Source organism: Pelecanus crispus, chromosome Z, assembly GCF_030463565.1.
Source record: "Pelecanus crispus isolate bPelCri1 chromosome Z, bPelCri1.pri, whole genome shotgun sequence".
NCBI classification, from domain to species: domain Eukaryota; kingdom Metazoa; phylum Chordata; class Aves; order Pelecaniformes; family Pelecanidae; genus Pelecanus; species Pelecanus crispus.
This window is the reverse complement of record NC_134676.1, coordinates 41,394,506-41,445,122: the sequence shown is the minus strand read 5'-3', so window position 1 is coordinate 41,445,122 and position 50,617 is coordinate 41,394,506. Positions and strand designations below refer to the sequence as shown.

Sequence of the window (50,617 nt, the reverse complement as noted above, 5' to 3'; positions counted from 1 at the left end):
ATACAAGCTACCAGTAGTATTTGTCTTATGTCTGAACTGATCCAACAACTAGAACCATGTGGAATAATAGAAAAGAGATATTCACCATATGATAGTCTGGTGTGGCCAGTCAAGAAACCTGACAGTACTTGGCAATTACCTACTGATTGCTGAGCAAGATCTTAACCACTAACAATTAGTAAAACGGCATGTATGTAATTACCAAACACCTCTCAACTCTAGGGACAGAAGTCCCAGACAAAAAAGGACAGGGTCCTAGTTAAGAAGTAGCGTTTGTAAGAACCAGGTCTGTACGAGGAAGAAGAACATAATTCCTCAACCGGTTTTGAATGAGATTCAGGACCTGGCTCCACCTAACAATAAAGAGCAGCAGTAAGTATCCTGGGTTTCTGGTGCTGCCATATTCTGGGATTTAGTATATTAGCCAGATCCTTACATATTCTTTTAAAGTAAAATGCTTTCTTTCAGTGCCTTCCAAAACATCAGGAAGCCCTAAACATGTAACAAGATGATCAGTCTCTAGGACCTATATAACCTTCACACCCCTTTCTACATGGGGTGTTCAGAGAGAAGCCGCACTGTAATTCTTGAAGTGTGTGTTTAATTGTTTCTTTATTTGTCAATACCAGAATCTGTAATTAAATGTTTCTTAATTGGCCATAAATTAAATTAAGTAAAATTCCCTGACTCAGAACTGGTTTGTTGACACCAACCATTTGACTAGAATTAATACAGTACAAAAAGCCTGTGAGGAGTGGTTAGGAAGGTGGCTACACAAATGGTTAGGACTTAAGAGGAGTTTAAATCTGTTTTAAAAAGAAGGCAAATGGGCATGGCCTGTAACACATACTCTAGCTAAACAAATAGTAAGTATACTTGTGCCAGTTTTGCTAAACTGTGGCTTGATGCATAGCCCATGGCCAACAAGATCCTAACCTGAGAAAGAGGGAAGTATTGCACAAACCTGGCAAATAGATTACACAGGCCCTTTGCAGAGATCTACCAAGGGATGGCAGCATATACCTACAGGTAATAAGTGGCTTGGAATATGTACATCCAGCCCGAAGTGCCACAGCACCACCCCCCGTAGTAGGGTTAATTTAGCAGTTTGCTACACTCTCATTGTCTCAGGAAATTCAATCTAATAATGGATTCCATTTTAAAAAGATAGAAGTACATGAATAGTGTTTATCAATATAGGTATGATAGACTGTCCCTCTACCATATGAGCCATAGAATAAAGGTTTGTAGAAAGACAGAATGGTCTGTTAATTAAATAAAAATTCACAATCAAAATCTCCCAAGTGGGAAAAAATTCTTGTGGACAATTTGATGGCATTTGAACAATCACCAAACACTCAGAGGAAGCCCCCTTAACTAAGCATTTTAATTGTCAGTAACCTACCCAACCCCAATCTACCTGGAGGTCAGGAGATGAAATAGTAGATGTCCACCTTGCATGAGGCACCCACGGGGTTACCTTATTGTGCAGCCAGGAAAAGGGAGTATGGAAAGCTTTGAATAAATGTAAAGGGAAGGAATTAGTAAGAGCTGAGGCTTGGATAAATTCCAAGACTGAGATTTGTTTTCTATCATTACAGGAATCAGTATGAAATGGCAGGTGCAGAAAAAACAAACATCAAAATGGGAAGGGGAATACCAATACTCCAGACTAGCAGACACGCTCACAACATACCCATTCTAGGGCTTCTTCATTTATTAATAGGGAAAGTCACATCTACACCTTACACTCATGTTCCACCTATTACTCAGACACAAGACCAAAAGGCAATTGGACCCCAACTCAATGCCCTGAATATACCCAACAATACTATCGAGAGGAAACTTCTATACTCATAGCCCAGATTCATCTGATAGAAAAACCAGACAGTATCAGACATCCCTATGGTGTGCTCTGGTGCATCTGCATTAATATAAGTGATTGGCCTGGAGCCCCTCCCTGGGTTAAACAATACCATGGTATCCACATACCAGATAGCTCAGGAAATATTTTCTTCTACTGTCAGATTTCTGCCTGACTTGGACCCAGTTAGTGTCTAGTTGTAGAAGATGAGAAATGTTACAGAATTTTTAACAAATTAATACAATTTTTTTTTATTCTGGGACATATATTCATAATATAATGGAGGGACTACAAATAGCTTTCACTCTGCTTTTACAAGGTGTAACTGGAAGCCCAGTTGTGGAACAGGCCATCACCCCTTACCCTATGCTATCTGGAATCTTTTGAGTGGTTTCTCTAAGGATCTTGAGAAAATCCCCATTCTGATATTAAGTCAAGGCCAGAGATTATGGTACAGGAATGGAGGACACTTGTACTTCTGGATTTCTGTAAATCCCACAACTAGTAAAAGCACTCCTTCAGGAATGGAAAAACCATCCCCCAAATATTTTGTACTCCTTCCCTCAACTTAGAGTGGTATATAGCCACTGTATGGGAAACAAACATAACTAAAATAAACCCATGGTGCAAATTCAGTTTTACTGGCTTGGGAAAATTCAGTCTCATGGCTACCTTCAGGGCAGGTTAAGGAACTGTTGGAACACTCTGAGGATTGGTATGAACAGCTGGAGCAACCCTGAATGCTGCAGGTCTTGAAGTTGTCTGGAATAAGTTAGCAGGGCTATGACAACTTAGCAGCCAAGCCATATAAAGACATGTGACCACTAAAGTTGCTTATCATAAAAATCATGTTAAAAGTCTCAGAGCAACTACCCAGCCTTGGCAACAAATTAAAAATATCCTAGCAGCTGTAACAAGCAGCACTGCCTCTGCCATCACATCTACTGTAATATAATTTTTTTTGCTGTTTCACAATATGAATAATCAGCATTACTGGTTAAACCTGAAAGCTCTGCAGTTCCATCAAATCCATATTCTGAATGGTGTCCTGAATGTGAACCCCTGTTTACAAAAATTATTTTATCTGATATTACTTCTCCCCATTGTGGGGACATCTGCACACACTCTGTACCCCAAGATGCATCAGTACACCCTCTTTATGAGCGTGTACCAGTCCCCTTAGTCTTGATAAACTGCTTTTGGTCTCCTCAGAGTTTAGCTCATTGGCTAGTCAAAGGATGTTTGTCCTGGATCACTGACAGTGCCAACAGTGGGGACAAAATGAATGGATGGGCCCCCAATGAAACATCTTTCTAGATTCCTTTCAGTTACACCCAGACATTGTGGGAAAGTATATATGGGATAGTGTTGCTTGATGTACATGTGTAGCTGCCACCACAGGACTAGACTAGGGCTAGCCCAAAGTAACACCCCTGAAATGCTTCAAGTAGCACCAGGTCTCCCAGATCAGCTGTTTCACTCTCTAGATCTGTTAGTGTTGGAGATTATTAGTAGCTATTGTAGACATCAGAAAGGATCTTCATTTTCAGCTGATGTCGTGAATCAACAAACCAAGCAAGATTCTCCTTCCACAGTCCTCTAAATTAAATTTGCAACCAAGTCAACTAATTGCTTTTTAGAATTTTCTTTCAAAATCATCAGTTTAAAAAGAACAGATCATAATCTTTCAATTATCTTTGCAGAGAACAAGTTGTTTTACTGAAATATATTTGACTTTACCTTGACATTTTATAAGCAACCACAGTGATATCCAGGCAATTTCTAGACCACCACCTATATAACCTAAGATGAGCTATGTCTTGTTTTCCTCCATTACTGCAGCATATACCGCCTAAAAGAAAGTAAAATAATGTTTTCAAGGTCTTGAGATGCAGCCTATACATTATGGAATTACCTTTTACACCAGCTATAATTCATCAGAATACACACCTGAAACTAGTGCAAAACTCTTGGATGGGATAAAGTGCTATGGGTTTGTCTATTAGGTAATAGATCAACCTCTTACCAAAAGTAACAGTATAGGGCAGAATTTAGTTTCTACTGACCAAGCCTTTTCCTTCCTTTTTATTGAACAGTTTTGTGGAATGTGAGAATACTTTACACACTGAGGTTTCTGAAAAATAAATCAACACCACCTGCTGTGATGTCTCTTAACTTGGCATGCGAATAAGGCAGCCTAAACATACTGCTTGCACAACTAGTCCCTGAGCTCCAGCTGATAATCAGAGATTAAGTGTTTGCAGGTGGCTATGGGATTGTACCAGCTTTTTTAGCTTTTTAGTGATGAGATTAGCATTATACTAAACATGTCAAACCAAAATAAGGCAAGCTTTTGGCTTTTGTGTGTCATATCAGACAAACTTAATTTTCTTTTTAATATTGAAAATCTACACCCCTCTTTTTAAGTGATACACAAGAAGCTCAAGAAGATTTTAAAATGAAATCTCAGTTTTGTCTGCAGAATAGTATGTCCAGTTAAAAAAATAGAATCCAACTCAAAAAAGCTTACGACTATCTTGAAAAGTAAATGGAGCTCTGTTTTTCCCTCCCTGTTTTTATGTCTTTCAGAGAGCAGAGGCCTCTGAAGTCCACTGCTATAGTGAGTTTAGATTATTTATCATTTGTTAATCTGCCTTGCTAGCCCAAGTAAATGAGTTGTATGATAAGAAGCTCTAGAAAGACTTTGAATCTTTACCTGGATGCTGCTGTTGAAGGCTAACTCTGAAACTTAGCTAACATCGTATCAGGCCAAGATGTTTTTGTAAGCTGGCAAGTGAAGGACACTTAACCGTCCCTAATCAGAAGGACAAACATTCAGTATCCTTTAAGCAAAGACATCCCAGAACAACTAGACCTTGAAGAAGTACTGAGAAACTGATAAAAGGGAACATCCTACCCCAGCAGGTGCTGGAAAAACTGGACAATTGCTGAAAAACAGTAACTGGGGGAAAGGTAATTCCAACAGGGAAATCGCGACCACCAACTCAATTTAGGACCAAAAGGATTTGCTCCCCCACACCCATAAAGAGCATGCATGCTAATTTACATAGCAAGCAAGGCGAATTAGAATATAGTTGACCAATAGCAGATAGGATGGTAATTACTAACCAATCATCATAAAAAGAATGATTACTAACTCTGTAAGTTTTGTGCATCAATAAGGTGCAAAAAGTCTTGTTCGGTGTGTTAGCTTTGTGGAATTACCACCTAGCACCCATGTCTGCACAGAAGTGAAATAAAATCAATATCTTGACTCAGTGTGTGGATTGGACTGTTGCATACTGGGTGATGAACTCCCTTTGTAAGACAACACTGCTCATGCCACAGTTTACGGATACATCCTCCCTATGCTGCTCTCCCCGCTACCGCCTCTGCTTTCTACTAGGTGTTTATTGCATATTATGTGAGAAAGCATTTGTTTTTGTGTGCACATGCACGTGTGTATGCAGAACAAAGCAGCATCTTGAACTTAAACTTCAGTACCCCTTTCATCCAGTGATAGCCAGTGTAAAAGGAGGAGGAGAATCATAACCTGCCAGCATTCCTCCAAGTTTTTCTCAGTCTCTAATGGAGACAACACAGCTGAAGCACCATCTTTCAGATCATAACAAGACTGTTCATAAAAAGAGTGATTATTTTTTGAAGCCACAAAAATCAAACCACACACAAAACGGTGCTGAAACACACCTGAACTAAAGATGTGTGATTATGGACTTACAGCAAAAAAACCCCCTGACTTAATTGAGGAAAAATTCCTGCATCCACACAGTTTATATTTCTGCTTCTGACTCCTCTTCATGAGAATTACCTCAGGAGTCTCCTACAGGCAGTAGTTGCAGGTAAGCAATGACAGAGTGCATGAGTATGCAAATGTTAAGTCACGTAGAAAAGAGGAACATTTAAGAAAGTTCACGATCCAGCAATGCAATAACTTGACTAGTAGCAAGGCGAAGCAGGTACGGTTAAAACAAAGTCAACTTCTCTGAAGTCACAGGTTTCATATCTTGAAGAATTTGTGTTCCAGTTTGTTGCCTGATCTTTCTTACCCCTTTAATTTTGTTACACTTCTCATATTTTAGAGCAACTGGTGAGAAAAAAATGTCTATGAAAATAAGAAATAAGTATACATACTCTGAAAGGGCTTAGATTTTCTAATTTAGACTTTGACTACAGGAAAGGATAATCAGTATGAACAGAAATTAAATAGTTCTTGCAAGAATCTTGTACTCTGATGCCCATAATAATATTTACACCAACACTTGTAAAGGTGCTACTGCTTTTCCCAAGCTGAGCACAGCTGCGTTGACAGACCAGCAGGATCTTCCTGGAAAGGTTCTGCACTGAACTCCATTCCCTGGAATTAAACAGGGCTCAAATCCCCTGGTAAAATTCCAGCCTACATATGTGTCCTGGAAAACTAATAAAGCAAATTTAATGCTACTTAAGCACATGCAATTCCATTGTTTTTTTTATGGCAACAGTGAACATATGCATATCCAACAGGGACAGGGGAAAGGGGGAAAGGGGGAAAGGGGGAAAGGGGGAAAGGGGGAAAGGGAAAGGGAGAAAGGGAAAGGGAAAGGGAGAAAGGGAAAGGGAAAGGGGGAAAGGGAGAAAGGGAAAGGGAAAGGGAAAGGGAAAGGGAAAGGGAAAGGGAAAGGGAAAGGGAAAAGGAAAAGGAAAAGGAAAAGGAAAAGGAAAAGGAAAAGGAAAAGGAAAAGGAAAAGGAAAAGGAAAAGGAAAAGGAAAAGGAAAAGGAAAAGGAAAAGGAAAAGGAAAAGGAAAAGGAAAAGGAAAAGGAAAAGGAAAAGGAAAAGGAAGGCATTCCCCAATTATTTTCTCTCACTCCTACACCAAATAAAGCAAACAGGTGAACTTAATCTCAAGACTTAGTTCAGTGTGTCACCCACACTACAAAGTTCTCTGAAAGTCTATTGCCTAACATTTGTAGAGCCACTCAGAAGCAAGAAAGTAAGTCATAGCAGCTTGATCAGGGAACAGTATATTTCAACAGATGCTTCTCTCTGGATTTCCAGAAATAATTAAAGCCATTAGAGTGCACTGAAAATTCCATTGGAAATTATGAAAAGTAAATAAATGCATCTTTCTCTACTACTTGTGACTGGGATAAAAGGTAGGGCCACATACTGGATACCAGGAGAAAAGGGGAAAAAACCACCTGTGCCACTAAGTGAGAACTGCCCATGAACTGAATGACAGAAGGATCCTGGGTGGGTGGGGGCAATCACATGGAAGAGAGGATGATCATTACTATCTCTTATTTTAGTTTATTGCACAGCTGAACTATTAGCTATATTCTCATGTAGGCAGTACTTAATCATTTCAGAGCTGGGGTTGTAATTCAGAAATTCAGAGGGACCCACATCTAAGAATATACAGCAGGAACACAAAAGTTTTAATGCCAAAAAATTCTCTCCAGCTGAATGTAAAAAGACTTAATGAAAGCAATTTATGATGAGCAGCACAAGTTTCCTCGAGATGCATCTATTCCTTTGTTCCTTCAATAGGAATCTGCTGCCCTGATGAACTATGAGCTAAGAACTGAAGAGACATGATGAAGCTAAGCAGGTCCCATGAAATCTCTGAAGGAGATAATCAAATAAGCTTCCTTAACAGTGTTGAAGTTACAGATGGACGTTAAGCCTTTACTGTTTGCATCCCTCTTCCTTCTTTCTTTACACCGCTTAAAGAGAGTAATATTAAAAAAGGATGCAGTATCATTGTGGCGTTGTAGCATCATTGTGGCAGGATCTGGACATTTGGATAAAGTTGCTACAGATTTCTCCTGGGTGATGCTTCTGCAAAGCCACTGCAGCTCAAAAATAATGCTGGGAACCCTTCATGTCCCCAGAGTTGTCGATAAGCTTTTCTACTCCCTTTTGGCCTGGTTTGTTACCTCATTATGAGATTATGCTCACCCAGGCACAGCTGATGAATCTACTGATGAATTCCTGCATCCTGTTTTATAAATCCAGCAGAAGCAGGAGGAGATGGACTGTGCCTGGCGTGTGTGTATTTGTTGGGGATATTTTGGCAACTGATACAGAAAGGGCCCTATCAACTTGCTGCATCATGTATGTTATGCCTGCAAAATATGATATCTGCAGAGATGAGCAGCCAGCAGCCCTGATTAGCAGATCCCAGTAATAGTGACTTCAGTAAACCTGGTATACTCCCCAAAGACATACTGCTGAAACCAAAATTAGTCAAGATACACAGTTTGGAAAGAACAGTAGGAATCTCAAGATGGACATGAGATAAACATGGACTTGTGCGTGTGGTGATAATTTCTTATGAACTGTAAGAATTTATTAATAACTGTTTTGATGATAAATCAGAGATAAGGTGAGAAACATTCAATTTGTTCACAGAAATTGTAGCTATCCCTTCTAAGGAAGAGACATTTATTTGCATTTATGATCTATTCTTATGGTTTTTGTGGTTCATGAAAGATTGATTTTGATATGCAGAAGCTAACTGAGGAAGGACTACAAAAAACATCAGATTTCATGATAAACTGTCAATTAGGGGAATCAGAATGGATCCAGCAGCCCTAGAGAGGTGAGGTTGCAGCAGCTCCATGCTCAAGCTGCTGGTGAGGCTGAGCATGTGTTCCCAGCAGACACAGGCACACAGAGCATGTGTATACAACACACATATGCATATTTACACATGGCCAGCCACAGATAACACAGACAAGCACACGGAGTACTCACATGAACACTAACAGGGATGATGGCCTCACCCTGCTCCTCAGAACAAGAACAATAATATGTTATTCATAATAGAGACAGTGGCAACGAGAGAAGATGTTCAGTTGTTCCACATGAGGAACCAGAAGAAATGGCCAAAAATACATAGTGAAACTTGTTAAAAGGTGTGCCAGCTTGGCCAAGTGTGACACATTTCCATAATGTGGAGGCCATTGTGGCCTGTAGAGGCAGATGATAGCCTTGCAGGCTGTGTCAGCATCCTCTGCACCTAGAGCCATCCTGGCCCCAGCTCCCCAAACCCTGCCCCAGGAATCGAGCAAGGGTATGGGGCTTCATGAGTCACCTGTGGCTAATACTCACTGCTACCCAAGGGAAGAATGAGCCACTCAGCTGTGACCACCTTCAGGCTCCCAGGAGTGGCTGCAGACTGGGCTTCCCTTCTTGTGGAGAGCAGTGACCAGAGCCCCCATGAACTACTTTCTCTTCAGGAGTAGTTTTCTGAGTGACCATCATCACTGTTAAGCTCTGTTAATGATTTGGTGTTGTAATTTACTTTCTAAGTTTTAGTATTTAGTGTGTGCTTCCAGTTGACTGTTTCTGGTTTTATAGATTACTTCGCTTTGGGTAAGACTCTCACCACCTAGCAAAGAAATTTTACCTTGTTTGTCTCTTAACCTATAAAGTTATCAACATAATCCTGACTTGCCCTTTCCTTTCTTCAATTTATTCTGATTTTTCCACCTTTGAAACCTGACCAAACTGATATAGGGTCAATTCAGTTTTCCTCTACACATGCCTAGCATAGGTTATCACATCCCTCCTTTAGAAACTTTTGCCCTAAATCTTTCCATATACCACATACTCCCCACTTTTACCTCATGGCATTGATCAGTAATACTGCTCTTATTGCTCGCTAGTATTACTTCATCTCATGAGCTATGCTAAACACTCTTACTGGTGAGCTACAGTGGTTTGCCAGAGGGATCCTACTGACTACACCAATTTAATGTCATGGGTTTTTATAATCCCCCCATCAAGCATACACATCACAACACAATTCTGCTTAGGTAAATCAGGTATTTATTAAGTATCTAATTAGTAAACAAATTATAATAATGAGAATAATTATAATATAAAATGCTATTAGTAATACTAATACTACTGATACTACTAATAAAATACTATTGAATTTAACAATCTTATACTATCTCATGTTATGTTATGGCCTTAACAAGTCAGTCACTGCTCTCCAAGTATTCTCTATTCATCCCAACAAAATGTGGGGGTCCTCTCCCACAGGGGAGCCTGCATATGTGTGATATGAGTTCTCCAAATGCTTACTAATATGTTTGGGGGTTTTTTAGGGCTAGATGAGAGTGTCTCGGACCATAATATCTATCAGCTCCCTTCCTGTTCATGTGAACATTACATGTATTTGTATGCTGACTTTTGCTTCTTCATCTGGCATGCCCAAGAGTCCTTCCCCTTTGTTCAGGAGCACCAGGATTCCTGCATCAATCTGCACCAGGCAGCTGGGGAACTGAGACTCCTCTGTCCCTGCTGAGCGGATGGCCACAGACTGCAGGACATCAAATAGCTACACCAAAGCCTGGAGTATCCAGGCTCTGTCTAGACAGAAAAAACAGAGTACAGAATTTGAGCTGACTTGTGGATGTTTACAAAAACTAGGAGAAAGAAGCCAGACAGCTGATTTCATGTATCTCTTCTGAGTGGCTTGAAAATGCTGATATGCTATATATAATACAGCCTTGTTTCTGCTTCTAGAGGAGTACTGATTGAGGTCATGGTCCCTTTTAAGATGCCCTAAGTTTATGTCTGAGTTGAAGACAGACAGGACTTTGAAGAATGTACTGAAACTTCCTACTGCATGTATCCAAACATTGGAGAGATTGGTCTTGCTTTAAAGATATTTACTTTGTAAGATTTTAATTGGTGTTGAAGGGAATTTAATTGTAATCAATGTATTCTGTACAGTAGTATTAATTAATCTTTTAAAAAGTTTTCTTTTATCTAATTTTTCAGGCTAACTTTTCTCCTTTTTAAGTCTCTGTGAAAAAATTACACAGATTGTTCAGTTTCCCAAAGTTTCAAAGAGCCAAAACTGAGGTGGAGTGACATAATAAAACCATCTCAAGGCTGTGTCACAAATACTTTTGACTTTACACGCATTGTTAGTTTCACATGCTATATCAAAAACATGTGAATGACATCTTGTCATTGTAACCTTTTTTCCTGTGTACTCCAGCTACCAGTCATTTATAATAGTCACTGCCATTTTCTGGATTGCATTGTAAACTCACTGGGACAGAATCCTATCTTTGCATTTCTGAAGTGCAAGATTTTCTTAGGCTAGGTAAATAATTAATACCATCCATCAAGTCTGACATTCGGTCAACCTCATGTCAGCAGGACAGGTTGAACTTCCTCACATAGGGGAAAAAATATTCTGATGCCAGGAAGCAAGCTGGTTCCCTCTCTGTCCTGGGGTGAATATGGGATGGTTCTGTAATTCCCCTGGTCAACATCAACAATTGCCCCCAAGTCCTTGGTGGATATAAAGGAGTTTTAAATCTTATGCTCAGAGATTCCATAAAGCAAATGTCTATTTGGTTTGCTTTCTTGTTGACAGGGACTTTGCTAAATTTATCATAGGTATGCTGATTTGAGGGTGTCTAGTCCAGGCAGCAAATAAATAAGGTTTTAGTTTGAAAGCATTACATGGCTTAGCTGTAACTCACTGCTGAGTTGCTTTGCTTCCTTCCCCACCCACCCCAAAAAAGAGGGGTGGGAAGAGAGAAAGAGTGCTAATGTAGGGTTTCATGGATTTTTTTGTAGAGACATGAATTCAAGAAGGGTCTTCTGTGTCAAAAGATCGAAGAAAGTAAGATATACAAGGTGCCCTTTGATGATGGCTTCAAGGGATGCTTAAGGCAGACAGCAAAGGCCAAGGTCCTGACAGAATCTTCTGTAGAAAATTCCTAGCAACTAAAATCCTGTATTGCCACCACACACGTGTTGCAGTTAAATGTCATTACTACCATGTGGCTGATGCAGCAGGAAAAACAACTGCTAAGGTATTCAAAAGAACATTTTAGTGTTTAAAGACAAAGTCATACTCCCAGTTTTGCCACTTGATGGTTTTGAGTTTTCATATTTCCATATATCAGAAACTTTGGGTATCTTGTCCTGAATGTGGTCCTGCAAAATACATAGTGCTCTATCTTCATGTGTCTTTTTCTGATGCAGGATTCAGCTTTCCTGGTCTAATAATACAATACCTTTATGTTTACTGTCGTGACTTTGCAATGCAAACCTCAGCAGAGACCCAGCGAAGCCACAATGCTGAAAACAGGATATAACAGCAGTAATTTGAAAAGTTGCCAAAAAGTTCCCTCTATTGAAGTTTATGTAAAATATTTAAATTTTGCAAACAGATTTGAAAGATCTTCAGAGCAGATTCTTGAAGGGTAGGCATTCAGGACTGTTTAAAATCTAACATAAGATCTTTACATGTGGCCATTAACTTTCTTTTTGATACTTCAGTATGTCTACACAGGATAGCATCTCAGCTTTTGGTAATGGTTAAAGGGGTTGTTTTTTAAGACTACCAGTCATATAAAATAATTGGTTATCTCTAAAATCACAGTTTCAGTGAACTATGTTGTAATGTGGCATGCTCATGGGTCCATGATAGGTTATTAAAAAAAAGCTTACTGTTCTTTTTCTCGTTGTCTATTCAGACACTTAAAATTATAAAACTGCATTAACTAGAAAGTATTTTGTAACTTTGTTTGACTGTGGCTATTTTTGAAAAATAAATGGGGTCTTAAAGCTGGTGCATTGAGTAAACAAAGAAGAAAAAACTGTGGGGCATGTTATGATTTTATAAAGGTCCATATTATCTGCATATGGATAAAGTGGACAAATTCCTGCTCAGATGCAGTGTTTAGAGAAAGATCAAAAATCATTATAGAAAATTATTTTACAGCTCTAGCATTTCTTTCCACAATAGCTTTTTTATTTAATAAAATTCATAATTTTTAGATAGCATGAAGGTGAATTCTTCACTGAATTTGAACATGTGTGTTTCCATATGTCTAAGGAGAAATAAACACCACTGCCATGGACTCTATTAAAAGTACAAAAGCTGATTCAAAGTTTTTATACTAGACATACTTTTATGTCTTAGGATTGATGACATGAATAGCACCAGCTGACAAGTGAGTCTAGTGACTGTGAATGCATAGCATTACTAACAGTGATTGCATTAGAAATACTACCCCCCTCTATTAGGGCAAATCATCAATCTTTTAAAAGTCTAAACCAGGATAAACCAGAATAAAGAATAACACTAAAGGCACAAGTTATGTCATGAACTAACAGAAATCTGTAGAGAGTGATAAAGTGTTAAAGGAGAACAGGTCAGTATAAATCTTAAATGAATTCACCTTAGTCTGAAAATAGGAATGAAAAATCTGCCAAATTACAATGAGTAAAAAAAAGAACCTCTACAAGAAAGCGGACAACTAGGCAAGCCTTTTAGATTTTCTTCTGAAATAATAGGCCCCAAAAGTAGGTTTGTTACAGGCATCCTGGTAAAAAAGTTACTTGCTTTAAAATAAACAATGTTAGCACATAGCATCTACTATGTTTGGCTTTTCAAATATTTGTTCCTAGTTATAAGAAATGTTACTGATATTTAATCGCTAATGATAAGAGTTTAGGCTGTGCCACAGCAGAGGAGATCTGATGCCATGGAGTCTGCTTTTTACCAGCAAACACTGTCAAATGCTTGTATGGGTGTATAGAAAACTTCATGGTGCATAGGTAAAGGACAGTTTCCTATCTTCTTCCTAATCACTCCTAAATGTTCATAACTGGAAACAGGTTTGGATACTAAAGAATAACATTTTCTCTCTTCCAAACTATTTTGCACAAATACTGATTAAAATCTCACCTGCTTATATGGCTTGAAGTCTAAAATACTAGACAGGTTTGAATGGAAGATGAGAATTTCAGTTTGGGAAACATAGAATCATAGAATCATAGAATTGTTTAGGTTGGAAAAGACCTTTAAGATCATCCAGTCCAACCATTAAACCTAACACTACCAAGTCCGTCACTAAACCAATTAAATGTAGAGTAGCAACCCCACGCCTCCTGGCTTGGTGGCTGGATCATTTATAATGAAAGTAAAAACTAGGAATCATTAAGATTGGAAAGGACCTCTAAGATCATCATTCCAATCATCAACCCAACACCACCATGCCCACTAAACCATGTCCCCAGGTGCCACGTCTACCAGTTTTTTGAACTCTTCCAGGGATGGTGACTCCACCACCTCTGGGCAGCCTGTTCCAATGCTTGACTACCCTTTCCATGAAGAAATTTTTCCTAATATCCAACCTAAACCTCCCCTGATGCAGCTTAAGCCCATTTCCTCTTGTCCTATCACTTGTTACTTGGGAGAAGAGACCAACACCCACCTCACTACAGCCTCCTTTCAGGTAGTTGTAGAGAGCGATAAGGTCTCCCCTCAGCCTCCTCTTCTCTAGGCTAAACAACCCCAGTTCCCTCAGCCGCTCCTCATAAGGCCTGTGCTCCAGACCCTTCACCAGCTTTGTTGCCCTTCTCTGAACATGCTCCAGCACCTCAATGTCTTTCTTGTGGTAAGGGGCCCAAAACTGGACACAGTATTCCAGGTGCGGCCTCACCAGCGCCGAGTACAGGGGGACAATCACCTCCCTGCTCCTGCTGGCCACACTATTCCTGATCCAAGCCAGGATGCTGTTGGCCTTCTTGGCCACCTGGGCACACTGCTGGCTCATGTTCAGCCGGCTGTCGACCAACAACCCCAGGTCCTTTTCGGCCAGGCAGCTTTCCAGCCACTCTTCCCCAAGCCTGTAGTGTTGCATGGGGTTGTTGTGACCGAAGTGCAGGACCCAGCATGTTGGAATTTCCTCCAGTGCACTCCTACATGGTGACAACTTTGCCAGAAAGGCAGAGATGGACAACCCAATTGCACTCACAGATGCCAAGAACGCTGAGATTTCAGTCAATAAGCATCTTGAGGTGAAAGTAAAAGTATAGAGAAGCCAAAGGGAAGGAAAGCCAAATCTTTAACAGTTACACAGTAGGGGAAAGAAATGCTCTTCCACAGAGTCAATCAGTTTCCATTGTCAACCAGGTGGTATTTTAGCTTATATCAACACTAGGAATGATTCTACACAGGTTCCATGTTGTGATTAGTTATATAGTTATACTCTCACTTCTATTGCTGATATTTTTTCCAGGATAAATGTGAGCAAGGTAACAAAATGGTGAACAGAAGCTGTTTAACTTCATGTATTTTTTTCCTGGAAGTTGCTCAAAGCTAGAAGCAATAAGCCAGGGTATTCTAGATCTGGGTTATAAAGGTAGTCTCTATGTCAAAGGATGCACCTTCAGTTCAGTGCTTATGAGGTCACAGGACAATTCAGACTGGCAGGGACTGCAAGACATCTCCAGTGCAACCTCCTGCCCAGAGCAGGGCTACCTCTGGGCTCAGACCAGGTTGCTCTGGGACTTATCCAATCAGAGACTGAAAACCTTCACGGATGGAGAGGACGCAGGTTTTCTGGGCCCTGATTCCACAGCTGGGCTCCCCGCACAAGGAAACAGTTTCTCCTTATACCCTGTCTGTGGGTACCTAACCTGTCAGGGTACCCTGACTGGAAGGTCAGGGTACTAGATGCAGTATCCAGGTGTCACCTAACAAGTGCAAAGGAGAAGTGACAACACCTCACTTGGCTCTCAGGACCATGTTCTGCTCACACTGCCCCAGGCACTGCAGGCCCTCGTTGCCACCCAGGCACACAGCTGGCCCCAGCTCAGCTCGATGTCCACCAGCATCCGGAGCCATCCCTCAGAGCTGCTCCCCATCCCCAGCCGGTGTCACTGCAGGGCTCTGCATTTCCAGTGCAAGACTCCATATTTGTCCTTGCTGAATTTCTTCAGGTCTCTGTTGGTCCATTCTACATTTGAATGGCAGCCCTAACTTCCACCATATCAACTGGTTGCTCCCAATTTGCTGTCATCTCCAAACTCAATGAGAGTGCCCTCCATCCACTCTTCTGAGATGTTGAACTCCTGTTCAACAGGTCCCATGATAGATTACTGCAGAACCACTCTTGGTATGGGCCTCCAGGTAGGGTATGACCTACCGACCAAGACCCTGTGAGCCAGACCGTGTTTTCTACCAATTTTCTACCCATGTAGTTGTCCTCCCATTCAGACAGTAATATCTTAACCCTGATAGAAGAATGCTGTGGGAGACAGTGTTAAAAGCCATGTTGAAGTAGACGTAAATGGCATCCACTGCATTTCCCTCCTCTACAAATCCAGTCATTTTACCATAGAAAATGATCAGGTTGGTTAGGCGTGATTTGTCTTTACAAAATCCATGCTGTTTCCAGTTACTGCCTTCTCCATGTGCCCAGACAAAGAACGTACCTGGCCCCATGATATTCTCAGGGACCGAAGTGATGCTAACTGGCCTGTAGTTTCTCAGGTTAGTTTTTACCCTCTTCTGAAGATGGGTGTGACATTTGCCTCCCTCCAGTCATTGGGGTCCTCTGCCAGTATCCACAACCTCTCAGAGTTACAGAGAGTGGCTTTGTAAGAACATCAGCGATCTCCCTCAGCACCTTCAGGTGCAGCCCATTAGGTCTCAGGGACTTGTGTGGATCAAGTATTTGAAATCAGTCCCCGTCTCCATCCCCCACTGGTAGCTTATCTGTCCTTGAGCCCCATCACTAGCTGTAGAGCTCTGACAGACCTTGCTGGTGATGACAGAGGTGGCAGTGAGTACCATTGCCTTAGCTGTATCTGCTGCCTCTATATCACCTTCCCCATTCAGAAACAGGCCCAAGTTGCCCTTGGTCAGCTTTTTACTGCTAACAGTAGTGGGAACTCTTCTTGTTTCCCTTGACATCTTTTGCAAACCCAAACATTGGCTGAATACTAGCCTCTTTGACACTACCCCTGTGTGCCCAGGCAGGGTTTCTCAATTCCTTCCTTGTGGTCTGTCTCTGATTCCCTGTCTTTTAGGCAGTTCTTTTTGCCTGGGCATCTGCCTTCTTATATGTCCCCTTGGTTTACTGAGTATTGGGATGGGCCATCCTTGTTGCATGGAGGATGCTCTCCTTTAAAGGCCAACCAGCTTCTCTGGGCTCCTTTGCCCTTCAGAGCTTACTCCCATGAAATCTCACTTGCCAGTTCCCTGAATAAGACAAGATCTGCTCTTCTAAAGCACAGGGTGGGTGCTCTGCCACTCTCCTGCCACATTCCCTTGCCTCAGGAATTTGACCTCCACTACATCAACATCAGCCACCAATTACCCCATCCGCAGTCAGTTGTTCCTTGACAGTGAGCAGCTGATCCAGCTGTGCATCACCTGCTGTGATTTAGCCCCAGATGGCCCATCCAGTACCTGTATAACAAGAAATTGGCTTGATGGTTGCATCCAGAGAGTTAGTGGTCAACGGCTCAATGTCCAAATGGAGATCAGTGGCGAGTGGTGTCCCTCAGGGGTCCATATTGGTGTCACAAATACGATTTTTTTACACGGCTTTGGTTAGCAGCAATTTAAGATTTATTAATATTTCTGAGATAGATGACAGTATTAGGTTGTATAATTCTTCATAACACTTAAGCATCAGCCAATTCGAAACAGCAATTTGATGGAATTTGTTATAATCAAGACAGCGACTTAGTTAAAGATTCAAGAATGGCAAGGTTCACTCTATTACTTACATGGAAGAAATACACAAAGGACAATTCAGCTACACAGAGGGATCGTGGGTGCAGGGGACAAGGGGGACCCTCCCATTGAGTCACGAGATTCAGAATAGACCTCCTTGCTTTCTAAACTCCTTTTAGAGAGGAGTCTAGGTGTGGCTAGGTCCAATCTTAGTCTCAGACTTGGTCAACGGTTTATGTGAGTAGGGATAGTATATAGGGATATATATATGTAGCCAAATTACACATACACAAACGCACACACTGAGGTTAACCTGTGATCAAAGTTTCCCTTTTTGTGAGTTTTGTGAATTACTCACTTTTATGTGCCACTATTCATCAACAGACAGTCAGTGAACCTCACGAAGTCAGTTCTTTGAGCCCTCGCAAAATCTACCCTGAGAGACATCCCAGCTCAGGGGGAGATACTGGGCCACACAGCCCACTGCCGTCCCAGAGAGCTCAAAGAGGTGTCCCTCTTGGATTGCTATTTATAGGATCTCGAGATGACTGGCTTTGGTCAGTAATTTACATTCTGGCCACAATTTGTGCTGAGTGGTTCTGATGTACCATTCAGGCAGCAGATAGCCCGGGTGTGGACAGAGATTGCCTGACGCCCAAGTCGTTATGATCAAGATAACAACACAATAGGACTTTTCCTGGGATCTCAGAGTGGCCCGAGGGGCTGTACCACCACAGTTGGGATCAGTACTGTTTAATATCTTCTTCAATGACACAGACAGTGGGATTGAGTGCACCCTCAGCAATTTTGCAGATGACACCAAGCTGAGTGGTACGGTTGACATGCCTGAGGATGGCATGCCATCCAGAGGGACCTGGACAAGCTCAAGAAGTGAGCCCATGTGAACCCCATGAAGTTCAACAAGGTCACATGCAAGGTCCTGCACCTGGGTTGGGGCAATCCCCGGTATCAGTACAGGCTGGGGGATGAAGGGATTGAGAGGACACCTGCAGAGAAGGACTTGAGGGTGGTACTGGTGGATGAAAAACTGGACATAAACCAGCAATGTGCACTTGCAGCCCAGAAGGTCAACTGTATCCTGGGCTGCATCAAAAGAAGCGTGGCCAGCAGGTCGAGGGAGGTGATTCTGCCCCTCTACTCTGCTCTGGTGAGACTGCACCTGGAGCACTGCATCCAGCTCTGGGGACCTCACTACAAGAAAGACATGGACCTGTGGGAGCAGGTCCAGAGGAGGACCACAAAAATGATCAGAGGGCTGGAACACCTCTCCTATGAGGAAAGGCGGAGACAGTTGGGGTTGTTCAGCCTGGGGAAGAAAAGGCTGCGGGGAGACCTTATTGCTCCTTTCAATTCTTAAAGGGGGCTTATAAGAGAGATGGAAAGACTTTTTAGTAGGGTGTGTTGCCATAGGACAAGGGGTGATAGTTTTAAATGAAAAGACGGTAGATTTTGATTGGACATAAAGAAGAAATTTTTTACCATGAGGGTAGTGAGACACTGGAACAGGTTGCCTAGAGAGGGGGTAGATGCCCCATCCCTGGAAACATTCAAGGTCAAGTTGGACGGGGCTCTGAGCAACCTGATCTAGTTGAAGATGTCCCTGTTCATTGCAGGGGGGTGGACTAGATGACCTCTAAAGGTCCCTTCCAACCCAAACCATTCTGTGATTCGATGATTCTTTGGAGTTTCAGGTACTTGGAGTAACATGGAGCATGTGATAAAAAACCAATCTAGATATTTTTTCTGTGTCCCAGACAGGACAGTAGAAGGCTACAGAGAAAGCAACGTGCAGATGCAAAACAGAGAGAACTTTGAGTTCACGAGTTAGTATCTTGTAGGTTTGTGTTTTTAAGACACGAAGTAACAGCTCATTGCTTTAGACTGAAAACAACTTTTTGTTCCGATGTAAGTGCTTTTTTATCAGCTTGTATTTTTGAAAGTCAAAAAGAAGAGCATGTTTCCAGAAACTGGAAATAAATGTCAACATTTACAAGATCCCATCCACTAGATGAAGCGTAGATACATTGTTTTTACTTGTTATAAGTGAGCTGCTGGTCAGATAGGGCTCAAATCTGTCCTTGATGGAGCACCTTTCATCTTTGGCTGCATTTTGTGGATTTGCAAAACTGAGATTGGGGCATCTACTCTGAAGCCCTAAAATATACGGACATAGCATTTTCCAGTGGCTCGCTATTAGTGAGCTTTTAGCACACTAATCTGCAATTCTATTTCCATTTAGCAGAATAAAAGGCAAAATCATAGAAAGTGTCATGTGAGTTAGCATGTCTTCATAGTCTTCAGTCTCACGTATATGGTTAAAGTTACATGTTTACTAATTAATGGCTCAGTTAAAGACTGGGAAGGGCATATAGTCATATGCAAGGGCAGTAGCAGATGGAGAGCCCTCTTATACAGTCTTGGGTGTTAAAATCTCTTGCTCTAAACCCTGGTCCATAAACCCTGGCATAAAGGTTGATTTGTGAGGGCTTGATTGCAAGATGGTGATTTTTCATCAAAATCACCGTGGCAGGTGATTTTTTCTTGGTAAGGAGTGCTCAAAATCCTGAATCTTCAAGTAGAAAATGAAGAGAGATGCACAAAGAATGCAACTCCAAAAGCAGCCTCTCTAATGATGAATCTTTTCCTTTCTTTGCGTGAGACCTTATGTGTTACTGTAACACAGTTTCAAAATCCTTTCCTGAGCGCTGGATCTGCACCTTTCTCTGCAGAGGAGCGGGTGTTGTCATCTCAGCCAGTGACACCTTTAACACGGCTTATTTTCCTAAAGTACTAAAAGCTCCATTTTTCACATCTGAGATTCTCTATTTTTTGAAGTCACGTCCAGACAAGCCCAACAGGTACAAAATTGCTTTGGCTGAGCTGGAGAGAGCAGCACGCACGGCCAAAGTAAATTCCTGAGCTTCCTTCCTTGGAGCGCATCAAGTGGAAGAGAGGGGCAGACCATGGTCACGGCAAGCTTTTCCCAGGGAAAAAGGGGTGTCTGTGGAACAAACGAAACTCCGCTGGGTGAAGAGATTTCTCTGTCCTTACCCCTCAGACAACGTGGCATCATGCATGCGCGCAGGCACACACGCACATACACACGCACACATCGTTTTTGTCTGCCAAACCTCCTCTTGTTGGGAAAGGCGCCAACAATGCGAAATGCAATCCATTGGCTTCCCCCCACCCTCTTCCCAGGAAGAGTTATTTTAAAACTTCAAGCCTACTGCTCGGTAACAGCACAGTGACCAAAGGAACGAGGGCCAGGGAGGAGGGGTGGGAGAGGGGGAAGGTTAACAAGGGGAGGGGGAGAAGCTCGCCAAGACTGGCACAAAACGGTCCATGCAGCAGCAGCGGCGGCGGCGGCGGGGAGACGCACGCCGGGACGGGAGGTGAGGGGAAGGAAGGGGTGGCTCTGCGGCCGGCGGAGTCCGGGGCGTCGGGGCTCGGGCTCGGCACCTTGCGGCGGGCTCGATGCCGGCCGCGGGGGTGGCCCCGGCATGGCCGGGCGGGCCAGCGTGCCCGCCGGGCGCGGGGTGCAGCGGGGCGAGCGGCCGGGGGACAGCTGGGGGGTCGGGGCCAGGACCGGCGCGGCGGCCTCTGCCCCGGCGGCGCCGGGACGGGAGCGGAGCGGAGCGGGGCGCCGCAGGAAGTCGTCCCCGGGTGGGCTGGCGCGGGGGCGGTGGAGGGCCGGCCCCGCCCGGCCCGGCATGACCCGGCGCCCGCAGCGGCCGCCCGCGGAGAGCAGCCGCCGCCGCCGCCGCCGCCGGCGCACACGCCCACCATGTCCCTGCCGGAGGTGCTGCCGGGCCCCTGCCGCCCCGTCCGGGGGCTCGCCCCGCCACCCCCGGCGGCGGCCCGCACCGTCGGCGCGGCGGCGTCGACGGGCTCGCTGTCCGCCGCGGCCGCCCAGCCCTCGCCGCCGCCGCCGCCGCCCCGCTCCCGCGGCCGCCGCCGCGGCTGGTGGCGGCACCTCTCCCCGCGCCTCGCCGCCCGCTCCGCCGCGCCGGCCCCGGGCGGCGGCTCGCTGCCGGCCCGGCCGCTGCTGGCGGCGGGGCTGCTGCAGGTCGTCCTGGGCTGCTCGCTGGTGGCGCTGAGCTTCGGGGCGCTGTGGCTGAGCGGCGCGCCGCAGGTGAAGAACGCGTGTCCCTTCTGGGCCGGCTCCTCGGTAAGTCGCCGCCGCGGAGCCCCGGCCGGCCCGACCCGGCGGCTCCGCTGCCTGCCCGGCCCTGCCCGCCGCTGGCCGGGCGCGGGGGAGCCCCCGCTCTGCGCGCCGCGCCGGCGCTGGGCTCCGCGGGGCCTCCGGGGCAGAGCTGCTGCCGCTCACCGGCGGCCTCGGCTGCGCCTCCGCCACCGCGCCGAGCCCGCCTTGCCCTCCTCGGAAGCGGCAGGCAGGTACGCTGTTGCTGGCGGTTTGAGCAGGGTGACGGCGTGAGCCCCGACGGCGTGACGAGCGTAGAGACGGCTGGATGGGGCACTGGTCTCCTGCTGCGCGTTTTAGCCGCAAAAGTCGCGCTCGGTCGTTATGCGCAATCAGAAACAGGATTTTCTCAAGTCGTGGCGTACCTGGGCGTTGCATATTGCTTTTGTGCGTTATATACCGGTCCTCTAGTGAGACACAGAGAGAATAGCGATGTTCCCGGGGAAAAAAACGGACGGGCTTATGACAGGTTTGTGAAGAGTAATGAGAGAAGTTATCGCATCTCCTGTTGGGCCCTGCTTCAAACTGCACCTTTATAAATACAGAATATATAATAGCTTGTATTGCAGAAGCCAGGCAGTAGTAAGCAGAAGTTAATAGGAGCAGGAGATAGTCAGACAGATTGCGCCCAGTTTGCCGGCCCTTGAGCAAGTCGTGTTCTGTGGCTGGCACGCGTTGCTCCTGCTGCTGGTGTGAAGAGTGTCAGCTAATCCCTTTAAATGACATTTCCAGTGGTGTTCACAACCTGTGGAAACGCAATCAGTGATCGGCAGTTTGGGGATCAAGTAGTTCCTGAAAATGTGTGTGTAATGCAAGGCTCAGCCCTGGAAGTATAGACAGCCTTTACGGGCAGGAGAGGGGAGGGAACCCAGACCATCCAAATGCACATTTGGTATCTCACTTGTGATCTTTAATATTTTTTGTTTTTTTTTTTTTCCTTACCCTAGATTAAAACAAGTTTACATATATGTAAGCTATGGTCTTTCTTTGAACCCTTCACACAGAACCATGCTAATGCTTTTAAAATGTTTTAAAATTGCATGGGTAAAATAGAAGTATTCAGTTGCTTTAATAATAAAGGGCATTTACTTTTTTAATGCTAGCTCTGAAACAATAATATGTTCAGTCAGAAAAGCTACCAAAAATGCCTTTCAGGTGTAACAGCATGAGTAAAAATTTTAGTCCAGAAGCAACCTGGAAAGGTAGAAGCAATTAAAAGCTGGAATTGAGGATGTGTCTGGGGTTTTTGTTTGGTTGGTTGGTTTAGATGCAACATGCTGATTATGATGCACCGGCAAAGTGCAGATCAGGAAAACTTTGCAAAAGACTTTCTTTTCATGTATCTTAACGGTTTAACAAACGTCATGAAATAAATGTTGTCATCCTTAAGGCAAAACAGCAATGCACATCCATATCAATGTGCTTTGCTATAAAATCATGTGACTATTTTGCACTCACAGAATTCAAAAAATAATTTGTTATGAAACTGCAGAGTTACATATGTGGTTTTGCAACACCAGTGATGATATCAGTAAGTGGTTTGGCCAAGTCATATATGCATGTTACGCTAAATCAGATTGATCATGTCAAGTGAATGAAGTTACAGAAGGGATTTATTAAAAATGCTAGTGGGCAAGTTCCTGTTTGTTCTCGTCTTCTTGTTTCTTTTTAGGGTAGGAGTTTGGCGTGAATTGGCTTAGTCACAAAGTCCCACGAATTAGAAGTATACCTGCTTATTTGTGGGAGCTGCTGAAAATGTGGTTTGCCTTTCTTTATAGGGTTCTTTCCCATCCTTACTGTGAAGAGAGTGTTTGGGTATGCTATTTGCTTCAGTTCTACAGCAATGCTTTATCCTTCCTGTTTGGTCCTTTAAGGTAGAGAGTCTTAGGGTTCAGTGCTGTGATTCAGTAATTTTGGTCTAACAGCTGCAGAAGGGGATGCTTTTACTTTCTCTTCTTTCCTCGTGCTGATACTGGCATTCATCTGACTAGATAGCAAGTCAGTGCAGGGAGATAGTTTTGGTGCTCTTCAGTGTTTCTGGTAGGGTTCATGCTCTGGGAGTTAGTTCACCGAAATGGTCACAAGAGGGCCAGTCAGTGCAAGGGAAGAGGCAGGAATGGGTACTCACATAATGGAAGTGATGGAGTGGTGACTGAGGATGGAGAAGAGATAGCCAGTTTTTAGTCGTGTTGCAGAAAACAAGTACTCAGTTGGCCAAAAGTAATTTTTTAGGCAATTGTTGAGGCTGGAGTTGCTGGCATAAATTATTTTCCCCATGCACGTTTTGTGGGAGGGAAAAATAAGAAAGCAGCAGATTAAAATTTGGTTCTGTTATTTCACAGGATGCTCTTAGGTGTGAAGAACCTCATCAGCACAGGTTCTTATCCTCTGCTTTAAAGTGCATCTTTGTATCTTCCCAGCATTGTTGTAGTGTTCCAAAGTACCTGTCATCAGAGCAGTGATAAATACTATGTAAATGGCATTTTGTGAACAGTTGGTGATGCTATGTTTTTTGATGTTGTAGGTAATCTTATCTGGAATCTTAGGCTTAACAACATGGAAGAGGCCGATGGTGCTTTTGGTAAGTGTGGATGAAACCTTGTTGTAAGGAAATTATCAGAAGATGATCCTGATTTAATAGTCACTGGTAAAAAAAAAAAACCAAAACCTCACTTCGTCCCCCATGAAAAAATAGACAGTACTGTTGAGTCTCTTCTTTTAAGTTGTAGAATCATAATTGTTGAAAGAGGAGTCAAAGCCTGTGAAAGGCTATATTCTTTCCTGCATGGATGGAGTCCCCATTAAAGGCAAGAGTAGAGCACATCTGGAGGAAGCGTTACTGTTGTTTACCAAGCGCATTTTGTGTTTGTGTAGGTATAAGAAAGTGCTGGTTTAGTATAAATAATATAGCTCTCTGAGGCAGTGCTGCTTAAGCTTGAACAGGGGAGTTGGTTTTAAAGCTTAGATCAGTTGTACTGTTTTAGTGTCTGGTAGCAGGTTTGAGAGCTAACCTAAGTATTGCTGTCTTACAGTAAGTATCCAGTGTTACTGTTTCAAGCACAGTTGACATTACATTGCTCTGAGAGAAGTAAATTGATGTGTGGGGTGTGTAAGGTGTTTCCTTTTGTAAGTGAAATCTGAAGCTGTGTGAGTCTCCAATGGCTCTGAGTTGGGATTTGAAAAAAAGGTTTTGAAGTTGTTTTTTTGGTTGGTTGGTATTAGAATCATAGAATCATTTAGGTTGGAAAAGACCTTTAAGGTCATCCAGTCCAACCATTAACCTACACTACCAAGTCCACACTAAACCAATCAAGGGTAGACTAGACCAAACCATGTCCCGAAGTGCCACATCTACCAGTTTTTTGAACGCTTCCAGGGATGGTGACTCCACCACCTCTCTGGGCAGCCTGTTCCAATGCTTGACCACCCTTTCCATGAAGAAATTTTTCCTAATATCCAACCTAAACCTCCCCTGATGCAGCTTGAGCCCATTTCCTCTCGTCCTATCGCTAACTACTTGGGAGAAGAGACCAACACCCACCTCACTACAGCCTCCTTTCAGGTAGTTGTAGAGAGCGATAAGGTCTCCCCTCAGCCTCCTCTTCTCTAGGCTAAACAACCCCAGTTCCCTCAGCCGCTCCTCATAAGGCCTGTGCTCCAGACTCTTCACCAGCCTTGTTGCCCTTCTCTGAACATGCTCCAGCGCCTCAATGTCTTTCTTGTGGTAAGGGGCCCAAAACTGGACACAGTATTCCAGGTGCGGCCTCACCAGCGCCGAGTACAGGGGGACAATCACCTCCCTGCTCCTGCTGGCCACACAGTTGAGTGCTGGAGCAGATTGCACAGGGATGTTGTGCAGCAGATGGGGAAGTTTCTGAGATGAGACTGATTAAAGCCCAGAGCAGCCTGCGGTCATCTCATAGCTGACCCTACAAGGATGCACTAGAGTCTTCCTGAGCGACCTTGCAGCCACAGTTATTCTATGATTATGTGATTCTATGAACCTAGGTTTTTTTTTTTTCTTATTTGTATGTGTATTTTATAGAGGTCTGATTTTTGAAAGCCAGGTTAGATCAGACTTGACATTGGGAGACATTTCTTTACCGAGAGGGTGGTCAAACACTGGAACAGGCTTCCTAGAGAGGTGGTTGATGCCCCATGGCTGTCAGTGTGTAAGAGGCATTTGGACAATGCTCTCAGTAATAGGCTTTAACTTTTGGTCAGCCCTGAAGTGGTCAGGCAGTTGGACTAGGTGACCATCGTAGGTCCCTTCCAACTGAAATATTCTATTCTATGCGCAAAAAAGGAATTTAGCATTAAGCATTTCATGAGGCTGAGGAAATCATGCATTGAACTAGCAACAGTCTGTCAAGGACAGATTTAATTTCTCTGAGCATATTTATTTTGGGCTAAATTCTAATATATCTACCCTCTAGTAACTTGAACATTTTCTCTTGGGAGTTATGAGGAGTTGTATGAGCTGTAAAAGCAAGTTTACTAAATACCTAAGCAATGAGACACCTTATACAGCCATGGCTTAGAGTTATGACATTCATAACTAGAACTATAAAATGCATTCAGAACTAAAACATCCCTTTTCCAGCTGTGACTGCCTTCCCCTTTTTACTCCTTATGCAAGGCCCTTTGCACTTATTTCTTGTAAATACACTTCTGATGGATTCCTCTCTCCTGACTTTTGGACTGAATCCCTTTTCCCCTTGCCTGCACAGAGCCACCTCCCTGTTGTGAAGGAAGCAGAGATTGCACAGCTGTCTCCCTGACAGCCCTTAACTCAAGCAGGTACCAGGTGTAGAGATGTCTTTGTGCAGCAAGTCAGCTATGTGGAAAGGATTGATTGCATATGAAGGTGGCTTTGTAAGATTGCTCTTGAACCCAGATATTTAGCATACTGGGTACCTGTGCTACAGCCATGGCAGAAATCTGAGGAGTGATATCAATTACCATGTTTTCTGTTGCAGCAACTTACGTCAGCATAGTTGTCTTTATGCAAAGACTTTGGACTGGGCTCAACAGTTAAAGTGTGAAGTTTGTGGGATTAAGTGGTCATTATTCTTCTTAATATATAGTTATGTCTCAATCTACATATGCTCCCTTGTTCATAAGGAAGGGCCTTGTCTAATCTTCCTTTTTATGCAGAGCTGTTTTCAGTCACTCAGTTCAGTTTGATTATTTCTTCATATTGTGCAAATACCCCCTGGAATTCTTCATATGCATCCAAACACCCCAAAACAGCTTTGTTTTCAGCCCAAGTTGGATAATTATGTCTAGATTTTAATTTATCATGGTGTGTACTAAAAACTCATGGATGTAGCAAGCAGGCTGTAATTAAGGGTAGATGGCTGAGCTCTGTCATTTAGCCCTCTCGTCTTCCCAGAGCTGGGTCTTGAACAGAATTAAGGTGACTGGTGACTGCCACAGAATTTGTCCATGAGGAGGTGCCAGTCCTCAGAGCAGTCTGTGGTAGGGTTTATGCTTAAGAACGTGGTAATGCTGTTTCTCGTGGCTTCCTGTATTATCTTATTTTTGTTTTTCATTGTCAGTTTGCGGTGCTTAAGGCATTTTATAATGGAATTCACATTTATCTTTGCACCCTTTAAAAATACTAATTCTTTCTAAAAGCAACCTGTTTGCTGCTCTGATTCAGGATTTCAGGATTCAGGATTTTCGTCTCTGAAACCTGCTGGAGCACACCTATTTGCCTGCAGCTCCTTTGCATGGCAGAAGACTAGCTCCTCCAGTAAAAGGGTGGTTTCTTGGCTCACAAAATGTTTTTCTCCATCTCTCCATCTTCCCCCTTTAGGTGATGTTTTCTTGCTGCCTGGGTTTGTTTCTTTTTGAACGGCCAGGCTGTCCTATGGCCTTGGTCATGAGGGAAAAACAACCTGACTGTTGTGTCTTCCCGTGATGGCAAGGCCCTGGTGCTGCTGGCACTTGGAGAAAGCACAGGGCTGCAATGTCATGAGAAAGAAGCTGGCGACGGGCTGTGGTGTCGAAGGCAGAGAGGGCTGCTGCGTTTTAGTCACTCATGTTTTTGCCCCGGTGGGTAGAACGGGAGAGAAATGCGTTAGTTGCAGCTGTAGTGGACCTTAAGTAGCACCATCTGTGAGAAGAAACCAGTCTTGAAGAGGGATGGCTGTGGTAAGACCTGTTAGTAAATAAAATTGAGAGCCACCTTTGTTTTTTGCCCCCCAGGCTGGGAAGATACTAGGTAAAGAATACAGTACAGGTAAATAATGTAGGTAAATAATACAGTACAGCATGGGAAGATACTAGGTAAATAATAGGACCCAAGTCAGGGTACTGCAAGGCAAAATCAAATTCTGATTACATCTTTTGAAGGATGTTCTTGCAGGGGAGGCTTGGCCTTCAGCAATACAGCTGCTGAGAAGCCTTGGCTCTGAAATCTTACCTTGCTTTCAGTAGTCTGAGGCTTTTCTCTTCTGGGTATCAGTTGTCAATCAGCTTCGGAAGTCAGCTTGTAACGCCTATGGTCTGAAGCTGATTTTTCTTACAGAGAAGAAGCTTCTTCCTGTTCATGCCTGTCTGAATGTATTTAATGGGGAAAGGGAAACTTGCCCCCCCTCCCCCCAGGTTGTTTGGTTATTGACTCTCAACCATTCTGGGCTCAATGTTACTCTACTTGTATAGATGCTGGTTCCTTCCTCTCTGCTCCTGAATTCCTTCCTTTCATAGGGCTTTAAATTTTATTTTTAACTGAAGGAACCTAACTTCTTTTGGAAAGTATATCGAGCTCACATTATTTGTTTGATTGCATATGCATTGAGGGCTATTCGCATCTTCAATAGGCCATGCTTGCTTTATTAGCCTCTCTCCTTACTTGTATACCAGTTTGGACTAGCCAACGCACTGTGAGTTTATGTTGTATTCCCAGCTGTCTTCTGGAGCCATACATGCTTTGCTGAATGCAGAAACATTCTGCTAGTGAAGCATCCTTTTGTTTTCCAGTCATGTACAAATTAGTTGCAATCCTGTAGAGTGTGCTTTCTGGTTGCAGGGTTTTTTTTCCACCAACTGTAACAATGACTTCAAGTTAAGTGTATCTCTGGTGGCTGCTTGGTGCTTGGGCTCTGCTGCTAAAGAGATTTAGCTGTGATTGCATGAAAAATGACAGGAGTGCAAGCGTGCAGGAAGACACCAGGCTGTTATGCTGGGTAGAGTGTGACGGCAGCAGCTGCAAGCATTGGGGAGCAGTTTGGTACCTGCAAATGCACAGGATCAAGAAATTAACTGAGCGGATGCAGGCTGGGTGAATGCAACTCTGGCGTTCAGCTACAAGTGCTTTATGGTTCCACCATTAGCTAGCATGCCAGCTTTTGTGTTCATACATGTCATAAGTTTTCATGTAAAGGTTTGTGGGGTTTGACTCAGAAAGGTCCAGGTCGCATGTTCAGCATGAGTTGTTCAATCTGGATTCTCGTCATGTTTTACAGTGTGGTAACATAAGGATTTGAACATTTATCAGAAACACTTTTTTTTTTAAATTCAAAAGTGTTGATATTTTGGGGTTTATGACAAAAATTTACACATCTTTGTTGGAAAACAGAACTTTATGGAACTCAAGTATTTATTTAAAACCTTGAAAAATTTTGAAGAATAAATTTGTAGTAAACCTTTAATTGAAAAATTTTATCAGAAGAAAAATATCTTAGCAGCTTTAAAATGAAGATTTTTAGGGGTAGCTACTGCCTTCTTGATATCTGCACCTTGACTAATTTGCATAGATGTAACGAAAATTTAGTGTTTAGACCAAAATACTTAGTTCTGGTGCTAGTGAAGTGATGTTCTTAAATTTTAGCCCTGCTAGTAACAATATAAAGCACTGTGAACAGAAGCAGCGTATCATGACCCTGACACTGAAAAAAACCTCTCTCCCTATCCATGTCCTTCATGATAAGCAAAGTCATTTGGCTTTGGTGAGAATTACTGTGCTAGTGCCTGTTTGTCTGGATTTTAGAAGTAAAGTAGCTCAATGTTAACATCTTGGCTCACATGCAGGTCTCCACCATTAAGTCAATAAACAGTATTCATACAAAGGTTTTAAAGTCAGTCTAAGCAAATAAAAAGAAGTATGCTTTTAAGTGTGAGACTGTGAAAAGCCTTTAGGGAGGCTTTTAGCCTTTATAATCAGGTCAAAGTCAGGTCTCTTCTGATTTTTTTTTAATCATTTATTTTTATGCTGAAAAAGCTTTTCTGTCATTCATATGGGGTGTTTTAATGCTGCATTTGAAGTATGTGACTTTTTTCTTAAATGAATTCGTTTGCCTTTTACTTCTGCGTGGCTTTTTTGTTGACAGTTGTGTTGCAGGTCTCCCTGTGGTACAATAAATAGCTCTTACAACTGATAGAAAATTAGTAAGGTACCATAATTAATGCTTTATTATTGCTATTGCTGCTGTGTATATGGAAAATTGACATTATAATACATTCACTTGCCTTTTCCTAGAAGGATGTTTATAAAGTATATATGTAGGATGTAAACAGATGTAAGAGTTGATGATTGTGGAGCAAATGTTTTTTCTTCATTTAGTTTTTTAAGTGCCTGCTTGGGCATCAGTCCTGTGTGTGCATGTTAAAGTGAAAGCAATTCCTCTCTGGCACTGGATATTATCCTCAATGGTGGCAGCAGCAGGGCAATGAGCAGTCTGCCTATGCGGAATGAATGACAGGGTCAGAGCCTTATCATGCAAGTTTATGCTGCTGCGGAGTCCTCAAAGTGTATGATTTTTTTTTTTTTTTTTTTTACCTGGAAGAGATCATTAGTGCAAGACATTAGCCAATACCGTGTCTAACATTAGAATGCACTTTACTTTCTTGTAGTTTAATTCATATAAATGTTCCTCAAGACTTTCTGCAGCTGTTCACAGTCCACGTGTATCTAATGCTCAGAAGATGAAGGCTGTGAGCCAAACTAAAGCCATAATTTGAGTTGTTCCCATTTTTATCACTGCAGTTAAGACTAGTTACCTCTGTTTTGGCTTTTAAAATAGCATGTTTGCCTTTCCCTGTTTATTCTAAGTCGAGGAGTACTTTTCTCCTGGTTTACCTGTGGGTGGGATCTTCTTTCACTGAGGTAAAGTGGAACACCTGTTTTTATTTGTAGGTGAGTAGTGATGGAGAAGATGTTTAAATTTGCATCTGCAGGAGAATGTATCTTACAAAATAAGCTGACAGAGTACGTGTTAGATAAGTGGACAGTGAGGTAGGTTGAAAACTGGCTGAACAACCAGGCCCAGAGGGTTGTGATCAGTGGCACAAAGCCCAGCCAGAGGCCAGTCAGCAGTATTGTGCTCTAGGGGTGGACAGTGGGGCCAATACTACTTGGTATCTTAATGAATGGTCTGTACAGTGGGACAGAGTGCACTCTCAGCGAGTTCACAGGCCATACAAAACTGGAAGGAATGGGTGATACACCAAATATTGACATTCAGAGGGACCTGGACAGGCTGGAGAGATGGGCTGAGAGAAATCTCATGAAGTTCAACAAGGGGAAATGCGAAGTCCTGCCTGTGCAAGGAAATGACCCCGGGCACTGGTACACACTGGTAAACAGCCTGCTGGAAAGCAGCTCTGCAGAGAAGAACCTGGGGTTCCTCCTGGACAGCAAGCTGACCGAGACAGCAAAGTGCTTTTGTGGCAAAGACGGCTAATGGTGTCCTGGGCTGCATTAGGCAGAGACTTGCCAGCAGGTGGACGGATGTGATCTATGTCCTCTCCTTGCACTGGTGAGGCCACACCTGGAGTGCTGTGTCCAGCTGTAGGCTCCTGAGTACAAGAGAGACATGGACATACTGGAGCAAGTCCAGTGAAGGGCCATGAAGATGATGAAAGGACTGGAGCTAGGACTGTTCAGCCTGGAGAAGAGAAGGCTCGGGGGGATCTTCTCCATCTCTTCAAATCACTGATGGGAGAGAATGGAGAAGAGGGAGCTAGACCTTTCAGTAGTGCCTGCTAACAGCACAAGATGCAATGGGCACAACTGAAAAAATAAGAAATTCCATCTGAACACAAAAGACAACTTTTTTTACTGTGAGGATGGTCAAAAACTGGTGTAGGTTACCCAGAGTGGTTGTGAAGTATCCATCTGTAGAAATACTCAAAACCAACGGGATATGGTCTTTGGCAGCCTGCTGTAGATGACCCTGCTTGAGCAGGGGATTGGACTAGATGGTCTCAAGACATCCCTTCCAATCTCAGTGATTGTGGGAAAATGCTGACCTGTGATGGAGCAGAAAGAAAAAGGATTTTTTCTCTCAATGCTGAAGTATAATATATTCTCTTGTCCATGATCGGATATGTAGTAGTGAATGTTATGGTGATGGTTCAGATCATGGTAGTGTTTTAGATTGTATGTCGAAGAATTATTTTTATCTTCTGCCTCATCAATGCGATTGCCTGAATATTAGGTTATGCTGTCACAAATAGACTATACACATAATAAAAAAATGATCAAGATTTCATTTTTGTGTGGTAGAATTTATAAGGACATAAATGTAGACATTATTGCCCTTGTTTTGTATATTTATAATAATGTTCCTTTTCTTCCTTTTTCTTCTTTGCTTTTAACATGTTTCTTTAGAAAAATCTGTATGATTTTTATTCAAGATTTTGTAGACAATTACATTAGGAGTCTGGATTTTATATATAACTTTTTATATAGCTGTATACTGGATCATTTCTATTGCAGCTTCTCTACCAAAGGAGAAAACTAATATATGAATTTGCCTCCTTTTTTTTTTTTTTTTTTTTTTAAAATCTTTCTTGACTTACTACTTTGGCCAAGTAACTTATTTGCTCAGGACCTCCATTTCTTCATCAGTTGAAAGAGGACAAATGTACTTCTTGTTTTCCTTAATATTGTTTTTGGAGATTTGTACTACAAAGATGTTTTATGTTGAAACAGCTTCTATTTCACTTGTAAAACTGGCTAATTTCTAGTTGACGGTGCCCTGTGTTGAACATAGATGAGAAGTTTTCTTTGTTTCTCAAAGTAGTTTTAATCAAAAGGGTAACTGAGATAATCTAGATAAAAGCATAAGAAATGGTATTGATTCATTTGAATGCTGAACAAAGAGTTAATTTCAAAAAAATAATTAAATTCTGTGTTTGTACAGAAAACCAAATGGCAATGAAAGTGCTTAGTAACATTAAAAACCTCTTATCTGTGGTTTTATGATCTTTATAAAGCCAGGAGAAAATACTGTTCCTCTTAATATTGATTATTCTCAGTATGTCGAACACAAAATAGTCCCAATCCTCTTCAGTGAAGTACTAATAGCTACTTTAATTGTTGGTTTTCTGAGGTTAAAACCTACCTTATGTGATAATGTTATGGTCAGGCTTCTGTAAAACCTACTAGTAATGAGATGTTGTAATTTAAAGAATGAGCTTGCACAGTAATGCTTTTTGGCTCTTGTCCCTTCAGGGATGATTATTTTTCCCTGAACCTCAGTAAATGGGATCATAATTTGTGCAACAGCTTTGATTTATTTTTGGTCCAGCTTCCTAGGTAGCTAACCATGGTGCATCAGCTAAATTACTTTTGAAAGCAATTGCTGTCTTTGTGCATGTTTAGGAAGTGCTTGTTGCTGATCTGCTGTAAAGCTATGTGGAACAGAACTGAGCCTGTCCCCCTCATGATTTCCTTCTCTTCCTCCGCTTTTTGTAATCTCCTGCATTTTTAATTTAAGTTATTTTGATACAAAGGAATCTGAGTGAGCAAATTGTTAGTAGCAAGGATTCTTTTGGACATTAAAGACCTGATACTTGCTTTGTAGGACTGAGTACTTAAAATTTAAACATGTCAGGAGAGGAATCTGTTATTTTTGTTTGTCTCTAAAGTAGTAGTCTTACCCATAGTACTCACTCCTGAAGTGCAGAAAAATTTTGCATGTATGAATTGGGACAGGAAAAGTTCTTACATGTGTTTAAAATCCATATCCCAAGTCTCATGTAAGCACAGATTGCAGATTGTAAGGGTGTACGTGAAAGTAGGACTTCATTTTATCCACTGCTTCTCCTTGTCCTTTTTCAAGTACTCTTTTGCTCCTGCCAGTGGCTGTTTTTTTAGATGGTTTATAAAACTGAAGGTATTGTCCGATTTATGAATGGAGATATTCTGGTTTTAGTAGTCAGGAGGAAATAAAATCATATAACACCAAGTCCCTAAAGTGTCTCTGTCCTCACTGTACTGGGACAAATATTCTTAATTTTTTTGTGCTGCAAAATAGTTTTGGAAATTCTGTGCAGAATGAATGTCCTCTTAAGGTGTTTCCTTTTCAGGTTTTTTACTGGTGTAGATGTGTTGAGAGGTAAACTCAGTGGAAGGATATGACATACAGTGGAATTCGGCTGGCTTGCAAATCATGCTTTGAACTCCAGAAAAACCTTTAGCTGCCTGTACTTTTCAGTTGTTGCATGTATTTTATTACTGCACAACTAGTGCAGAATAAGGAGGAAGAGAAGACAAAAGTGTTTGGGAGTAACCATCTGCTGGGTTAAGATAAGACACCCTGGGACACTGAAGTCGTGGGTAGTTTTGAAAAGAAGGGGAGTGTCGTTCCCAGCTTCAGTTTGGGAGTGGGGTTTGCACTGCCATAGGTTCCTTGAGTCAGGTTCGTGATCCTGTTCCCACTGCTGTTAACTTTGTTTTGCTGTTCCAGGCTAACCTATTTGTTCTGCTGTCTATCATCTGTGTTCTGCTGAACCTGGCTGGATTTATATTAGCATGTCAAGGCATTCAGTTCGTGTCCAGTGTACCCAGATGCGATTTGGTGAGCAGACATACTGATTTACATGTATTTCTTCACAGCGTGCCACATAAGCTTGCCATGCTGGGATCACAAAACATGCTAATGTAGAGATGCAAGTAATGCAGCTACAGCATAATGGGGGAAAAAAAACCCCTCTCTGTTTCAGGCCTTGATTCAGTTCAAATTCTGAAGACACTCACAGAAATCCACAACAGTATTTTTATTGTCTGTGTTTCTCCACACTTGGGTTTTTTTGAGTTGGGGTCTTCATAAGATGTTCAGCTCCTAAAGGTGAAGACCCCAAAAGGATATGTTTTGAAAGGTTTTGCTCTTCATTAGAAGAGCATACTTAGCGCAGAAATGGTTTTCTTTGACTTCATTGGAGAGCTGGCCTCTGTCTTCAGGATCTGAAGGCACAGCTGATTCAGTACAAGGCTTTCCAGACAGTTTTATGGGGCCACGTAGGAGGGAGTACCAAATATATCTTTAGAAAATCCCTCTTGCCAGCATTATATGCTGATTTTAATATCATAGTCATTTAAGAACTAGCATAAAGGATTCTTATAGTAGTGTGACAAAGATAAACTCTTGAAAAAAGCCTAAGTGGGTACTGGTGAGCTACTTACAAAAAGCTCAGTCACTATAATCTGTGGGTGGGATTATTTTTCCTGGTGAGGACAATTTGTGTTGATACTTTACAGCAAGAACTGTGAGGAAAAAACTGAGGTAGGTCAAAATCAGACTAGCTTTTCACAACACTTCTACTTGAGGAAGAAGCAATCTGCACAAGAAAGGACAGAATGGAAAAGATTTTTCTCAAATGGGTGTCGTAAGAAGTAGAAGAATGCCTATTTATGAACCAGAAACCATGGAATAATTGAAATTGAAGGATACAGGGTCACTTGGTGATAAAGATGATTGTGTGTAAAGGTATGAAGGAATTTAAAGGTTATGGAAAGATCTTTGAATATTTATTTTCATTCATTTATTCCGTCCAGAAAGCTATTGTTGGTTCCTTAACATGCCAGTACGTGTATTGCAATGAGGATCCAAGATGACAAGCACTTGGAAACTAGAATCACCCAGTATCTATGTACTGAAGCAGCACTGAGAACTGTTAATGTTATTCCAGATGAGATGGTTAAAAATTTCAGGAGTTTTGGAGCCCTCTGTGCTTGGAAGCATAGGGTACAGCCGAAAGGCATTCCTAAAGTCATAAATTATTCATTCTGTAGAGTGGTTTATGTAGGTGGAAGACCTTTGACACTATGACTCCAGAGAGTTTGACAGCTAAAAACCCAATTATCTCTAGATACAGAAACACTGAATTTCTACTTGAAAGCTAAGATGACAACATTGATTTGAAAATTACAAACAATAGTGGTGTACAGATTTAACTATTACTGATTTGACTGGGTTGAAATTACAGCTGTGGGTTTCATTGCATCCGTAGAGATGCAAAATATACTCGTGAATCAAAGAAAACGTGTATGCTCCATATACAGTGGCTTACACATCAGTCAAAGAAAGAATTTCCAGGCTGCTATGGATTTGAAGGAGTGTGGATACTAAAATTGCTTAGTAATCAGTGCAGCTTTGATTACAACTAAGTTGTATTTAAATGTCTAGAGCTTATCAGTAATGCTTCCTTTCAAATAAGAAGTATGCATAATATAGCTTTATAATGCATGAAGCATTGGCATACCAAACTCTACAAATTTCATTTTACAAGCCTGTATTTCCAGTCTGCTTTGCAGTCAGAGGTGTAGTTTAACACATAGACTTTATATTATGCAGGTAAAAATATTGCACAAAACAGCTAATAAATTAAAAAAATGGATTTTTATGTTTTTAAAGGTGGATATGGGTGAAAATGAGATTTGTTTCTGCTGTGAAGAATTTCATCTCAGTAAATGTACAGAAGAAGAGACTGTGCTGAATCTACATCACATGAAGTCGTGTAGTGGTGCTCACCTTCTTCTCAAGGTACTCTGTGCACATTGCTTAACATGACTGCTTTGATAATATCCAGACTGGTGTGACAGTGCAGTGCTGGGGTGACTGCTGTGTTTACTGTGAAAAATTTTGTTATTTTTACGGTCTTCCACACTGGTCAGCAGCTCTTTATGGTTCTGTAACAGGTTTGGTTTGGTTTTTTTTTTTTTTTTTTCCCCTCACCTCTGCGTTTTGACCTGTGCATTGCTGGCCCAATATGCAGTTCTTGTCCTTTCTGTGTTTTATGCAACCAAAACTACAGCTGAATTCAGACAACATTGCATGGGTAAATACAGTGTAAATTTTAGGTAATGATTTGATGCATTCACTGGTCTTTTGATCTTCTCAGACTTTCTTGGCTTACAAACTGCTAAAATACAACTTCCAAATAGCATCATTTTTAAATATAAAAGTGCTTTAACATTTCTTTAATGGTGATTATTTCACATCTGGATTTCCCACAGAAAAGTTAAGAGGAAGTTTATAATTCTTGGAGGAATAGGTGGACTATAAATCACATCTGAGCAGTATTAAACCCTTCTGGATCTCCCTCTCAGGACACACAATAGGGCAAAACAAGCTTTTGCAAATTACTCCAATCTTGGAGATTACCTGTCCTGAAGACTGCATCATATATGTTTCTAAGAAGTAATTGTCATGGTCATCCTTGTGTTTTCTGTGTTTGGTTTTGGTTAAGTTTTTTTTATTATTGTTGTTGTTGTTGTTGTTATTATTATTATTATTTTGACATTTACAAATACTTTGAGTTAATCTTTTAATTTCCATAATCTTCATGTTCTTCAGAAAGTTCTCTTTGCTCTTTGTGCCCTGAATGCTCTCACCACCACAGTTTGCTTGGGAGCGGCTGCCCTGTGTTACTTACATATTTTTGCAACAAGAAGATTGTGCATGGTAAGTGAGTGCAAGGCGTTGCCTGCTATAAACAGCAGTACTAGCAATATTACTAGATTACATAGTTAAGCAATTTTTTATGTGTCAGAAGGTTTTTAACAGAAATTTCATTTGACTAGGATGAATTTCAGGTTGAAGACCAAGGTCACATTTTGGATCCTAATGATTTTGTCCCACCTGTGCCACCTCCCTCCTATTTTGGAACTTTTTATTATACTCCACGAGTGAGTCGCAGGTAAACCTCTACACTCTCTTCCTTTCTTTTGCTGTCTTTGGAAATACTGCATAATCCGTGGGATTTTTTAAAGACCATTTTCTCTGATATTAGCTGAAAAAGGTTGGTGACTTGGTGGGGGGGTGGGGGGAGGAAGACAAAACCTGTTCAGTTAGGAGGCAGCATAAATACAGTGTGGATGAGGGGTATAATTTTGTGGTTTCACTTTAGATTCTGTAGGAACTGTTTCTGGGTAAAAGAAATACCGCAATTTGACCTGGCTGAAAACTTTTATGGTGCTGTCAGAAGCAGGTCAGGGCAGTGACGGAAAGCCAGGTGCAACCCCTTGGCAAGGCTTATGTGAGAGACCCCCGAATGACAGCCTGGTCCCCTGCAGACCTCCCTGCCAGAGTGATTCCCCTTTGGCAGCTAGGGCCGACCGAAATTTTGATGGTAGTGGCAGGCCGGGTAATCACTACCCTTATCTCAGTACTTGGTGGTCGGGTGCGAGTGGTCAGGCAGGGTTCACAGCTGGTGTTGTTGCTGGCTTCTCTGCAGTGGCAGCTGCGGGATGGAGGAGGAGTGAGAGTGAATGTGGGAGGATCAGTTCATGTATCGGAAAGAAAAGCAGGATGGTCACAAGTCACTGTAATCTCTTCCTCTGCCCCCCCCCCCCCCTTTTGTTTTTTTTAATTCATTACTACAAAGGTGAGGGAAGAAGGATTCAGAGGAGGATAAAATAATAGCTGTATGAATTTTCTTGTAAGAGAAAACATGCAGAAAATCTTTACATTGCAGAAGGCTGCCTTCTTTGGTACAGTTAGTCTTATGAAACATTAGAATGTACCTTTTGGGGGTGGGGGGGTTGTGTTGTTTTGAAGAAGAATAGGGCTAAAAATTATGTATCTTGTCCATTAAGCATCGACTTATTTTGCTGTCCTGGGACTTGCCAGTGTCTGTATTTCTTGCAATTCAGTGGTGACTTGTGGGTTTAGTTATCCTTCATTCTGCAGGTGGTTATACACTCTTTACAGCAACTTGCAGGTTAGCTTTGTTTATCAGTTTATGACTCAGGTGGGGCTGCATTGTTCTGCTGTGAACACACAACGTTTATACCTAAAATCATAGAATCATAGAATCATTTAGGTTGGAAAAGACCTTCAAGATCATCCAGTCCAACCATTAACCTAACACTACCAAGTCTACTCTAAGCCAATCAAGGGTAGACTAGACCAAACCATGTCCCGAAGTGCCACACCTACCCGTTTTTTGAACACTTCCAGGGATGGGGACTCCACCACCTCTCTGGGCAGCCTGTTCCAATGCTTGACCACCCTTTCCATGAAGAAATTTTTCCTAATTTCCAACCTAAACCTCCCCTGGCGCAGCTTAAGCCCATTTCCTCTCATCCTAAAATAAAAATATCATGATGCTCAAGCAGACTGTATCACTCCACTTTTGTTTAAAACTCCTCCTTTCTGCAGTGTGCAGGACTGTTTATTTTATTTCACTCTCTCATCAGGAATAGCATGCATGACTTTACAGATGCTGGGATTACCTAGAAAATGGTAACATGGCACAGGAATAGATTTTAGAATGAAAAAGTCATCTAAACCACCGAAGACTGGGGCTGAATTCTGAACATTACTGAAAACTTCCTATGTGAGTCTTGGTTCAAGCTAGTTATGACAACAGAATGGTGTGTATAATAATCTCTTTGGAAGATTAGGTATTTGATGAAATATGCCTGTCACAGTTCCCCTGCTTTAAAATGGGGCTGTCGTTCTTTGTCTGGCATGTCATTCTAGATGGTTATCTCCTTCCCAGCAGCAGTATTTCTCTTTGTCTATTTTCAGCGTAGTAGGGGCCACTGAACAATATTTGAGGCTTCTGCCGTCTAATATTGGGTAGCTACCTTGCCTGTGACTGCGTTAAAACTTCTTGATAATAATATTTAAGTGATGGTGACGTCTTTCTGAAGTCAGGCGACTTGTTTCAAGGTGCTCAGAGTAGTTGTGCAGCAGTGCAGAAGTTAAAGCAACAGCCAGGCTCAATTTCTGTTCTTGGCAGATGAGGAAATATGACTCACCCCAGGCTGGATCCAGGGTGTCCAGCAGAGCCGCTGAGACGGCACCTGGCCTTTTCTCAGTCAGCTTCCTTACACCTCTCCCTCCCCTCCCTGCCTGCTCTGTACCCTGCACGCCACGCTGCGTCCGTGGCCTGGCTTTCTGTGCCTCGCTCCCACGGAGCCTGTATCCGAAACCTTTGTGCGAAAGCTGGGGGGGGGGGGGGGTGGTGACAAGAACTGCATCCAGAGTGGCGAACCACCATCTGCAAGTTGCACCTGGGGCGACTCCAAAACAGATACATCCCTTTGAGAAAGGAAACGCTGTGGTGATCAAAACATGTGCCAAGGACATGTTTGGAACAGGTAGTCCTTCTCCTCCTCCCTTTAAATTCCAGAGCCAGAGGCACTACTAGCAAAGCCAATTAATTGGTTTGTTCATGGGAAAACATTTACATTTGTCTTATTTAGTGGTAGACAAAACAAACTAGCATTACAAATGTCTGGTCAACTCCTACCTCTAATCTTGTTATTTCATAAATAAGGAAATAGCAGTTAAGTTGTTTTTCAGGATTGGCACAACAACATTAATAGTTACAGCTGAGTTCCCACAAGAAGAATAAAATACAGAGTGTTATAAGGCGTGTGAATTTAAGGGAAGAGGCTATCCGTGGGGGGCAGCAAACCAATTGCCTGCGGTCTAGAAACCTACCCCAGTCCAGTTTAAAGTACCATTTGGGGACCAGAGGCATTTGCCAAAATGCAAATCTGCTTTTCCAAGTCTTGTATTCTCAAATTCAGTATGTGTCTGAAATTGGACCCATATGCTGCTGACAGTTGTTTCTTAACCACTGAACGTGTTCCTGCTGTTGAAACACTGAAGTTTCTGGGAAGCCAAAGCCCTAATGCTGTTGTTCAGCTGAGGTATGAGTGTAGAAGGTGGGTGATAGGTGGCTGAGGATGTGCCTTCCCCCTTCAGTGTCCTGTTGACCAGCAGCAGTATGGAGCCTCCTCATGGTTTGGAGCACTCTCGTGGCAGTGGGCTTCCCTGAAAAAGCTTTGACTTCTGTTCTCTACCTTCCTGTATCATCACTTCAAAAAGCTGCTGGCTTTTGGACTAACACAAGAATTCGCCTTGCTTACATAAAAAGAGAAAGTAGAAATTAAGAAATAAAGAACAGGGTGAGAAATGTACACATCCTGGAAATCACTTCTATATTAAGTGACTTAAAGGAATATTTTTCTAGTTGCATGTTCTGTAGTAAGTTTTAGCATGATATAATTCTTGGATGCAAAGTTAATTTTCAAGGTGTGATGGAGCTGGGTAGGCCAGATCAGGCATGTTTACGAACAAAACTAAGGTTCAAGTAGTATATAGTTTTGTGGCCTACATTGAGTGTAAGCTCAGCACGAACGTATTGGAAAAATGTGATAAGTAATGTCAGTGGAGCATGAATCTCCATTGTACTCCAAAATTATTCTGAAGTTTTTAGGGGCAGATGAAATAGGCTGAAATGAAAAAATATTTTAACGTGTTATATTTCCCCCATTTTTAAGATTAAAAGAAGCAATGACCAGTTACCAAAATATTTTCTTTCTTTTCCTGAAATTTCTCCATGCATTACCTCCATTACCTTGACAGGAGCCTTTCACAAAAGTGCTCCCCAGTTCTCTTTTTCAAAGTTTTATTCTTTTCTTCTGTAAGCAGCCTTCCATAGACATTTCTATGATTCCATAGACATTTCCATTCACTCTGCCCTTTCCTCTCAGCTTGCGAGAAAATCATTTTCAGTCATCTTTCCTCCCTCCAGCCCGTGTCCAGAGAAGCCCTAAACTGGGGGAGGAAGGACTTGCTCTCGTGTAACACTTCTTTGTAGAGAGACCACATCCTCTAGCAACAGCTGTAAGCCTGGCATGGGTCCAGAGAGCAAAACGCCTGGGCTTCTGTGTGTTGCTTGAGGTTTCTGCTCAGTACCAAATCAGGACTTTAAAATGTAATACAAAGCAGAGAAAAACTGAGACACTTTGGGTCACAGACTTCTTTCAAGATTGTGTGTGGAAGGTCCCCTCAGCAGCTCTGCTGTTGACCACCACACTTTGTTCCAGTGTTAATGGGGTAATGTAAACTTACGTTATCAAAATCGGCATTTGTCAAAAAGAGTTTCTGCAGGCACTGCTCTGATTTTCTTCCCTCTCAGAGCTACCTCCTAAGAGGAAGATGATACCACAAAAGGTCTTTGGGATTTCTGCTGTATTTCAGGTTTCTGAGAGCTCTTTGAAAACTGAGAAGTAAGGTTAACCCTGAGGTATATTTGCCTCATACAAGCCTTCATGAATTGATCAACTATAATATTCTCAGCCAAGCATCATCACAAAAATAGCCTTTAGTTTGAGTTTGCCTTTTTCTGTGCAGCTGTATCTGAACATAAAACATGAGACTGGTAGTATCTTGGATTTCAGTTGTAACTAAGAATTTAGTAATTCACAAAAATCAGAGCTAGGCTATTGCATTTTGAATTACCAACCTGTATTTGAATCTCTCGAAACAAAACTGAATCTCTGTGAAGTAGAACTGAAATGGGTTCCCAGGTGCAATACTGCCCAAAGATGTTTGTAGCTCTGGTGAACACTTTGGAGAGGCACCTCCTAAAGAGCAATTTCCTGCTGCCTTATGGGAAAACATCTTGCAGCTCTTGGTGAATTCATTAGCTGTGACTGAGATCCCAAAATCTGAGCTGGCACAGGAAAGCCAGTGGAGTTTGGTAGCTGATGATGGTTCTTCTGCAGCTGGAAAGCTGTACTGACAGAGTACAGCTTGGTGGTGTTTGTTGCAAGATGCTTGGCTCTAATGTGATTCCATTGCCCCATAATTACAGACCACGAATCAAAGCTGTTGATGTGTTCTGCCCTCCGGATGCACCTCCTCCTTACGAAGCTGTGTGGAGCCAGAACAGCTCTGAGCAGGTATGGCCCACAGGAGTTTAAAGCGTAATTTGGTTTTCTGGTATAAAGGTAAGATTGCACTGAGGCATGGTAAACATGAGTCAGGTATGTTTGGTTACAAATGTGGCTTGCTGTAAATTTCACAGAAGATTTTAGTTAGTCACTTACCTTTACAGTTGAAAAGCTTTCCCCAGTTGGAAAATAGTGTCCGAGCATGGGAGAAGGAGCAAAATACGCTGTGGAGACCACCTGTTGCTGGTTATTCTAGAGGACCCCTGTGGTGCCTCCTTGCTTTACTTCCCTTCCGCATCCGCACTCTTCCCATGTGGGACTAGGTCAGAGTTTTGCCATGCTCACTGATCTCTTTTCACTGGTGTTTTCAGAAGACAGGTGCTTTTTCCCAGAAGATACTCAGCAGGATAAAATTGGCTGACCTGGATGATGAACATTAATTTTGGACATTCACTAGTCTTGGTTTTGCAGTGGAATTAAACACATATCACATAGTCGCTCTGCAGTTAAGCAAAAGTGTTCACTTACTAAGGTGGACGTTGCAGTTCTTAGAAAGTACCAGAAAAAAGATGGTGGCTTGTGATTTTTCAACTTGTCTATTTTATTCCAGGAAGGTGCATTACAAATAAGTGTCGTGGAAGTTGTTGATTCGGGGGAAGTGAATGACAGTGAGGCATCTCAAGGTAAAAAGTACATTTTAAAATTTGTTCTAGAACAGTTCTACCCAACCCAGATGAGATAATGTAGCAGCAGCATTATTATGTCTTTGAAAGACAGCCACCCTATTGCAAGCCAGATAAAGAATCATGATTGTTTGGGGCAGTAGGAACAGGGATTGATGTTTAAAGTATACAAAAAGTTGTTTGCTCTTAAGATACAAAAAGAACGAACCATTTCCTTCTTAGTAATCTACAAGTTAGTTGTTGACTCCATGTCCATACCTTGTAAGAAATGATGTCCAGCTCCAGTGCTTTCATTTGTTTTGTGTACGTGATGGTGCCGCTGACATTTTGTTGCTGATGAAAATAGGAAAAGGATAAAATAATGCTGCACTGTGTTGAACGAAATGTGGGAATTACTCTATTATACCACCTGCAGTGGAAGAATTACTAGATAGTTTCTGCATACTGGTAAATGACATAGCTAGACTACATGTAAAGACCACATCAAGCTTTGCTCAGCATTGTTTTAGAAAACGATGGAAATGGTTCCAAGTTGTTTTCAGCCTAATCTTTGTTGCGGTGTACACTTGCGGTTAAACATTATTGGCTCCCAGAGAAGTCACAGGCAGCTTTTCAAGTACAGCCCTGGTGAAAATCTCTTCTACTTTTCATCTGAACTTGAACTTGCCATTATGGGGCAGATTGTCTTTTGTGCAACAGATGGCTATGGGCCTATCTGTACAATGTTCACACCACAAGACCATAGAGAGTAAAGACACTTGGGGGTGAGGGAAAAGCCCAAATCTTTTATTTGACTGTGGCTTCTCTTCTGCCAACTTAATTCTCCAGCTATAGGAGAACTTTCATGTGAAATTTATCAGTTGAAATTGTCCCTACTGAGTGGTGGCAGGAAAAAAAATTATTTATATAAACCCATACGTTAACCAAATAATAAGTCTTTCAAAGTTCCCTTAAACTCTGGCAGTCTGCCCAAAACCTCTGAAAACAAGCATTTGGATGCTTCTGATATCTCATCAGTTGTGATAACCAGAAAGAAATTCAGAAGAGTTGTGGCAAAACTGCTGTTGCTTTCTCTGGGCAATTTGAGCACAATGAAAATACAATATCAAACATAGGGCTGCATGGTGACTGCTTAAAGTTATGAGAATGGAAAACAGAAAAAGAATACTATAGAAAATGCAACTGTTGTGAAGGAGAGTCAGGAGAGGTTAAAAAAAAAGCCATGATGAGGCATTGTTTGTATTTAAAAACTTTCTTTGCAAGCAAGCAGACCTGAGCACATGTGATAAGTTGTACCCTCCTCCCCATCTTTTTAACTGGTTTGTCTGCCTTTTTTTTCCTCTTTTTTTTTTGTTGTTAATAAAAAGGCCTATAAAAAGACATTTAAATCTCAGCCTGGCTGTTAAATTCAGATAAAGAAGAAAGCAAGCATCTTAGTGAAGAAAACTAACACTGCTACTTCTAGATGCCAGTGCTTCCTAGGGCAGTGAATTTAAGAAAAAGAAATATGCTGAGCAGTACCTCTTCTTTTATTTATATTTGGGGAGGTATACTGGGTCTGGCTGGGATGGAGTTAATTTTCTTCATAGCAGCCCATATGGTGCTGTTTTGGATTTGTGACCAAAACAGTGTTTATAACACACCAATATTTTGGCTCTTGACAAGCAGTGCTTGTGCAGCATTGAAGCTTGCTCCATCTTTTACTCTGCCCCACCTCAGCAAGTAGGCTGGGGGTGTGTAGGAATTTGGGAGGGGACACAGCTGGGACAGCTGACCCCAGCTGACTGAAGGGATGTTCCATCCCACATAATGTCTTGCTCAACAATAAAGACTTGGGGTGAGTCTTCGAGGGTTGCTGGTGCTCAGGGACAGGCTGTGCATCAGTCAACTGGAGGTGAGCAATTGCTTTTGCATCACTTGTTTTAATTTGGTTTGTTTTGTTGTGTCCCATCTGTCTGCCCTCCCCACCCCCTACCCCCCAACTGTCTTTATCTCAACCCACAAATTCTCTCACTTTTGCCCTTCCAATTCTCCTCCCCGTCCTGCTGGGGGAGAGTGAGGAGTGAGCGAGCAGCTGTGTGGGGCTGAGCCACCTACTGGGATTAAAATCACAGCAGGAGGGAGATACAAAATGAGGGGATATGTTGGAATTGTGGCAGAGTAACTCCATGGGCTGTCTCAGCTGATGTAGAGTAACAGTCTATAAATAAAAGCTGAGCTTTTGGGTTATGCCGGTAGTCTGTTGTGCCAGCGCATTTGGGTATGATGCCATGATTCCCTTGGCATCATCAGGACTGATGAACTAAGTGTAGCTCCTGACGGAAGTTAAAGCTATGCACTACTCTCTGCCAGCAGAACCGGGGGAGTCCTGGCTGCCTGCTGCAGCCTGGACTCTATGCCAGGTAAAATGGTTTTACTGACTTCAAAACCACTCCTTTCAAACAAAATGGTACTTTTCCTGCTGACTGTAGTAGGAAGACATGCAACCTTCTACTGATGGCTGGGGATGCTTAGCAGCTGCTCTATATCAGCACATGCTAGGTGTATGCATTTCCAGTACACATCAGCTTAAGCCAGTTATCTCTGACATCTGAAACATTAATATTATGAAGAATTATCATAAGATCATGAAATTGGTTCATTTATCTGTTTAGTATTTAAAAAAAAAAAAAAACCTCTAGAGCACCAGCAGCACTGTACCTCAAGGACTGACTGCTAGCACAGCTCCACTGGTGTTAAAAAGTTTATATTCATGATGGATTCTTTAATCCTCCCTGATTCTTGGTCTGCCATACTTTGTTGTGGGGTCCTACCTCCTGACTTTACAGGCTGGTATCTGCTTTATATAGGTTGTGTCACTGTTTCTTTTTCTTTGGAGATTCTAGGTTGCATTTGCGTAGGAGATGAGGTGCTATGCTCAGCAAGTATAGATCATCCAAGCCTTAATTTTCTTGAATGCTCCAGTAATTAATACATTTCTGTTAGAGTAGCAGCACAGACATTTGCCATGTTCTGAGTAAGAGACTCTTCACATTAATTTGGCTTTTTGCTCTTGCATGAGCAAGAATATTTTTTCCTGTAATATGCCAGGTGCCATCAGGTGGAGGTACAGAACCAGGCTTGGTGATAAATACATAGCTTCATTCTGTCCTGTTCACTAAAAAGCAGTTGTGGGAATCACAGCATACAATTTCACTCCAAGGAAAAGGAGGAATGTTGGTTAACTGGAAGGATGAAACACGTCACAAGAATTCAGGAAAATGGTTATTTTAATAAAGAACCTCATGAAATAAGATTTTTAATTCCCCTGTAGGGACTGGTGACTGATTTATGAGCTACCTAACTGCAAAGAGTTGCTGACCTCTGTGACCATGTGCTGTCATATCTTGGTACAGCTGCTTATATGCAGGAGGATTTCAGGCTCTGTGAGATTTTGTTTTCTGTCCAAGAAAGCTGTAGCTCCCTTCTCTCTGATCAGGTAGTTTAAGGTGAGATTTATAGTAGGCAAAGCTGGTTGGGGTTTGGTTTTTTTTTTTTTTTTTTTTGCTGCTCCAGTTGTATAAGGCTGAGCAGGTTTCTGCAAATATTTAAGCAGGCTTTAGAACAGTGTTACTGGTGAGTGTGGGCAAATGCACACATACATGCATCTCTAGGCTTTTGTGTCCAATCATTACAGCTTTGCGGGGGGGGGGGGCACAAAAAAAAAATCAGTAATAATCTCTAATAACAGCTTCTACAGATCTGCTTTATTCTGACTACTTTTTCTTCACCTTTACTATTCCTGATTACTCAGGTGAAGAAATTCCTGAGTCTTCCAGCAGAGTGAGCCTTTCACCTTCAAATGCAAGCCCGGTGCCTGCAGAAAGAGTGCGCAGGAGAGCCTTCAATCCCTTGCGGAAACGGTCTAAAAGTGACTCTGTGCTGCACTGCCGGTTTTTTCAAGGTGACTTGATTTTCTCTATCAGTGTTTATGTAACGAGTCCTTAAAAGAACGTTTTTAAGAAGGTTAGTACCTTGAACCAAGTACTTGCAGAATTCAGCTATTGTCTCCCAACAGAGTACCTACATTATAGCAAACAGTTTGTGCTTTGCGAAATCTTCTCCACCTAACACCTTAGTCTTAAGCACCTTAGCTGTTCCTTAGGCTTTCACATCTAGGAACAGGGCCTGTAGCAGGCATTGCTTGTTTGGGGAGGAGGAAGGGGTGGTGGAAAACAAGGAGGAGGGAGCACGTAGGATTTCTCAGTGTATTCGTACACTGGCATCTAAAAGCTTGGAAGGGCAATTGTCCATGTGAGCAATTTAGAGCAAAATTAGCTTGGGTATTTGGTATTAGCCTATAAATTTGCACCCCTTCTCTCGCTCCTCATAGCATCAAAAAACCCCAAAACTCAACACAAAAAGCCCACAGTGGAGAGCCGATGAAGTCTGTCGCAGCTACTTTGGTGTCAGTGATCTAATTCAGTTGCTGTGGGGAAGACTGCTAGTGTGTCTGCAGAGTCCTTGATTCTGTTGACAGTTGTAAAAATCCACTAGTCAAGACTCTTGCAGTTTTTATTAGAGGATATTGGAATCCCCATAGTAGCTGCCAATACGTGTTAGCACTCACAAAATGTAAGCGGGGAGGGGGCATGTTAGTAACAACCGTTTATTTTGAATATTGGGAGCATGCCTGCCTGGATCACACTTACTATTTTGTGTGGTTTTATGTCTCTGCTACATCATGTATTTTCTCTTTTGTAACTAGCCCTCTTGACTGGTAATAACTAAAAGTTACAAAAAGTTTAGGAGAGATCATAAAAGCCTTCAAGCTTTGCTTAACCTGCTTTGTATAACTGTATGTTAACATTAGCACTCAACGTGCGTTTCAGGTCTATTCAGAACAAAAGAGGAAGGAACTGATGTACACAAAATGGCAAACACCTTTCCCAGAAATGTCCCTCCAGACCCTTTGATGTGTGATATGCATATAGCTATGTACTACTCTGTTTTACAGGCATTTTCTCTAGTGTAAATCCAATACAGAGTGAGCCTTGTGTGCCACCCTGACTGTGCCAGACTGTTAAGTTTTATGTGGTTAAACGGTGCACTGCACCATCACTGAATGAGAATTGAAATCTCAGGGGATACTTGTTCAAGAGCACTGTGAGCCAAGGGGATTGTTTGCTTTGTTTGATCTTTGTCTTCAGAGCCAGTGTGCAGCTATAAAGTTGCAACGCAGACTGAAGTAAAACCACAACTCCATGCTGTCACCTTGTGGAAGAGTTTGAGAGCAAGAGCTTTGGGGGGAAGACGCCAGTCTTTGATAGACTACAAGTCTTACGCAGACACTGAACAGCTTGTGGCGTGGATCCTAGAGCAGTCCTGCAACGTGAGCCCTGACGTACATGAATTGGTGGAAAATACCGAGTCTCTTTTACAATCAGATGAGAAACATATGGCAGAAGCTATCACCAGTGCCACCTTCCTTGAGCAGGTAGTTTTATTACTTGTATTTATCAGGTGATGTGGAAAACTAAGCTGGCCTTGGTTTGCGAGTATGTTTGTATTTGCCACTCTGCTTTGTGTGTCAAAGTTTTTGGACCCAATTAGCTTCCTTTGGTACTTTAGTTTTATTTAGAGTATGTGAGAGGCTGTGCAGCTATGTTGTCTCTTGTTCTATCAACCACACAGCCAGGAAGGTTTTCAGAAGACTGAATATGTGTGTATTTAAAAGCTGAAGGAGATGGTCTTCTGTGGTAGAATCATGAACTGTAAATAACATGACAGTGTTTTATACTGAGCATGGCAGGGGAGAGGGAAGAGATGTTATAAAGCATTTACTGTTATAAACTGGAAGGAATGGAGGCTGACAAATAAATTTTTAGGTAATCCCACTAGAAGCAACTTCTTGTAATTGGCTCCCAGTACTAAAGGAAAAAAAAAAGCAGGAAGTAGAAAATATGTACTTACATTAATGGAACAAATATTCAGAAGTTTCGGACATTACAGACTTCATCAAACAAACGTTTTAGTAGCTTACAGACCATTTGGATAGGTGAGTTGATTCACGTATGGTACAAGTGATTTGCTACAACTAGTGGTTTTGATTTGAGTTCTCACGGAAAACACATCAAAGATTTTAATTTAGGCTCTGCAGATAAAGTGAGATTTCCCATTGCATCCTACAGGTGACAAAAGCCTCAAAAAATTTGACAGGAACAGCTGAAAAAAATTTCTTATGAGAATTTAATTTATCACACTGGCCTGAAGCTTATTAGAGTCCCATGGCTTCTGCAGGAAGCAACATTTAGATTCCTATTAAGCAATACTTGACATGCCATGCTTTGGGATGAGCTAATCTTTGTGCCATTTGAAAAAAAAAAAAAAAAAAAAAAAAAGGGGAACACTCCCTCCTTTTCCCAGCTGGGATTGCTTTTTCCATGCCTTCTTGACAAATAGCAGTTTTAGTCTCAGCACTACAACTAGCTTCTTCCTAGTTGGGTAAGAAACTATTTTAATGGAACAAGAGCCTGAAAACAAATCTGATTTAGACTTTTTTTCTTTTTAAAGGTGATGACACCTGCCCAGCAAGCTACATCGAGTACCCATCTGTTACCTTTCAGACGTCATCCTGGATTGCTGCACCTGGAGAGCTGTGGTGACCTGAGTACTTTCACCACAGATGAAGATCAGCTAGCAGGGAGGAGGATCCAGAGAGCAAAGCGTCGACGGTCTCACAGTCTTATTGGCATTGTCAGGGAAACTGTACTTTGAGCTGGTTTCTGTCTTTCTTTGAGCTGGTTTCTGTTTATTCCTCAGTAGAGCACTTCTGTCAGACATACATGCTGCACAGGAAAATCCTCTCTGACAAGCGGGTAGAAGAATGTCTTGATAATCCATTTTTTGGCAGCCTTATGCTCAGACTCCTAGGGGGAAGCTCTTTCTACAAAGCCTACTAAGCAGATTGCAAGGTGGCCTTTATTGGGCTGCTCAGGTGCACCTAGTCTGTTTGTGATATGGTCCTGTCTTGTTGCCTCTCTCTAGTCTATCACCAATTAGGATGGATTTGATTTTTTTTAACTTAACTTACAAGAGAGATGGCAGAATGGCTCTATGCCTTGGTCTACCGGGGTGAGGCAAGGACAGTTAATGCCTGTGTGCACTTTGTATCTTATTGGAGAACAGGGCCAAGTGTCAATGCTTGTGTTCATCTGGTGTGTGTTACTGTAGCTCCACGGATTTATTTATTTATTTATTTATTTTCCAGCATATAGCAATTTACCTCCCACTAGAGGTGCTTGTTATGTCCAGCTGACATCCACGCTGGAAGCACGTACGCAGCCATCTCAAATCCTCTGCAGACGTGCAGGTGACTACCTAATGTTGTTTTGGCAATCTTAACCAGTAGGCTGCAG

General features: G+C 42.3%; 1 protein-coding gene across 1 annotated transcript; it reads left to right on the top strand.

Annotated features, from left to right (window-relative positions):
* The first annotated feature begins 21,188 nt into the window (after positions 1-21,188).
* On the top strand, positions 21,189-49,976 carry ENTREP1 (endosomal transmembrane epsin interactor 1). The gene is made up of 12 exons (XM_075727043.1): positions 21,189-21,572; positions 24,130-24,186; positions 34,307-34,417; positions 36,254-36,382; positions 37,196-37,303; positions 37,423-37,538; position 37,928; positions 42,418-42,546; positions 43,148-43,220; positions 47,014-47,163; positions 48,410-48,696; positions 49,773-49,976. The coding sequence occupies exons 1-12, from the start codon at positions 21,189-21,191 to the stop codon at positions 49,974-49,976; spliced, it is 1,749 nt and encodes a 582-aa protein (XP_075583158.1).
* Positions 49,977-50,617: the final 641 nt, after the last annotated feature.

Coding starts and splice junctions, on each gene's coding strand:
- ENTREP1 (XM_075727043.1), top strand. CDS start 21,189: ATGTCCCTGCCGGAGGTGCTGCCGGGCCCCTGCCGCCCCGTCCGGGGG. Junction 24,187..34,306: donor AGAGGCCGATGGTGCTTTTG/GTAAGTGTGGAT, acceptor TTGCTGTTCCAG/GCTAACCTATTTGTTCTGCT. Junction 36,383..37,195: donor GTGCTCACCTTCTTCTCAAG/GTACTCTGTGCA, acceptor CATGTTCTTCAG/AAAGTTCTCTTTGCTCTTTG.